At 33.1% G+C, this 54,595-nt stretch overlaps 3 protein-coding genes, 1 long non-coding RNA gene and 2 pseudogenes across 5 annotated transcripts; 3 read left to right on the top strand and 3 right to left on the bottom strand.

The window, feature by feature from the left end:
* Positions 1-1,859: 1,859 nt before the first annotated feature.
* Positions 1,860-7,397, bottom strand: LOC140988108 (sec1 family domain-containing protein MIP3). Its single transcript, XM_073457039.1, has 7 exons — positions 7,155-7,397; positions 6,730-6,873; positions 5,969-6,118; positions 4,663-5,172; positions 2,630-4,165; positions 2,481-2,549; positions 1,860-2,178 (listed from the first exon to the last, which is right to left on the bottom strand). The coding sequence occupies exons 1-7, from the start codon at positions 7,200-7,202 to the stop codon at positions 2,050-2,052; spliced, it is 2,586 nt and encodes an 861-aa protein (XP_073313140.1). The 5' UTR covers positions 7,203-7,397; the 3' UTR covers positions 1,860-2,049.
* A 3,516-nt stretch (positions 7,398-10,913) lies between these two features.
* Positions 10,914-12,786, top strand: LOC140988165 (phospholipase A1-IIdelta-like). Of its 2 annotated transcripts, XR_012177305.1 has the most exons (3): positions 10,914-11,526; positions 11,734-12,647; positions 12,711-12,786. XR_012177305.1 is itself a non-coding variant. In XM_073457135.1 (2 exons), exons 1-2 carry the CDS (start codon positions 11,060-11,062, stop codon positions 12,518-12,520), a joined length of 1,254 nt encoding a protein of 417 aa, XP_073313236.1. In that variant the 5' UTR covers positions 10,914-11,059; the 3' UTR covers positions 12,521-12,786. The 2 variants fall into 2 exon arrangements, 1 of the variants encoding a protein (XP_073313236.1); XM_073457135.1 differs by having other exon boundaries at positions 11,734-12,786.
* Positions 12,787-19,254: 6,468 nt separating this feature from the next.
* On the top strand, positions 19,255-22,135 carry LOC140987324 (phospholipase A1-IIdelta-like; annotated as a pseudogene).
* Positions 22,136-37,296: 15,161 nt separating this feature from the next.
* On the top strand, positions 37,297-39,216 carry LOC140988188 (phospholipase A1-IIdelta-like; annotated as a pseudogene).
* A 3,925-nt stretch (positions 39,217-43,141) lies between these two features.
* Positions 43,142-44,779, bottom strand: LOC140987499 (uncharacterized). The gene is made up of 2 exons (XR_012177142.1): positions 43,513-44,779; positions 43,142-43,381 (listed from the first exon to the last, which is right to left on the bottom strand). It is a non-coding gene; the product is annotated as an uncharacterized lncRNA (long non-coding RNA).
* A 3,640-nt stretch (positions 44,780-48,419) lies between these two features.
* Positions 48,420-50,817, bottom strand: LOC140987796 (F-box protein MAX2 homolog A). Its single transcript, XM_073456456.1, has one exon. The coding sequence runs from the start codon at positions 50,724-50,726 to the stop codon at positions 48,549-48,551; it is 2,178 nt and encodes a 725-aa protein (XP_073312557.1). The 5' UTR covers positions 50,727-50,817; the 3' UTR covers positions 48,420-48,548.
* Positions 50,818-54,595: the final 3,778 nt, after the last annotated feature.

The raw sequence follows: 54,595 nt of genomic DNA, 5'->3' as shown, positions 1-54,595 counted from the left end.
ATATTAAAGACGAGTAAATTATGTCAATATTTAGAGTGAAAAATACTGTTTTACATAAAAAAATAATATTTTTATATGAGTTGAATTGATAAAATATTTGTTTCATAAAATTGAAAAATGACATCGTTTCAGTTAACTTTTTTACGCTTCAAACTTATTGTACTATTTTAGTGGCGCTAACTTCAAACGTTATGTTTGAACAAGAAGATATAGGGTCCGTTGTGGATCAAAGATTTGGATGCTTATTGATTATTATTGTGGACTACAATTCATGGCAAACATTTTGGATGTGCCTCATCACTCTCTCACAAATAATGCACACACCAATTTTTTTTAATATTAACAATAATTGTTATCATGACATGACCAAAAAGCTAAAGCATTTAATGATTATTGCAAACTTATCCATATGTATTTTTACCATTATTATAATTACATCAGATTCTAAAATAAAATCAAGGGCTGGAAACAAATCCATTGCTAAGAAATTTCTATCATTATAATTTTAAACCCGAACATTCAAATCAAACCAATTTGATTAATTTTTGAAGCTTACTTGGTCCACCTGACTTTATGGGGCTAATTGCATCAAGCGAGTCTCTATGTAAAAAATTCTAAATGACATAAAACCTCCTGAAAATATTAATAAGTTAATATATTCTCTATTTTTTTATAAAATCAAACACATCGTGTTAAAAGAAAAAAAACTTAAACAAATTTACCCTTTTGTAAATGGTTTTGTTCCTGAATTTTGAAACACAAGGTTTCAAATATGATTAATTTTACACGAGGGTACTGATTTAATTTATCCTGAAATGATGTTGTCCTGTAGAATCGTTGGTCTCAAACCATATGCCACAATGAAATTTGATTCTTTTTTTAATCAAACATTGACATCCAAATCAAACAAAAATTCAAAAGTGCAGAAAAACCCACAGGTCAACATCAGGAGACCCGTCAATAAATTCTTGCATATGGAAGGCCCTCAATTTCCAGTAGACAAATCATTTCCAATTTAACTATATATATATATATTCATCAACTAAGTATAATTGCGGTCATCAGTCTAAATTATAACTGTTTCTTTATTACACACATTGTACATACATCTTAGAACGATCGTCAACTACGATACAACATGCGACGACCTGATAACATTCAAACGAAAATGCCACAACGTCAAAGCCAAGAAACCAAAACAAACAACTCAATAAACCTCGCTTCAAATGGAACGCAATACTTATATAAACAGAAAGAAATTCTTCGATAATCTCTTTATCATTTTTTGTAACATTCATGATTAATGACTTATTACTTCTTTTAACTTTCTATAATCAATATATATAGTAAATTTATATTGATGATACACATTATTACTTAAAAATGTTACACGTGATTTATTCCCGAACTAACGAGGATAGGAGGACGATCACATATATATTTTAAAATTTATACTTCACCCACCTCTTAAATATAAGAACAGTTCCTCTTTTGTTTCTAACCTACACACACTTGCCCACCTTTTGTAATATTTCCTTGGGTGCTAGGAGGACCAATTCAAGTATTCAATGATGAAAACAGCTACCCGGCATGCCCTGTGCTTGCGTAATTAGTCGAACGAAAAACTCTTGGCTTTTGATATTCTGTGTTTTTGTACCGATAACAGGACTAATTGCTTGATTAGTGGAAAAAATAACGATTGTACTTGAAAATAATATGGTTGCGGCAATAGAAAACTAGACGAATGCGAACAAGATATAAATCAACTACACATTGGTAAATACACCTACCACGACTTTTACATCGAAAGTATATTACTTCATTATGACGGAAGAAATTAAATATAAAAATGAGAGGAGGAAAATAACATGGCTATCTATTTATTCACTGCAGGATTGAAAGAAAGAACTTGGGAGCATTTGGCACAGATGAGTGCCAGATTCTGGCTGTGATTACAACAGTGATGCTATGAATAACTAAATCAGCAATTCCCAGAAATATTTTTGTTAATTTATACTATATGTAGGCAAGAATAATGTACCAGTTAGCTTATATATAGCTGTAATCCCCCAAGAGTAATTCACACATATCGTTCGGGGTAAGAAAAGTCGTTCCACCGAGAACTAATTCGATGTCAGGCCTGCTGCTCTCAGTCAATGCTTCCTGCACTTCCCTCACCTAGCAATGCAGAGGAAAAATAACTGTCAACTATATTTGTGTTCACTAATAAGGAATACGAATTTGGAAATTAATGTTTCATGTTTCTTTTCCCATTTCTTGTGTTGCAACTTGCAAGCAAAAACAAGAACCACGACAGTTGGCATTAAGTTGCATATTCAACTTAAATCAAGAAAATAGTCCAGGAAAAGGAAACTGTGAATTTATGGAGGATTATAGGTTTATAATCAGGACTGGAGTTTTCGGAATCAGGGGGAAATAAAAATAGAAAAGGTGAAGATTTGAGTTTAAGGAACACAAACCTCAACTGCATTGATGCCCCCAATTACAAAAATCAGAATGACATTTTGCTCCGCTAGACTTGGTTTAGCCTGTAGCATGAGACAGAAAATTTAGCACTCAGATATAATTGGAGGAAAAACAAGGGCAACGAAGTTTGGAGTAAAAATACCTGTCCAAGGCCAAACCTTCCAAATCCACTTTTGAAAAGGCGTCCAACGGTAGATGAATGGTATTCTAGCCCAGGTATTTCATGCTTTTCCAAAGCACTAGTTATAATTTTATAGAGCAAACCTTTGGTTGGATATGGGTCATCGTTGCGTTTACTTTCCAATGCCAACATCAACTCCTTCAGTGGCGAATTTCTCCTCATGCTAGATAGCTTGTGAAGGAATTTAAAAAGATTATCCACCCGATCTCGTAGCTCTAACTTTAGCTGCATGTCACCATAAGCTGGCTGTCTGCTTGCGTCTTTTTCAGTATCATTATCATCCTCTCCCCAACTATCCCACTGATCCTCATCAAAATCAACATTATCCAGTTGAGCAGACGAACTTTCCTTCTTCTCGTCAAATTTCGTCTTGTTCAAGTTTGCTTCAAGCTCTTCCGATAAGCCCTGGAGAAACTTTAGTTTCGAGACAACTGGGTTTTCTAAAATAGCATCGACAATAGCTTCTTTCATGAAATGTTCCTCTTGCCATGAAAATGGACCACCAGAACCAGAGGTCGGGAAATTCTCACCGGCCAATAAATACCCAATGACTGTTAGAAGCAGAGCTTCCGGAAGAGTAATTAACCCCTTCGGCTTCTCCAAGTTACTGCGGTTTTGCAATCGTGAACCACCTAAAGCAGTCTTATTAATGAGGTCACAAATTTGAGCAGCAAGGCTTTGGATCGTGTCTGCGGCATTTACATGTAGTATCTTCTCAGCACTCTTAAATGCATCCCAATAAGCAGAATTCACCTCATCTAAAGCATTTAATGCAGCTGCCGCTATCTGAATGATTCCTTTATTTTTAACCAAGCAAGATTGTCTTTTGGCCAGTGCCTTAGCCAAAGGTTGTAACTCTGATTTGGTAGCAAAACCGGAACGAATTCTCACATCCAAAGATATATTTTCCCGGCGTAAACTTTCCTGAAGCCATTTCTTTATCAACATGGCTCCATCTTTCGTCCTCCGGTCCAGTATTGCTTCCAAATAAGGCGCTCCACGAAAATTTTCAGTAGAGACAAAGGACCCATGCAGAAGGTCACCTTGATCATTCAATTTCCTGCTGAGTTTCATCAACTCAACAATTTGAGCATCTGACTCGCCAGTATTCCACCCATGCAGAAATGCTTCTATGCTTTCCAAAAGCTGAAATTTACTATTTGACTCATCTTCACTAATGATTTTTTCAAGTGGAATCTGCACATTGAGAGGAGCACGTTCTAGTTTAACAGGGCCATTTTTTAAGTGGCTGAGGGACCCTTTCATCTGAGTTAATGATGTCATGCGTTCTCTGTGAGGAAGAGAAGAAAACATCCGATCCACAAGTGAATCCCCATGACAACATGGTGTAAGGAGATCGAGCGTGCGATCAATGAGCAGTAGCCCTGCTGATCTTTTACGGCGACCGACATCATAAAGACTCGACATGTCAGTCAGCAACTTCCCAACATTTTTCGACAGATCACCCAGAGAAAATATTTCAAGTTTCAGATCCATCTGCAATTTTTTACAAAAAATAGCCTAAAGCAAACTTATAAATTTAACACACTGACTTTGACATCAAAATAAAGATAGAATTGAAGTATCTGCAGTGAAGAAAATGGCATTATTTAGAAATTTGACAAATAACCACAGCATTTACGAGGCCAAGAAATGGCTGGGTGCTTCTATATATTTAGGTTAGTCAAAAGATAACGATTACAAGTATGCCTCTAAGCAATGGCAATGTACTTTTTAGAGTACTCAAGCTCAAATAGGTCCACAGATGAGGTTTTCTCTTCACCTAGATTTCTCAAAATTCTTATCATCTATGACTCATGTGAACAATAGGATTATTAAACACGCATGAGTTAATTAGAGTTTATGCAATCAAAATTCCAAACTTCAAAAGAATCTCTAAAATAGTCGTATACTGCCAAGTGATCACCACAAGCAAACGTTTTTAAGATTTGATTTTACATGAGAAACTTCCAAAAAAGACAAAGTGAAATCACCTTTAACGCCAAATGATAAAGAAATTGAGCGGTGAGAGTTGCCCCAGGACTAACATCCTCAGTATCAGAAGGCTTCCCAGTACTTAATGGGGGCAATCCAGAGCTAACAGAGTTTTCACGCTCAGAAGATAAGAAACCTTCAGCAACAGATCCTTCTGAAGGCAAGACAAAGACTCTGGGAGAAAATGCACATAAAATCAAAGGGAAGTGATGCACTGAAACTATCAACTTTTGACTGACATCGTCTGAGAAGACAATGGAGGAATCTTTCTGTGGAACTTTTATACTTGAAATGCCATCAAATCCAGCAGTACCAGCTTCAATTGAAGTTAATTGTGACCATCCTTCATCTTCAGAGGCAGTACTTTCCTTGAGACTGTATTCGCCAGTCGCATGGGATATTGCTTCCTGTTTCTTAACAACCTCCTCATAATCCTGGACAAGTAAAGATTCATACTCATGGAAAGCATCTGGACCCAGAGGTGAATCAGGATATGCTGAGTGTGACATCTGCAGCGGACATAACATATGAACAAAACATGACAAAGAAACTATAGGAAAGTTGATGATTGAAACTTCATAAAATTGCTATCGCCACATTATAAGTCAATATTTAGTACCCAGCAAAGAAAAGTAAAAGCACTAGCAACAACTTAAAATGTTTAGCGCAACATATTTTGACTCGATAATTGTCAAAAGAAGAAAAGAATCTAATGGTGGTGTGTTTCGCATATAACATTGAAATGACTAACAATCTATTTCCTCATCATTCCGAAATCATCATAAGCGGGTGAAGAGGTGGGTTTTCTTTCCAAGAATGTGGATTTAATCTAAAATCTGCTCATTGACATGTTTAACACGTGATATGATTGTAACAGCCATTTCACCACCTTTTTCCATTGAACAATATCAAACATTGATTGAAGTAAACTTATAATGAAATACTTTAATCAATATCATACAGGGGCATAGATTATAATGCAGCTCACAAGGTTTAGAACACATCTATTTATCAGAGAGTGCAGCATTATTCTACCCAGGAACTCGAAAAAGAAATCCAATTAACGTCATTAAAAAACACTCAGCAGTTTCCTAAACTTATCAGAAGGTATCCCAACAGTTACGTATATTTCAAACCACAGGTCGGGAGTGCCGAGTGCACATTCATATCATGATCAACTAATGACTTAACCGAATCCCGATAAGAATTATTAATGTAAATAACATATAAAAAGGGGCATTCATGAAAGATAATATTGAAATATAAACAACAAAAAGTAACTTCAAGCGGTGGTAAAAATGAAACCTCTGAAACGGACGTATATATAGCACATTCGCGAACATATGGAAGTGTACTCAGGCAACGTATTATATAACGATGTGCATCACTTAAAAGCCGTGAAGTAATCACAACAACCTTCTTTGCAGGATCAGAATTGGTACTCCAGCCAACAGCCTAAAACACACGGGCATCAAAAAAAATTCAAAAAAGCAATAACAAGAGAATGATCATAGCTGTGTAAAACACATCAAGCTTATAAAATAAAGTTGCACTATATCGATAAAATACTAAGAGATCAGCAACAAACAAGTACTCTGTGCAGCCCCCCTCCCCAATTTTAAAACTTTACTTTTATATGATTGAAACTGTGTCATGTCCTTCAATTTTTAAAGCATTACTTTGAAACTTTTTCGTTAATTGGGCTGTCATCATGCATGACCTTACTCCACATAGAAAGCATCGGTGCAGCAATGCCCCTCTATCCAAAGAATTTTAGGCTAAATGGTTGATAGCATAAACTTCAAAATGGAACTATTGCATAACTTTGATAATCGCTAACCACCCGAAGCAAGTAATATCTGAAGATGATTTTATGTGATAACACAGGTCGTAACATCCGATCAACATAATGCTATCCTGAGTAGTCCCGAAAAATTCCAAACTAAAAATTCATGCAGAATTCAAAACTCTAGATGCAAAAGATCAACTCACTGAAACGGAAACAAATGATTCAAGAGAATGCCAAGTTAAGCAGAGGATTAATAGGAACTAACAACTCATCTCACCTTATCAAGAGAAGAAATGTTCTCCAAGCTGCATACAGAAACTGCACCGAGCTCAAGAAACAAAGGGAATGCCCCGAGAAACTGCAAACTCTCTGCACTACCAGCATCCAAGTATACAATTGCATCTTTAATGTCACCTGAAATCTGATACGCATACAAAATCATAGAGAAGGCCGACAAAACCAATTCATATTATTCCGGAAATCAATCCACCAAACTCCCACAAAGTAATTTTTGATTGGATGGGAATGAATGAAAAAAAATGTTAAATTCCCCTAAATTTTCTTGAAGAAACCAAAACATTTCGCAGAAAACTTTTCTACAATCAATTTCATGAACAAGAAGACATGGGGAAAAAAAGGGACATCAAAATTCCAATCGGAGAAAACAAATTCACAATATGTGAAAAGAAATGTAGAACTAACTTGTCTGATGGAATCAAGGCAACATTTGATCACATCGACTGAAGCCATGTTTTTTCCCTCGATTCTCACTAGAATCAGCGCGGTAACAAAGGCTGAAAATTCATCGAGGAGAAACGTTAATTGACGAGTGAAAAATAGACTCACAAAGTTGGAATTCGAGGTATTGCAAGAATTAGCATCATGCTTCTCTGGAGATTTCAAAAGCCGACGCAGCGGCACCGGTTCGCGTCAATTCGATTCAGATAAAAAAAATATGTTAATGTTGAGAAAAAAATGTTTTAATTTTATGTCAATGCCATCAAACACTATTAACAATAGAGCAGGTCTCTTATAGATATTTTTACGCATTTTTATCTGTGAGACAGGTCAATTCTACCGATATTCACAATAAAAAATAATACTTTTTCATGGATGACCCAAATAAGAGATCTATTTCACAAATTACGACCCGTGAGACCGTCTCACACAAGTTTTTGTCTTAACAATATAGGACATAAGTTAAAGATCTATTAAGGTATTTTTAACATTGAAACATTAAAAATATATGTTAATTTCACCAAAAAAAAAAACAAAAAAAATTTATTTGATTTAGATTTAATTAAATTTTAACACAAACTTATCAATATAATGTTACATTTTTAAAATTGTAACATGAATAATAAAAGATTAGTTTGCAATAGTTAATTTAATTTTAATAATTATAAATAAATCACATGATTTATTAAGTTATTTCTTAAAATTTACTTTCAGAAATTTAAAACTTTTTGAGTAGGTTTCATGTGTCTCACTATCTATATCCATGAGACGAGTTAACTCGATTCATACTTATAATCGAAAATAATAATTTTAACATAGTAATATTTTTTACTCAAATCTTATATATTATATAATACTTTTGACATTAAAAATAATATTTTTCACACAAATAAACATATATTATATAATATATTTTTATAACATAAATAAAAATGATTTTTTTGCAGTAAAAATAATATTTCGGACATAAAAATTATATTTTTAATGGATCAGGTCGGAGATATATCTCATAAAATTGATATCGGATAAGTTTTCACATAATTTTGTGTGTAACTTTTCTATGTACGAGAAAGCCAGGGTCAATTTTAAAAATAAGTTTTTAAATATAAATAATTTTAATTAATTCATATGGAATGAAAATTTGTCTGAAAATATAATGATTTCTCTAATTTCCGAAAGTGCATGTGACATGTGCAATTCTTAAAGAAAAAACTGGAGGTCAAAACTATGATAATAAATATAATTTTCAAGAAAATATCAAACTTTTCAATCTTAAACTTTTAGCAGTTAACAAATACTCTAAATAATAATTGCAATAAGATGGATCATTTGTGAGTATATAAATAAATTAAAATGATAAATAATGTTATAGAATTTAAATTGTGAGTAATATTAACATTTAATTTAACATTCATAGTCAACGACATATAATCTAATAATAATTTTTTTTTTAGAAAATTAAAGTTAATAAAAAGTAAAAATAATATAGAATACAATTTCCATATATATCTTATGATATTAAAATTTTAAATATGTGTATCTATAGAGTTTTTCAATTTATGTAGATGATTTGATATTTTCAAAATTGCACAACTAAAATTAGTTAATTTTCAAGAACAATAATTATATTATAATGAAATAAAAATATAAATTTAATAGTAAAAAATATGAAATGAATAAATAACATAAACTAATTAGTAAACACATATAATGCAAGGAAATTGAAGATACGGAAATAAATTTAATATTATTCAAATCATCACAAATAATTTCGTTTGACTCACGTTACTAATAACAAATAATCATAAATAAAAAAAACTTAATGCATATATTCTCTTAATTAACTTATAATCATTTNCAAATATGAAATGAATAAATAATATAAACTAATTAGTAAACACATATAATGCGAGGAAATTGAAGATACGGAAATAAATTTAATATTATTCAAATCATCACAAATAATTTCGTTTGACTCACGTTACTAATAACAAATAATCATAAATAAAAAAACTTAATGCATATATTCTCTTAATTAACTTATAATCATTTCATTACAAATAATTTTGTTTGATTATCTTTTTGTCAATATAATTGTTATTATATGTGTATAGATCAACTTTACAAGTGCAAACAAATTATCATGTCATTATTCTTATAAGTAAATACTATTTGATAATCTATAGTTATGGTGATACTCAAATAAAATAGAAGTTATTAGATAAATTAAAACAATTAATCATTCTATTTATTATTAGAATTTATGATACCCTTGTCCACATCTTAAAAATCAAAGATTTAAAATAAGTTCATAATGGCTTACGATGGACTTCTATAGCAAATGGACTTCTATAGCAACTTGGGTTAATTATTTTCGTAAAGCGAGGACGAATACGAAGTAGTTGCTATAGTGGCCCATTGTGCAGTCACGCAGGCGCGGGCCCAGGCTCGGGACGTGACAGAATGGTATCAGAGCCGGTCACAAGCAGGGAACACCGAGAAATAAGTGCTATGCGGGGCAAAGTACTACGTGCATGGGAGCCACCTCTTGAACCTGCGGGGCAAAATGCTACATGACGGGAGCCACCTCTAGAACCTGCAGGAGCCATCTCTAGATTCTCGGTGCTGGTGGATCGAGGGGTCAGGGCGCGACGAGGACGTCGCGTTCTGAAGGAGGGGTAATTGTGATATCCTTGTCCTACATCTTAAAAATCAAATATTTAAAATGAGTTCATAATGACTTACAATAGACTTCTATAGCAACTTGGGTTAATCATTTTCGTAAAGCGAGGACGAATACGAAGTAGTTGCTATAGCAGCCCATTGTGCAGTCACGCAGGCGCGAACTTAGGCTCGAGGCGTGACAGAAATAGTGGAAAAAAATAATGAAAAAAATTGATTTGATTTTTCACATAACTCTTTCTCATTTAACATCTTTACAAAAATATCTTTCTAATATCATATCATATAATATATGTAGATGATTTTATAGGTACTTCTGAGTCAAACTTAATAATTTTCTTGTTTAATAATATTTAAATTCACAATTAAATTTTAGGTTATAAATATTATATTTTTTCACGAAGTTAAAAATTTGATTAAATACAATTTTTCTTTCCTTTCAATTTATTTATTTTATTTAAAAGTAATAATGATGGATTTTATCTTTTTGTTTGTTTTAAAATTTTTCAATATATTTAATTTAGAATTTATTTAAATGACTCTTCATTCAAAACATTAGATACTTTATTTGGGTCCTTCATATACATAAGTTTTTGAAGTATTTTTTAATTTAATTATATCCAAGAAAATTATTAAAATGAGAAAAATAATTAATAAAAATATTAATTAATTAATTTTAATAGTTTTTTAATTAGTTAAAACATTTAAGAATATGATTTAGTTTGCTACATACAAACTAAAATATAAATATAACATAACTTTATTTTTCTAATAGCCGCATACAATTGGAAAAAAATTTCAGCTTCAACACTTTTATAGATATATAGAATAAAATAAAATGTTATTTTTTTTTAAAAAATGAAATAGAATGCAATATATTGTTTTTCATAATATATATACACATAAAAATGTATATAGAAAATTAATTTGGTCAATATATAATTAAAAAAATAATATCTTTTATCAACACTTTTATGCGTATACGTTAGAATGTATCTATTATTGATAAATGTGTGTCATGGATATATTATCGGAACAACGTACTAAAGATAGATTCTTGTTAACCAAAATTTACCGGTCCCCCAGCGTACAATAATTTCAGCTTGTGCTGCTCCGCTCTTCACGATCATACAAAGACCTTATCTTCATATCAAAGTTCACACTCATTATTGCCATTGACTGAGAACATGGCTTCGACTGGAACATCAACTGCAGAGCCTTCACGGGAAGAACTATTGGGCAGCAAGAACTGGGAGGGCCTTCTCAACCCATTGAATCTCGGCCTCCGCCGCTTGATCCTCCGCTGCGGCGACTTCTGCCAAGGTACCTACGACGCCTTCAATAATGACGCCAATTCCAAGTACGCTGGAAGCAGCAGGTACGGCAAGACGTCTTTTTTCGAGAAAGTGATGCTTGAGTCAGCTTCCGATTATCAGGTCTACTGTTTCCTTTACGCCACCGCGAGAATCGGAGTGGTCAAGTCCCTGTTTTTGCATTCTCTGTCGCGTGACTCTTGGGATAGGGAATCCAATTGGATTGGCTATATTGCTGTCACCACCGATGAAGTTAGCCAGGCCTTGGGGCGCCGCGAGATCTATGTTGCTTGGCGGGGCACCACCAGAAGTTATGAGTGGATCGACGTAGTCGGCGCCAGGTAAATTTCGATTACTGTACTACAGTCTGATTCTAAAGAGAAAAAAGCCGGGAGATATAAAATTTGGCAAAGTTCGTTATCAAACTTAGATTTTTAATAATCTGTCATTGGTTAAAATTTAGTAATTTTTTTTTCCAACTTCCGTCCATTTACTGTTTACTTTTAAAAATATATCCATATGTTTTTGTTTCTCGTTCATTACACCAGACCTGAGTCTGCGCAGCAGTTGCTGCGTCCAAAAACATGGGATAAAAAAGAAGTAGATAGCAGCAGTGGTAGTGATAGTGATGAAGATGATGAAAAAGTGCCTAAAGTTATGAAAGGTTGGCTCACAATTTACGTTTCGAACGATCCCAATTCGTCGTTCACCAAACTAAGCGCAAGAACACAGGTTCTGAAAAAGATTGAAGATTTGAGAAACCAGTATAAAAATGAAAGCTTGAGCATCGCACTAACAGGGCACAGTCTTGGCGCTTCTTTGGCAATATTAGCTGCTTTTGATCTTGTCGAAAATGGGGTTAACGATATACCTGTTTCTGCTATTGTGTTCGGAAGCCCACAAGTAGGGAACAAGGCTTTTATCGAGAGAGTGAATAAGTATCCAAATCTGAACGTTTTGCATGTCAGGAACAAAATCGATTTGATTCCACGGTATCCTAGTTCATTACTAAGGTACAAGAACACTGGGATTGAGCTGGAGATTGATAATAGAAAATCTCCGAGCTTGAAGGATTCAAGGAACCCGAGTGATTGGCATAACCTGCAGGCGATGCTGCACGTTGTGGCGGGTTGGAATGGGGCTGACGGGGAGTTTGAATTGAAGGTGAAAAGGAGCTTAGCATTGGTGAACAAGTCGAGCGCGATTCTGAAGGATGAGTATTTGATTCCGGGTTCTTGGTGGGTAGAGAAGAATAAAGGGATGATTCTTGATGAGAATGGAAATTGGGTTTTGACACCAGCTTCTGATGAGGATGAACCCGTGCCTGAATTCTAAAAGCGTCGGTGAAAGAAAGGCGAAAATGGAAAATTATGAAGAGCCAAGTTTCTTGCCAACGTACGAGATTAAGATTGCACCAATTACTTAAATTATGGGAGTACGTGTCATAATCATTGTTTTTGGAGTTTGAAAAACCCACTACATTTTGTAATTATGGGAGTATGTGTCATAATCATTGTTTTTGGAGTTTGAAAAACTCACTACATTTTGTGTCATATTAATCAGAATGTTGGTAAAATGTTACGTGGTGTTGTGTCTTTGAGACTTTGAGAGTAAATTATTGTGTTGTTATACTAGGGATGACAATGGAACGATGCATCCTCGTTCCAATTCTCGTTTTTTCTTATGTTCTTCATTTAATTCTCATGGGGATTAAGTCTCTATCGAGGCCTCGTACCCAATCTTATATAGTTGGTCTGAAAATTCTTATATGGACTTAGTGGACATTAAATCTTCGTTCTAGCTATTATCATCGTGGAAATAATTTAGAAATGGTAACAAGGTGAACCGGATTTGTCATCATCATCCCTGACATGAGTTGAATTATGTCATTATCTTCATCTCCATTTCAAAGTTGAATTAACCAAAAAAATCTTCAAATTCACTTAAAGAATATTTATACAATAATCCAATTAATATGTATATAATAATATTACTTGAACAATACAAACTTTTATAACCCATAATTTTAGTAAACAAAAAATATGAAACCATATAATTATCACGAAATGACGAGTTGGATCATGAACGAGATTTAAATGTTATGAATTTGAGTCTTTTTTGTTTGTTTATTAATTATTAGGAAAAATCAATATTATTAATAGCAGTAATAATATTATTATCGGGGCTTCGTGGCATATTCGGGGATGAGGATAATATTCTCATTCACGTCCCCGATTTACTTCGGGGATTTTTTCGTCCCATTGCTGGTTTTTCCCGAGAAGCCCCAAATCCACCGAAAAAATTGACATCCCTATGTTGTACACATAATCAATGTTAACACAGAGTTTTTTTCATCAAATTTCCTGTAAAATATCGAAAATGCACACTTCTCTCCTATGAAAATTAAATATGTATCTTAGACCTTAACCTTTTATAAAAGTTTTACGAACTCCCCCCTGCACCAGCTGGAAATCGGGAAATCTGAAGTATTTGGATGATATTTCATAAACTAGTTATCAGAATGACTAGCGGGGAAAACAGTTAGAAAGAAAAATCAATTTGTTACAAATCATGTTAGGCATGCTAGACTATGTTATCCAAACTATGCAGTGTCCAATTAACAAAGATAACGTCCAAACTAATTTAGCCAAAATTTCATTGTGAATTAAGTAATTAATTAATTGAATTTGAATTTGACAAGTAGATTATTAACTTGTCTTGGTACCGTTATGCACTTTAGAAAGTGTTTAACAAAACTTATAAGCTTTAAAAATAACTTATAAGTTGTTTTAGAGCTTATAAGCTCTCATAATTTGTTTGGTATAAAAAGTTGCAAACAATTTATAAGTTGTCAAAATAAGTTGTTTGAGTTGTTTTAAAAAAAATTGGGATATCCCATCTTTTTTTAAAAAAAATTTATTTTTATATTTCACTTCTCCAAAATATCTCTAAATATCTTCTTAAATTTTCATTTATACCCACTCTTTAAATTCACATTTTATCAGGTTGGTTTTTTTTTTATCGAATTTAAAATATGATTTTGTTCTATCTTTTTGTTAGAATATTAAAAACAAATATTAATATTATATTGAGTAAATTATTAGCTGTAACTTTTTTATTCAATATTTTATTTATACACATAAAAAATAATATTAAATATTTTTCTTCAAAGAATATACATTTTTCTAAACATAAATATAAAATAGATTTATTTTTTAAAATATTAAAATTATTTTCGCGCGCACGCACACACACAAACACACACACACACACACATATATATATAATAAATAAGATGTTAAAGTGTATGAATCAACTTATAAGCTCTTAAAATAACTTATAAAATATAATAGCTTATAAGTTATTTTAAATAAATTTAGTAAAGCATCCTTTTAATCGTTTTTAGGAATTTGAATTTCCCTATAAATTAATCTCCCCATCTTTAGTTTGGATTTCTTGCTTTAGTTAATTTATTTTAGTTGTTTAATTTAGTTTAAATTAATTTATTTCATCTCACTTGAATTTGATTATCATAAATTAGAAAAAATAATTCATATTTTTGTACTTAAACGTTAATATATGTGGATATGATACTTACACTCATCACTCATTTTAAGTCTGAAACTTGATATCAAACTTGAGATCTTAATACCAGATGAACTACAAATAATCGTCGTCATCTCCTTATTCGTACTCAACTTCACATGATAAATGTTTTTGCCTTCTTGGGAGCACTGATGTATTTTTTTAAAAACTGATGCATTTTTCACTTTAAGGCATTCTTTTGATAGTCTTCATAGCATTGTTAGAACAAGGAAAACAAAGTGTACGTATATATAGATGTAAATGATTCAAATTGAGTCAAATAATATCGAGCTCAAATTCTACTTATTTAATATATAAAAATTCGAACTTGATACCAACTTTTATTTAAAAAAAAAAAAAACAGCCCTATATTCATATAATCACATGCAAATTGAGATATTATTTCAAGTTATCCCAACGTAGACTTTATCTGGAAAGGGTAGAGTCTATTGAACTGACTTCTAATTATATTTAAGTACAATAATCCGTGATTGAAAGAAATTATATCCAAAGGAAGTAAAAACTATTATTTGTTTGGAATCACACCCCGAGCCCAATTTTTTTTGAGCTCGACGATGTTTTTCAAAATTTTCAATCAAATCATTGTTTTACGTTTCAAATTAAAAAAAATATAATCATAATCAAAATTATTTTTTCTTTCTATATATTTTTTTTCAAATAATCATTATCTATTTCAACTTCTCACCATCGATCATATGTAGTACATATGACTTGATCTCGTTCACGCCCGGAACTCCTATGAGGCCAGATAGGCCATCGCCTCAAAGCCCGGACCTTACAGGAGCAAAAAAAAATCATTGGACCCATGTCTGTACCTAAATAGTATTGGCTCTGGACATTAAAAAAATATGAACATTGACCCATTGAAAACATGATTGAATAAAATGATTGTCTTCATTGGGGATTTGATCTAATTGTTTAGAGTCCAAACAATAAAACAACACGGCTCAATAAATAAAAGTTTTAAAAAATTTATGCATTAAATGGTAATGTTTGTCCAATATATTTATCATTTTATATTAAACCAACTCGTGTGTTGGATTTTTATACTTAACTTAAAAATAAAAAATTGTGATACTTACTCATTTTTATATATCTCTAGTTTCTATTTTCTTGAATGAAATATTATATATATTATTTTAAAAAAATACATATTTTTACAATATTGGTTCAATATATTTATCATTTTGTTATTTTGATAGTTTATATTGATAAATTTCAATTTTAGTAACATATTTTACAATTTTTGGTGATTTCAACCTTTTTCCAATAAATTGTTCATATGATACCGCATTACGATATAGCCATATTGATGTTGTGACACACGAATAAAAAAAGCGTAAAGAGATAAATATATAAGTCAAAAATTATATTTTTGCTATATCTATTGTTTAGTTATTTTAAATTTACAAACTGAGCTTTACGATTATTTATCGCAACAAGCTTTTTTTTTTAACATATCGTCTCATGCCTGTGAACCACCGATACGGCTCTGATCTCGTTTTATATAGACTTTCGAAATCTGTTTCCGAACAATATTTCGAACAGGTATATATACAAAATGAAACAAACATCAATATCTAAGAAACCAAAAGCACCTAACGCAAGTCAAAAAGAGCATAGAGCTAGTAGTAATCCAAGAATGCAACGAAGATAGAAAAACCGTGATTCATGGACTATGTATAGATTCAACATAAATTGTTGATAAAAGTGGATATTTTGGTATAAGTTTTTAAATTTGAATATTAGATAGGGTGTCTACAAATCTGGGTCCAAGTTTTTAAATTTAAGACTGGATAGAGATTCTGAAGAATTGTGATAAATCGTTTAAAATTTTTATATCTAACTGTTGGAATTAGTGAAACACAAAAACTCGTGTGAGACAGTCTCACGGGTCAATTTTGTGAAAGTATATTCTATATGTGTCATTCACAAAAATGTATTACTTTTTATGTCAAATATATTAATTTTTATTGTAAATATGGACATGATTGATCAGTGTCACGAATAAAAATATGTGAGACCGTCTTATGAAATACCTACTTTTAGTGAAAATGGTTGGAGGATTTAAACTACATAATATGCTCCTTAATTGAATTTTAGGGTAAAATAAAAAAAGATTTTTGGGGTGATCTTGACACACCAAAAACAGTTAATATAGGGTACTCACCCTTTATAACTAGAATGCCCAGCAAACACATCACTATAATATATAGTTTTAATTTTAAAATTCTGTGAGACATATATTTTATTTAGGATACTCGTCAAAAAATATTACTTTTATATCAAAATTAGTATTTTTTATTATAAATATGGTCAAAGTTAACCCGTCACACGTATAAAAATTCGTCAAACCATCTCAAAAGATAATTACTATCAAGATAATACTACTAAAATATTCTTTCATAATTTTTTTTAGTTGATTGGAGTGTGGTAGGACCTACCTAGCTCCAATGCTACCAAAAACTTTAGGTGAGTCGTATTTAAATTTTCATTATCACTACATTTCAAGTCCTGCATATGTTTGAGGAGTCAAAAGCTGGCCTACTTTGATCCACACAGAAATATATTGAAGCCTGTCCCATGTTTTCTCCACGAATCCATTCCCATATGTGAAGCCATTATCGTTAAGATCGAAGCCAACATAACCAGAGTCGAGATTGTTTGGGTATTTGCATTTCTTAGGGGCACTACCCATGCCCAGTCATAAAATGCTGATTATATGACATGTTGATTGTTCTCTTATTTTGCTAAAAAATGTGCGAACGGGATTGAAATTTTGACTTACACAAAAAGGAAAAATTTGTGGTTAAAATAGAATGTTAAAATAAAATGCTTTAGTCTCTTTTAGGTCGATAAAATAAGCGATTTTAATATATATATGGAATCCACAGCTTCTACGCCCTCAAAAGATAAAATTTACACTATCTCTGCAACTTTTTGAGTTAAAATTATATATACACAAAACAATCAAAATCTAGGCATGTTATTGGCTACAGTCCCAAATCTCCGACTTCATATAAAATGTAGGATCGAGCGTTTGCCGCTTTATCAAAAACTATAGCTAGTGGTAATGGTGCAACTCAAATCTTTTAAACTGTACAGTAGCTCAAGCACCACGGTTCGATCGCTATACCAAGCAGGGACAATTATTACACCCAATAATCTACCTCCCAATAATTGCACTTCTTGCAATCAATGGGAATCGAACCCGTGACCTTGGTTCTGATACCAATTGTAGGACCGAGCGCTTGTCGCTTTACCAAAAGTTATAGCTAGTAGTAATGGTGCAACTCAAATCTTTTAAACTGCACAGCAGCTCAAGCACCACGGTTCGATCGGTCTATCAAGCAAGGACAATTATTGCACCCAACATAAAATAACATTTTTTGTTCGGTAATTTGAATGTTGTTCATTTTAAGTCAACTAATTTGTATTTTTTTTTTCAATTTTATCATTTATCATTAGAGTGTTGATATGACTCCGGAAACGACGAGATTATACCATATATTGTTTGACATGCATTTCGTTGGAAAATAACTTATAAAATTTAAAAAATATATACAAATTAATAAACTAAAATCATGAATTGTTTGAGAACAAAGCTAAAAACAGAAAACGTACGTGTATCTTACAAGGCAAAAAATATAATATATCCTCCAACATAATGCCACAGAGCTCTCATACAGCTGAAAAATTAAACACGTTTGCAAAAGCAGTATTCAGGCAATGGATTCTGCAGTAACCTGATTATCCATGAAATGCGTGGAGATTGATCGAATAAATATAATTTAGGACGGCTGTAAAAAAATCGTATTTATCTATATTATACATTTAAAAGAGATGGGGTTGGCGACATTTTAGTGAAACATATTTTATTTTCAAATTTTCAAAAATGAGATATAAAAATACTACCAAAAAACATTTCTTTCATAATTTTTTAGTTGAGTGAAGTTGAAACCACCCAACTGCTACCAATTAAATAAATCCAAACACACAATAATTTACTCAAAAAACAATGAATCACATTTTAGAATATATTTAGATGTCATTTCTATCACGTGTTATGTGTAGGTGTTTATATATATATGCAAAGAAAATCTAAACAACTTATTAAAAATCAGAAAATTAAAATTTTTTTTATAAAATTTAAATTTTTCAATTTTTTTAATAAGAGTACATAAATAAAAAAAAATTGGCTGTATATGCACGCATTCATGATATCATGAATCAATCATCTATTTGATATGTTGATTTTAATCATCTACCGTGCTAAAATTTGTGTTAAATAAATAGTTTGCTAAAAAAGACCCCCTAAGAGAGAGAAATATTAATCATTTTCAAAGGTGTTAAACCAAGTGGCCGATATTTAAAAGTTCGGATTTATAATTTGGTTTGGTATCTGCTACATTAAATTATATTCATAATTTAAGGATGGCAGAAGAGCCGATTGAAACTTAAAAGGTTAATTAGATCTATAAATTTGGTTTGGTATCTGCTACATTAGATTATATTCATAATTTAAAAATGGCTACAGAACCTACATGGGAAGAGCTATTGGGGAGCAAGAACTGGGATGGGCTTATCGACCCATTGAACCTCAGCCTCCGGAACTTTGTCCTCCACTGTGGCGACCTTAGCCAAGCACCCATGGACGCTTTCAACGATGACAAAGGTTCCAAGTACGCAGGCAGCAGCAGGTATTGGTGAAATCATTTATAGCTTGGAAGTTTGAATAAATCTTGTGAATTCAAAGATTAGAGTTAATGTATATGCATTGAAAATGTTATTTTCCTTGTATACTTGATCTGAAAATAAAATATCATATACAAGTGTACTGCATGTCTGCATCACTTGAAATCTCATCTTCCATGTGCCCATGCAGGTATGGCAAAAAAAATTTTTTCGAGAAAGTGATGCTTGAATCAGCTTCTGATTATGAAGTCAGAGCTTTCCTTTACGCCCCCACGAAGTTAGTCTCCCCTTCGACCATGTTTAATAATTCCAAGTCGGACGATTCTTGGGACCGGGACTCCAACATGATTGGCTATATAGCTGTCACAACAGATGAAGTTAGCCAGGTCTCGGGCCGCCGAGAAATCTACATCGTGTGGCGTGGCTCAGTCACATTCGCCGAGTGGATGAATAACTTAGATATAGGGTAAAATTTCCTGTGTTGCGAATGAAAAATTTATATATACGAATGAGAGAATAATTTAATCTGTTTTTAAAGTAAATTGTCGCATACGTACATGCTTAGCATGTGTATACTAAAATCGTTATGAATACCACGAATTATACCCTTTAAATAGATAACCGAGAAGAAGAAATCCTATAGCCAAAGGCAAGAATGGACTCTAAGCTGGGACGGATCGCAGTACCCGCCCCCTTCAATTTTTTTTCCATATGTATTTTGGAGGGTGGTGGTTAGGTTGAAGTCACTTGCCCCCCTCATTTTTTTAATAAATTATGTTTATAAAATATTATATAAAAATAAGTAAGAAATATGATTTTTTTTTCATTTCATTATTTATAAGAAATATCATATAATTTTTAATTCTCAAAGATACCGGATTGCAATTACTATTTTATGTATTTTTATTGTAACCTTTTTTTCATTTTATTACTTATAAGAATTTTAATGGTACTTCAACCTTCAATCTTGTTTTACTCTATAAATTAATAAAAAAAAATTAGATATTGTGATAAAGTTTTGGTTTAACAATTTTTTTTTGATTTGTTTTCGTCGTGATTTAAGCTTTTAGGCTGCATTTTGTTTAGTGGTATCTTCATATTTGTCTAGAATAGTCATATCATGTGGTTCTGTTTCATAGGTCTTGCAAATAAAATTATTGTCGATATGTTATATACTTGTATTCTCACTTACATTTAATATTGTTAGGAATTATTGACGGTTCTTGATGTGATTATTTTTGTTATTTATTAGTTTACTTCATTAATTAATTCAAAAAAAATTCTACCTTAATTGTTATAATATTTTTAAATCTTTTGTTATTTCTATTTTTCAACTTTTTTTTGAAATCAACGAATTGTAAAAAAAATTTGCTTACTTTTGTTGTATTATTTAACAACCGTTTTAGTTTTAATAATATATATACCTCAAACATACAAGATATTTATAATATATGTATATTAATGTTTTATAATTATTATTTTATTTTACATAAAAAAAAATTAGAGGGTGGTTTTCATGGCACACACGAGGTTTTTGTCTTTTTGATGAATAACAAACGGGCTTGCAAGGATATTTGGAATGTCCTGATATTGCTGTTTTATGCAATAACTGTTTACTATATGGATTGACTTTCTATTTTGTTTGTCATTACACAAGTCTTGTTTCTGCCCAAGAGTTGGTACCTAGTGAAAAGGACCCTAAAAAAGTGCCCAGAGTTATGGCTGGTTGGCTGAAAATGTACGTTTCGAGCAATCCGGATTCGACATTCACCAACTTAAGTGCAAGAACGCAGCTGCAGAAAAAGATTGAAGAACTGAGAAACCAGTATAAAGACGAAAAACTGAGCATTATAGCAACAGGGCATAGTCTTGGTGCTAGCTAGTTTAGCAACATTATCTGCTTTCGATCTCGTTGAAAATGGGATCAGAGATATCCGTATAGCGGTTATCGTTAGTGCTAGTCCTCATGTCGGGGATCAGGTTTTCGTGGACAGAGTGAAAATGTATCCAAATCTGAAAGTTTTCCGCACCTTGAACACACATGATATCGTTCCTTTGTATCCCCAAACAAAATTGATGGAATATAGAGCCGTTGGAGTCGAGCTGAAAGTTGATGAACACAAATCTCCATACCTGAAGACCTACGCGGACGAGCATAATTTGCAGGGGCTGTTGCACGTTGTGTCGGGTTGGAATGGAGATAACAAGCCGTTTGAATGGAGTGGGAAAAGGAGCTTGGCATTGGTGAATAGGGATACTGACCTTCTCAAGGATGACTATCTGATCCCGGTTCACTGGTGGGTGGAGCACAACAGAGGGATGATTCGCGATGAGAATGGAGAATGGGTTTTGGTGCAGGACGAGCCGGAACCGAATTCCAGAACGTGGACGGAAATCAGGGCTGACTGTCTTGAATTTTCTTGCCCACAAGTTGTAATCTTATAAGTATGTTTTATGTGGAATAAGGTGTTTCAAGGCACCAATAAGTTGGGTGTTGTAAAAAATGTGGTACTGCAAAGTATCTTGTCGGAGTGTGCGTGTATTATATGATTTGGTCTGGTTTGGTTTGGTTTGGTTTGGTTTGGTTTGGAGAGCATGTATCATATGTCATTTAGCTAATAATATACATGCAAAAAAATTATAATTGTAGTCTTATAATTACTTGTCTTTATTTTTCGTTTTATTCTTGTAACTTGTCAATGCATGTTTAGTTTTTATCCATTGACTTTGCTTTTTTTTTTTTGATCTTTTTTTACCCGAAACCACTAAATCTATCACACATTGCTTATTAATTTGAACCGATAATCTCCAGCATGGCTAACATAACAAGAATATAATCTGTATTATACAAAGCAAAATTTATCTAAGCAAAAATAAAGGAAAACGAAAAACTTTTTTCTTTCTCATTTGAAATATTGGGTGTCATTTTGTTTTATTTAATTTTCACTTTTGTTTTTGTTTAGATTTATTTTGGTGTGTGTAATATAAGTTTATTCCCGCTATACGAGCTAAGTAGAAGGGCATCGACGTCATACAAACAATATTAGAAGGAATTAGCGGCTTTTTAAAAAAAAGAATAAAACAAAAAAATCCAAGTTAGTTCATGAAAACCAAATATTGACAAGTTGCATGACTAAATATCAAAAATATCAAATTTGATGACTAAAATCGCAATTTGAATTCATTTTTGTAATCAAACAAAATACATGAAATTCCATTCTTATAGCTTTTGCTGAATTTGAATTCAAGAATTAGATCAAGATTTTAAAAACGTTTGCCTAAAATCAATTTTTCTTAAAGCATCTTAATGACTCATGATTATTTAGAAAATAGAGGTGCAGAAGATGAAATAGAAAATTTTACTAGAGCACATGACACAGCGTTAGTCGATAGTGTGATATGGTATAAATGCAATACCATATAGCCCTTCATCAACTCTCCGATCTCTGCCGCAATGGTTCCCGTATCCAAAATCTTCATGTGGTTTGATAACTGTTTGCACCGCTAATAAATAATATGATGTAACATGAAATCCTTGATAAGTATTCAATAATGCAGTTCATCAATATTACAATTATAACGTCTACTCATCTCGTTATACAAATATTGCCCTATTTTGGCGTTATATTAATTAAATATCTAGTGATACGAATATACCATAAAGTACATTAAAAGTTTATGGCCTTTTTCCACATAAATTGTACGTACGTCGTCGGAGCTGTATCTATTCTGTTGACGCCAGTCATTAAGCAAGATGATAATATAACGATTGTCATTTATCTTTTTACGTTGTTTGTGTCACTTGTTCAGTTTGTAAAACTTATACGTTGTGATGTGTGTGTTTTTTTTAAATATAGAAAAATATATAAATTTTGCATGAGTAAGGCATGAAAAAAACGTACAACAACGACGTGCTTACGTTTTTCGATATTTCAAAATCTTAATGAGCGTTTTAATTAAAAACATGATTAAAATTTAATTTTTGTACACTAATTTTTAATTTCAACTATTTTGTTTTAATTACTGACGTGACAACGAACAAGTTAAAAAATTCCAATGTCACGTCAATATTTTCTGGTACATCGTCAGTATGTTCCAATATAATGTCACAACTCAAGCAAAATAGGACTAAAAGCCACAAAAATTCACAAGTTGTGCACTAAAAAAAATCTAGAAACTTAGTAGAACAAAACCCAAAATAAATAAATTTTTAATGGACCAAAATTATTTTCCCGAAAAATAAATGAAAGCCAAAAAAAATATCCAATAATGGAACGACATATGGGGAAAATGAGAGTTTTTAATGTTATTTCGTTCAACTAGGGTTTTGGGTCCACTCTATTTGCATTCTAGCTTTGAAAAGTCTTTTTTTTTTTTTTTATCAGTGTGTTCCATTTGTACTCCATCTCCAATCGACAATCTTCTTTCTTTCTAATAAGATTCAATTTTTTTTAATCAAATCTTACAGTTACAAATTATTTCGTCCCGATCAAAACAGGTAGAGTGGACACGACATTTATTGTCTTAATAAGACCATATATGTTGTATTTGTAGGATAGAAATTGATTCATTCAATTTGGGAATAATTTGAAGCATACAATTTGAATTGCACTAAAATTTAAATACATTTCAAATCAATAAATTATAATTAGTCTTATTTATTTGATGTATCTAGGATCCTGGCATGATATTGTTAAATTTACCCTATTTTATGATTAACTATTATTAAATAATGCTCCGGTTATGTACTTACGAAATAGTTTGTCCAACACAAAAACTCCTCTATAATCATCTCACAAATCAATTTAATAAGATGGGTTTCCGATCCGACCTAACTCATGAAAAATTATAACTTTTTATGCCGAAATAATTACTTTTCATGATATGTATAGATCGGATTGACACATCTCACAAATATAAACTCGTAAAACCGTTTCATAAGAGACCAACTTTTTATACAATATACTATACTATCATATATCAAAAAACCAATATCTCAAATTATAATAATAATTCAATCTCGTAGTTGTCACAAAAAATAAGCCATAACAAATAATTGGACCCCGTCGGTTTCCCTCCATGCTAATCATATGTCTATTAATCAATGTATCCAAAATTTCCACGTAGAGTGCTCAATTATCATGTATTGTCTCTTTCACCATTTAAACCCCTCCAGTCATATATTGCCTTAGATTCCATACACACATATATGAAATTGAATATGTGAGTAAATTCATTATGTAAATGTATATTTTCATTTTGTTGTCAAAACCAAATTCATTTCAGTTCCATGGTCGACAGTCACATAAAATAAGTTACTTGGGTTAATTAGTAATACTTTACCCGCTAAATGTGGGCAGGCCTGTCAACTTATTCAACACAAAATTGGCTAAGTCCGCGAGGTATGACCACTCCGCCTATCTCATCATACAAAATAGATAGGTTGAGTTGATAATTTTGCGACCCATCAAAATGGGTCCCACCTTACTTGATGAGTTGTGGCAGGTTACTGATCCTCGCCAACCGTTTTGACAGTGCCAATTCCAACAGTGTTACTGTTTTCACTGAATTTTCTGAGTTCAAGAACACCCCGCGATGAGAACTAGAAAAATTAAAGCATTTTCTGAATGCTTAATTGAATTAAATTGTCTGGGCCTGTAGCATTTCCAACAACCATATTTAATTTCTGATGTTGAATTAGTCAAATATTAATAAAGGCAAACAAGGTTTTTTTTTTCGCGTTACCAATATTCAGTGATTTATCAGCTTATTGAAAAAAAATCAAAGATATTGGATGAAAACAAATATTGATTAGTTATATAATTAAAACCTAAAACATTATCTCAATTTACACGACTAAAATTAAAATTTTCTCAATAAATTACATTAAAAAATTAATGCCTCTTTACACATAATTGTCGTTGGAGCTATATCTATGTTATTTATGCTACTAGGCAAGATGATAATAAAACGATTATCAATTCATCTTTTTACGTGGTTTTTCTATTTTTTCTAATTTTTTCAATTCTTGATAGAACATTAAATGGTATGTTTTAAAATCACTAATTTATTTCTCAGATAATAAATTTTTTCTTATAAAAAATATTTATTACATAATAGTATCATACACAACATTTTATCACCGGTATGGTAAAGAGAAAAGGCAAAAGATAACTGAAAACGAGAACTAGGAATTATGTCCCAACCGCTGACCCTTTCTTATCCAATATAACCAAAAAAAAAAAAAAAAAAAAAAAAAAAAATCTAAAAGTGCATACCCTTTCATTTTCTGAAATAAAAAAGTAAAAATTGGATGAATATATAGGAATTTAACATTTAGTTAAACATATAAAAAATTTAAAAATAAATATGAGAAATTAGAGGAAAATGTTGGGGAGAAATATTTCTCCTGCATGAGGTGATTGAAGCGTGATATTTGAGTTATTGTACTGTATAAAATATTGAAGTTTCACTAATACCACGAGCTATAATTATTAGTAAAGTGATCAATATTCGATCCTACAATTACTATCATCATATTCAATGTCATGTATTCGATTCTGATCGATTGAAAAGATAATGCAATTAATGGGAATTGGGGAGAAGGATTGTTGGAGATCAATAATTCTCCTACTGTGTTGGAAGAGCGATTTACGAACTACTGATTTTGGTAAAGTGAAAACACTTGATTCTGCAACAAATTTAATATTAAAAACATAGTAACGATGATAATAATAAAAGAATTTTTTTTTTACAACTTAACTATACGTTACACGTTCAATGCGTATGCGTTGGGCGTTAGTGTGGGTCTATATTGGAACCTGGGAGATTTTCACCCACCCTTTTAATGATATTCCGAATTTTTTATTAATTTATAGATTAAATTCACTTCTATACTGAAATATTTATATTTAAACATACTATAACGACCTATTAACTAAATAATTTCATTTTTATTTATAAAGTAATCATTTCATGTTGGCATTTCCAAAAAGAAGGTTTTCTACATGGAAACATTTTCATTACAGTTAATCTCATATGAATTTGGATTCTTTACTGTAGTTAAAAACTCAGCACATGATGATGTGCACTTTTTATATGAGATGATCATCTCGTGTAAAAAGAACACAACATCGATGTTGTGTTTTCAGTCACAGCACAAGATCCAAATCCATGTTAAAAGAGGGACAGCTTAATTTTTCGTCGCAATATACGTACATCGAGCAGTTTTTAGATTTAATTACCGCATTGAACTTAATTGGTCCACATTTCGGACAACGTCGTCATCGAACTTATTTTTATAGAGCTTTCAGAAAGCTGGATAAGGCAGGAGTCGGGCAATGGATTGGTGTACATATACAGTAGGCTAGCTAGGATTTTTTCCCCATGAAATTGGTGACCTTTGAGAGGAACATATTTATTTTATTTTTTCTAAAATAATTAACTCTTCCACTGAGTTGAATATTAATGGTTAATTCCTTCTAAAAATTTATTGACGCTAAACATATGAAATATTGTTTTGAGTTCTTCTTTTCGAAACTAAAGACTTGAATGAAAACAACGTACGTACACCGACAGAACCAAATAATTATATAATGGATATTAAAACATGATCAAATTATAGTTTGTGGTTTGAGCCTCCAATACAAGTCACTTTCGTACACTATATGCAGAGGTTTCCATCATTGGCGTTGGAAGTCGTGATTAAAATAAATATAATGTTCTGTTTGTTACGTGTGAGGTTATAAGTAAATCATTAATAATTAGAGTGATTAAAAAATGAGAGATATGGATTAATAGTATGATGTGATAAATAATATAATGTTTGGTATAATTTTAAAATGAGGAATTAATTTTATAAATTTTATTACAATATGCCCCAAGTATTAATTAAATATATATTCTTAAAATAATTGGATAGATAATTAAATATTTATAATTATAATTTATATTTATTAAATTAATTTAAATATATTTATTATAAATAAATTTGTAAATACGTATTTACTTTGATAATTAAAATAACAATAATATTTTGAATGTTAATGTTAAATAAAGTTTAGTAATAATTACAATATTATTGTTTTTTTAAAATAATTATAAATATTCTTAAAATAATTCGATAGATAATTAAATATTTATAATTATAATTTATATTTATTAAAATTAATTTAAATATATTTGAAAATATTACGGTAATCATTAAAAAGAATAAATTAGAATTTAATAAATATTTATTTTCATAAAAGAATTAATTAACAAGATTAGAAATTTATAAAAATTTAATTTAAAATAGATTTGCATTACAATTTATTTTCTTTAAAATGTTTGAAAATAATAAAAATATATGAAATTAATTTATAAAAAAATATAATAAAATTTAAATATTATATTAATTATTAAATTTTCACTAATTTTAATTTTCATATTATATTGAAGAAGATAATGCAAGGATATGATAGTCAATATACAATCTTATCATTATCATTATTCAATAATTATACACTATCACACCTTTGAGAAGGGATATTTAATCACACAAATAACATGAATAGTGAGGGCTTTCAATCATAATCAAGGGCCTCCATGCTAAATTAAAAATGAACCAAACATGAGATAAAAGATGATTATTTAATAATCATTCTCTTATCATGTCTACCAAACATAGCCTAAAGGAATAACAATATAATCATCCAATAGTGTGTTTTTACGTAATTTCATCCAAAAAAGATCCAGATCAATTATGTGAGAACCCAAATTTTTGGGCACGTAATTAATTAAATATAGACATGTATAAGAATTTATTTTCGAGTTATAACAAATTCGAAAATATAAATAATTCATGGAAATCAAAATCCAGTGCAAGATACACAATAAATTAAGGCTGAATATCCACATAATTGGAAGGAAATATTACATACAAGGTAGATTTTCTCAACAAGGAAGCATATTAATATGTATGGAAGGAGCATCTCGATAATTATGGAATAATTATCTCGTAATTTTGGAAAGAAATCAATCGGTTTATGGTAAGATTTTCACCTCACCCCTATAAATAGGAGGACTCCCTCATTCATAATTCACACCTCAATTTTCGAGTTTTTGCTCTCCGGGTGCCGCTGAAATTTTGAAATTTTGCTCTCCAAAAATTCTGCACGAACCATCAAAATTCCGTCCAGGTTCAGAAATTCGTTTCTCTCTCCCGGGTGCTTAGAATCCGATCTCCACTGTTCATAATTTCGTTGACGTACTTCGGAACGTACTGTCAAAATTTGAGCCCGATCCAACGGTTCAATAAGGCGCAATGAATTTTTCAAGATGGCTGATTTTCCGGTAGATGTGCTGCTGCGTTTTCGAGGTGTCAGTTGAATGATTCTTCTATAGTTTTCGAATTCTTCTTGTTTTCTTCAAGTCTAAGGTAAGTGGGCTTGTTTTAAAGTTGAAATTTCTAATTTATGCATATGTTGTTTTCGAAAATTCGGTCGAGCACTGTCGTTCTGTCCATACGTTTTTTTCTTGAAATTTGGTACGCTTACGTGTTGGCACTGTGAGGATTCCCTGAAAATGGGTGGAATTCCAACATATGGCCATTCACGGTGGGATAGAACCGTTTTATGGCCTCGTCCCCTTAGAGGATTAAAACTTAAGGACTGATATCAGTATACCATAGAAGGTGGAAGAATCGCAGTGCTGTTATGATATGAATATGATGATACGTTATGAAAGCATGATATGTTTATGTATTATTTTTTGAAAATTGTGTAAATATTTTTATGTTGTGCTCGAACGGCCCCCGCTTACTGAGTGACGACCATATCACTCACCCCTTACTCTACCCTCCCCAGATAAAGTACAGGGAAGAAACAGAGAAAGAAGAATCGACACCAGTTTTTGGACTGATAGTGGACGCATGAAGAATTTTAATTAAGAATATGTTCTTGTAAGTTTAATTCAAGTTGTAAACGCTTCCGCAGAGATTTTTATCGTTTTCAGAGTTACTATTGTAAAGACGATTCCATTTTTATGGTATTTATGATATAAACTGGTTTTGGTTTATACTGTACTACGAGGCTTGTTGTTTAGCAATTCTATGATTGTTGAATAACGCCGGTGTCGACTAACCCCGGTCTCGGGACGTGACATTTAAGTGGTATCAGAGCCGCCAAGTTCATAATCCAGTTGGGAAGAAAAAAAATTGTCAGATTATAGCAAAATGTTGATGCAGTTACCTTTTGAACGACCACCGAGTAATATTACAACTTTGTTGTGAGGCGTGGTCCGAAAATGCGAAATTATTTCATTTAGACCTCCGAAATTGCGTTTTTGCTATTTTAGGAAAGTTTCTTAGAACTCATAACATTTCGTAGGAAACTCGGAATTTAATTCTGTCAAACTGTTCTGAAATAATCTCGACGTATTCTTTCTATCCATGGGTCGATATCCAAATTTTCTATTTTTGGAAAAATTCTGAGAAAATCCCGTTCAACGCGTTTTTGGGACTATTTGTCGAATTTTTATGGAATTTTATTATGAGGACAATTAGTATTTTTATTTATTTTTGGGAATATACCATTCAGAGATAAGTTGACTTAAGCTTCTGATTTAAGAAGAAAAAATTTGACTCGAGGATGATAAGTTATTTATGAAAACTAATATGAGAAAGGTTGATATAAGAATTATAACATAAGTTTTGGGTATTCTACTATAGAAGTTGATTTTGTGTCAATAGTTAACTGTGTGAGCATAAAGTTTGGGTTATTAAGAATGCTAAGCGCTAACTTTAAATATGTAGGACATTTGAATATCTTGTGAGACAATATCTCTTAAGGAATTTATATTATTTTGGGATAACAAGTAGGCTATGACCTTACGTAAATAAAATAAGTTATGAGATATTGGTGAAAATCAAGAAAAGTATAGTACAATAAGTTTTGACTTTTATGGTACTAAGAATGATTCAAAGAGAATGACATTTAGTGAAATCCTTTGTGTTAGAGCGTGATAGGCTCATGGCCTTGATGAAAGTAAGATTTAGTAAAAGCGAAATTATTTGAGGTGACGACTAGATTATAATTTTTTGGGATTTAAGTCAAGAAGATGTAGATCGATATTGACTTAAGTTTCAATATTCTACTTGAGTTTTAAATTTTGAGATAATAATCGGGATAACTTCAAGATAAGATAAAATTAGTATCAAATTGCATATGTTTAGTGTCGACTTGATTCAACTCACTTCAGTAGATTTCGATGACATCCTAGGGATGAACTGATTATCTAAGAGCAATAGAAGATAGCCAGAGTAAGAATGTCAAACTCTGAACCCCGAACCAAGAAGAAATCAATTACCATGGCGATGCCAAGGAACAGAAGTACATTTTTTCTATTTCTCAGACTTGAAAAGCCATAATATCGGAAGAAAAATTTACCTAGCAAGGGTAAACAAAGTGCAAGAAGTAGATGAGCTGAAGTTGGAAGATATTCCAATAATAAGAAAATTTTTGGACGTTTTTCTAGAAAGACTTCTTGGAATAGTCTCAGACCGTGAAATAGAGTTCGACATAAATTTGGTATTTGGTATTACACTAATCTCCAATACAGTGTACGGAATGACTCCAGATGAACTCAAGGAGCTAAAAAAAAAAACAACAACTTCAAGAGTTATTAGACAAAAAGCATATTAGGTCAAGTGCATCCCTTTAGGGAGCTCCAGTCCTATTTGTAAAGAAAAAGATGGAAGTATGAGATTGTGTATAGGAAAAAAAAAAAAAAAAAACTCAACACGATCACAATCAAAAATACATATTTTCTTCCAATAATAGACGATCTTTTCGATCAACTTAAAAGAGCTACAGTCTTCCCCAAGCTTGACCTGAGGACATGCTATCATCAGCTAAAGGTCAGAGCAAAAGACACCCCAATGTCAGCATTCAGAATAAGGTCATCAGGAATATCAGTGGAACTAAGAAAGTAGAGGCAATTCTAGATTAGGCGAAACATAAGAATGCAATCGAAATTAGAAGCTTCTTTGGATTACCATGCTATTAGCCGAAATTCGTCGAAGGCTTATCTTCAGTAGTCGTATCACTGACGAGACTCGCACAAAAGAACTATGAATTCAACTGAAGAGAAAGATGTGAAAGAGCTTTCAAACATTAAAGGAGAAGCTAGCATCTACACGAATGTTGGTATTATCTACTGAAGACAAAAATTTTACCATCTACAACGAAGCATCAAAGGAAGATCTCAGAGGCGCACTCATGGAAGACAGGTTAGTCAACTAAAGTCGCATGAGCAAAACTACCATACTCACGATCTCGAGTTGACAGCAGTGATATTTGTTTTGAAAATTTGGAGACACTATCTCTACGATGCGAAGTGTGAAATATTCACATACCACCAAGCCTCAAGTATTTGTTCATGCAAAAAGAATTAAAAAAAAATGAGGCAAAGACGGTGGATAGAGTTACTCAAGGACTATAACTTGACAATAAGCTACCATCCCGACAAGGTAAATAAGGTAGTCGATGCCTTAAGTCAGAGTAACATGGGTAAGATAACCCTAGCATCACTCTCCGCGCAACCATCGTAACTATGCCTTTGGGAAACAGTCAAGTTAAATAAGAGTCGAGACATGACACTAGCGAAGTTCAAAAAAAAAAACAAGCCAAGAAAATAAAATCGTCAGATTTTCAAGTGGACCCAGACATAATCTTAGGGATGAGAGGACGATTATGTGTGCCAGACATCAACAATCTTCGATAATAAGTTATGTAAGAGGCGCATAAGTCAACATTCCCAATCCATCCCGTCAGTACAAGGATGTATAGGGACTTGAAAGAAAGTTTCTGGCGAAGCAGAATGAAAAGAGACATCGTCGAGTTTATATTTAAGTGACAAATATGCCAACAAGTGAAAGTTGAGCATCAACGACTGAAAGGACTACTGCCACCAGTAGAATCCTAGAATGGAAATAAGAACATATTTCCATGGATTTCGTTGTAGAATTACCAAAGTCAATACAGATTCATAACGGGGTACGAATAATCGTAGATAGACTCATAAAATCTGTATACTTTCTACTCGTCCGAAGGAATTATAATATTGACAAGTTGACTACTCTATACATGGATAACATTATACGGCTACAATCATAATGTTGGATAGAGATCCAAGATTTGTGTCACGTTTGTAGTAGAGCTTTCAAGAAGCCACAAGAATGAAAGCTACTTTTAGTACGGCTTATCTCCCTTAAACTGATGGCCAAACCGAGAGAATGATTCAAACCCTAGAGGATTTGATAAGGGCATGTGCCATAGACTTCGGTAGTGATTGAAATAAACATCTACCACTGATAGATTTCGGTTACAATAACAGTTATCACAACAATATTGGAATGACTCCATTTGAAGCCTTTATGGATGGAAGTGTCAATCACCGCTGTATAGAGAAGAAATAAAGGAGACAACCGTAACTGGGTCATAACTATTCCAAGAGACAATGGAAAAGTGGTCATCATCAAAGATAGACTTAAGGCTGCATAAGACCAGCAAAAGAGTTAGTTGTTTTTAAAAGAAAATCAATGGAATTCACATTTGGTGAAAAGGCTTATATAAGGGTCTCACTAATGAAAGAATCATTAGATTCAGTAAAGTTAGAAAAGTGAACCTTCGGTACGTAAGACCATTCGAAATTTTGAAGAGATTGGCACATTGGCTTACAGAATAACATTGCCATCAGATATATCTAGAATCCATAATGTATTTCAGAAGTCCAAACTAAGGAAATACATCCCGAACCCAGGCCATGTTATGGAAATTAAACTACTCATGATCAAAGGTAACTTGGCGAAAGATTTGAAATATGAAGATGTCTCTACTCATATTGTTGACACCAAGGATCAAATACTGAGATGACGTATAATTCCCTACGTCAAGGTGCAATGATCAAAACACACAGAACGAGAAAACTAATTGGGAGTTTGAAGAAAAAAATGCGCAAACAATATCCCTACATTTTCGAAAGTCAAGCCGACTCCAGTTTTGAGGACGAAACTTCTAATAAGGAGGGAGGGATGTGAGAACCCAAAGTGTTGGGCACGTAATTAATTAAATATAGACATGTATAAGAATTTCTTTTCGAGTTATAACAAATTCGAAAATATAAATAATTCATGGAAATCAAAATCCAGTGCAAGATACACAATAAATTAAGGCTGGATATCCACATAATTGGAAGGAAATATTACATACAAGGTAGATTTTCTCAACAAGGAAGCATATCAATATGTATGGAAGGAGCATCTCGATAATTATGGAATAATTATCTCGTAATTTTGGAAAGAAATCAATCGGTTTATGGTAAGATTTTCACCTCACCCCTATAAATAGGAGGACTCCCTCATTCATAATTCACACCTCAATTTTCGAGTTTTTGCTCTCCGACTGAAATTTTGAAATTTTGCTCTTCAAAAATTCTGCACGAACCATCAAAATTCCGTCCAGGTTCAGAAATTCGTTTCTCTCTCCCGGGTGCTTAGAATCCGATCTCCACCGTTCATAATTTCGTTGACGTACTTCTAAACGTACTGTCAAAAGTTGAGCCCGATCCAACGGTTCAATAAGGCGCAATGAATTTTTCAAGATGGCTGATTTTCCGGTAGATGTGCTGCTGCGTTTTCGAGGTGTCAGTTGAATGATTCTTCTATAGTTTTCGAATTCTTCTTGTTTTCTTCAAGTCTAAGGTAAGTGGGCTTGTTTTAAAGTTGAAATTTCTAATTTATGCATATGTTGTTTTCGAAAATTCGGTCGAGCACTGTCGTTCTGTCCATACGTTTTTTTCTTGAAATTTGGTACGCTTACGTGTTGGCACTGTGAGGATTCCCTGAAAATGGGTGGAATTCCAACATATGGCCCTTCACGGTGGGATAGAACCGTTTTATGGCCTCGTCCCCTTAGAGGATTAAAACTTAAGGACTGATATCAGTAAACCATAGAAGGTGGAAGAATCGCAGTGCTGTTATGATATGAATATGATGATACGTTATGAAAGCATGATATGTTTATGTATTATTTTTTGAAAATTGTGTAAATATTTTTATGTTGTGCTCGAACGGCCCCCGCTTACTGAGTGACGACCATATCACTCACCCCTTACTCTACCCTCCCCAGATAAAGTACAGGGAAGAAACAGAGAAAGAAGAATCGACACCAGTTTTTGGACTGATAGTGGACGCATGAAGAATTTTAATTAAGAATATGTTCTTGTAAGTTTAATTCAAGTTGTAAACGCTTCCGCAGAGATTTTTATCGTTTTCAGAGTTATTATTGTAAAGACGATTCCATTTTTATGGTATTTATGATATAAACTGGTTTTGGTTTATACTGTACTACGAGGCTTGTTGTTTAGCAATTCTGTGATTGTTGAATAACGCCGGTGTCGACTGACCCCGGTCTCGGGACGTGACAAATTATTGATGACATATATAGGCACATGCATATATGCCTATATATATAAAATCAGACGAATTATCGTCTCAATTAAAGACTCAAATATACCGAAATATATACGTAGCTCTGTCAAGGTTTAGCCGTGAAGAGTAGGAAATTTTTCCAGCAAAAGTGTTCATGTACAGCTATAGACGGAAAATCTAAAATTGAAGAAAACAAAATCGATGCTGCGTAATAATCAAGTATTATTAATTACTTGTATATACTAAATAAAAGATTTTAAAATTGAGATTTTCAGATATATTCTAGTACTTATAAGATAATTCTGAACTAGAAAAACTTTACATTCAAACTCCAATCTAATAGTAATTGTAATAAATTTTGAATATATACACCCAAAAATGGGTAATATGAGTTGAAATTCAATTTTCGAATAATTTTCTTAAATCAAATATTCTCACTAAGATCAAATCTAGCTATCCAAATACATGCAGTCTAAACTGTTATTGACCTAACGATCTCGGAAAACATATACTTGGTCATTTTCTCTTTTCTATCATTTATATCAAAGATCATTGCGATGTGGTATATAAATTTATGCATATTTTTTTGTTAACAGAAACACCCTGTAGAAATATTTTTATTGCATATTCAATTGATTAAGGCAAGCAAAAATATTTATCCTAAATAAAATATTATATCGGAGCTTAGTAGAATTTATTTCAAAAACTTTATGTGCATCGATGCATGTATACATACTACATATACCACATACATAAAAAAAATTGAGGTTTATTTGATGGAAAATTGCAATTTTAGTTCAATAAGTTGGTTTGTTTTGGATTTTAGAACTGTAATTTGTCGATATTTGGTTTTTATCTAGTAATTTGGATTTTTTGGAACATTTTTACGTCAGATAATACTAACCCATTAAATATTATTTATTTTCACTGATATTCTCTTGTATAACTTATATAGCAATAATAAATCTATATTAAACATCACTAGAAAATTTATGCAAATAAATATAAACAAAAATGAAGATAAAAAAATAAATTAAAATGACGTCTAAACTTGCCATTTTCTTTTCTTTTTCCATAGATAGATTTAAATTTGTATAATATAGACTTTAATCTCTTGTGTTTTTTTGTCTTTTATTATTAGTGGTCTTTGTAGAAACTTAGTAGGTTCATAAATTCACATGAATTGAAATTATTTAATTATTGAAATTATTTAATTTTTTTGCTAAGCTATATATAAATGGGAGATTTTCTTAAATAGTCTCGACCAAATTACTATAATCAATTTTAGCATTCAATTAAGTTAATTTATCAAAATAATTTTTTTATTATATCAAATTTCAAAGATATCATTTAAAACCTACTCACCATCAATTTTTCTCTCCATCTCTTTTCTTCTCTCATCAATTCCATGAGTTAGGAGCTTTGAAGCACATCCATTCTAGTTCTGCAAACATGTATGAATTTCATTTTTTTTGTCCACCTAATTTTTTTTACACAAATAATGACTATTTTTTTATAATATATATGTATGTATATATATATATATGTATATGCATAGATATATGGCAAAACAGTTTTATTTATGTCAAATTATTGAATATATTGACTCCAATAAAATTTCATAATTTTGATTTTAATTTTTTTAAAAATTTGACTTGAATATTATCATGATTTTTCCATAATTTTAAGTTTTTTAATTAAAGATATTTTTAAGTTGACATAAGTAGATGATTTGCGATTTATTGCAATTGGCATGAAGTTGTCTCTTTATTTATTTATTTTTTCTCGATAACTAGGTAGTAAAGTATTGGAGCAAATAATTTAGAATAAAAAAAATAATGTAGGATATTTCAATTATATAAGGCATAATGTAAAATGTTTAGTATAGAAGAACATTTTTAAAATTTTGATTTTGAAATGAGTTAGAATAATTAATCAATTTCTCTATATTATATAAATTAATCTATATTTAATTTTTAAAAATATTTTATAATTAAATTTCAAGAATTCACCGATAAAATAAAAACAAACTATGAAACAGTAATATAATAGAAAATTGAAGATATGTACAAGTACTTGACACAATAACTCTGAGAATATTTTAAATAATTTATAAAATACTTTTATCATAAGAAAAGTTTAAATAGTTAAAAGGATTATGGTTAATTATCATTAAATCAGATAATGATAAAAGCGGACCCGCGGCCAAATGCTGCAGCTCGATCCCCTCCACATTAATCACATGTCTAATGATCAGAGTACGTACTCTAAATTAATTTCACGCGGAGTCCTCAACTATGCCATGCATCACCGTTATTTAAACCCCAGCATGGAATGGAATGCATGCCTACAATTAACCTAAATTAACACACTCTCTGCAAATCTTGTTTACTGAAAATAATAGATATATAATTTAAGCATGGCTGTGGAACCTGCATGGGAAGAACTACTGGGGAGCAAGGACTGGGAAGGCCTTGTCGATCCATTCAACCTCAGCCTTCGGAAATTGATTCTCCGATGCGGCAACTTCTGTCAAGGAACCTACGACGCCTTCAACAATGACGAATTTTCCAAATACGCGGGCAGCAGCAGGTACGGAAAGAAATCTTTTTTTCCAGAAAGTGAAGCTCGAATCGGCTTCCGATTATCAGGTCCAATCTTTCCTTTATGCCACCGCGGAAGTCAGTTTCGCCCAGGCCATTTTTTTGCATTCCCTGTCTCACGATTCTTGGGACCGGGAATCAAACTGGATTGGTTATATTGCTGTCACCACGGATGAAGTTAGCCAGACCTTAGGCCGCCGCGAAATCTACATCGCATGGCGTGGCACGATCAGAGGCTACGAGTGGGTGAATGACTTGGTTGATGGGTAAAGTTACCGTTTAAAGAATGAAATGATTTCTTGCCTACATTTATGAAATTTTTGTAAACACGTTTGTGTTTGATAAACATCTTCACGAATATCAGAGATACACCTTAATAGATGAATTACAAGAAATATTACTCCCCGTAACCAAAGACACAAATTGATTCGAGGAGCTGAGCTAACTTGTTGAATTATCTTTTCTGTGGTTTCAAGTTTGTAAGGAAAAAGTAGGGTTTTCCTTTACTTCTATCCGTTACTTACGGGGCATTTGTGATAGCTACTTTTAGTAAAAAAAAATGGGATTTTTCAGCAATCGTAGTGTATGCAAATTAGTCGCGCGACTTTTCGCGCTAGTTTAATTTTCTATTTTGTTTGTGGTAACACCAGGCTTGAGGATATCGATGAATTGCTACATAAAGAGACTAGTGAAGAAGCCGATGAAAAAGTGCCTAAAGTTATGGGCGGTTGGTTGAAACTATACGTTTCGAGCAATCCTGATTCTTCTTTCACCAAATTCAGCGCAAGGACACAGCTTAGGTCAAAGATCCAAGAACTGAGAAACCAGTATAAAGACGAAAAAATGAGCATTATAGTGACAGGGCATAGTCTTGGTGGTAGTTTAGCCACTTTATCTGCTTTCGATCTAGTGGAAAACGGGATCACCGATATGCCGGTTGCGGCTGTCGTGCTTTGTTGTCCTCATGTGGGGGAGCAGAATTTCGTGGACAGAGTGAAAAAGTATCCAAATCTGAAAGTTCTGCACATCAAGAACGAACAAGATTTGATTCCTAAATATCCCCTTGAAATACTGGGATACAGAAGCCTCGGAACTAAGCTGGAACTTGATAACAACAAGTCTCCAAATTTGAAGGTCAGCACTAATCCTTTGGACTGGCATAATTTGGAAGCGCTTTTGCACACTGTGGCAGGTTGGAATGGAGAAAAACAAGCGTTTGAATTGAAGGTGCAGAGGAGCTTGGCGTTGGTGAATAAGTCGAGTGGAATCCTAAAGGACGAGTCTTTGATTCCGAGTAGTTGGTGGGTGGTGGAGAACAAAGGTATGATTCTTGATGAGAAGGGAGAATGGATTTTGGCGCCGGCCGATGCCGAAGATGTGCCCAAACCCGAAGTGATTTCATCCGACAATTTGCCGTGATTAATATTTGTCTTGCCTCAGCATGCAAGATTACTATTTTATCTTCATGTACATGAATAAGTGGCAGTGAGCCAGCCTTCTGTACTGTGTGCGGTTTGAGCTTGTGTGGATTGAAAGATTTTCATTGTTCTGTTGTATCTTTGTTTGTGTTTTGGCTTGTAAGCAAGTAAAGTGCATTTGAGTGTTTTCATATGCAGATATCTATTTCCCTTTCGTTATCGAAACCAAATTCATTGCAATTAGTGTTATTGTTTTTGCTGAATCCCTGAGTTCAAGAAACCCCACAAGCATTGAGAACTAAAAAAAAATTAAGCATATTGTAAATGATTCCTACTTTAGATAGAAAATATCACTGTAATGTGGTAACTAATGGAGCTCAACGTATGTACGGATTTTATGGCCACTCCTAACCTAACCTAACCTAACCTAACCGCCCTTTGATCATTTTCTAATATAATTTTGGGAAAATTGTAATTTTGGTCTTATATATATATTTTTTGCGATTTTGATCATCTATGAGTTATGTTATCGAAGTTCAATCTTGGTCATGTATCTTCCAATTTTTGTAATTTTAATCATTTTCATTTGAAGTGATGATATGTAACTATTTACGTCGACGTCATATTAACGCTATGTCGAAAAAAAATACAAATAAATTGCCAAGAAAAACAAAGATGACGAATTGAAATTTGTCACCATAGTTAATCAAAATAGCAGAAAGACAAATATATAGAAATAAAAATGTAATTTTCTCTATAATTATTTTTTAAAAAAATGGAAGGGTCTATAGCATTTCTAACAACCACATTTAAGTGTAGTCAAATTTACTATTCTAAAAATAAATTGAAAAAATATTCTTAGAAGTCAAATTTACTATTCGAAAAATAAATTGAAAAAATATTCTTAGAAGCTGCTAATCACAAATTATATTTACCAATTCATTAGCTCTCACTACAACAAAAATGACTTTCCGCAACGCATCATCAACAGTGTGCATTAAAAGCACGCTGCGAATAGTACTTTTAACGGCGTGCTTCAATATGTGCGCTGTTAATATTGTTGCACTTGACAGAAATAACGGCGTGCAGTAAAAGCACGCTGCGGAAAGTAATATCCGCAGCGTGCATTTATGTGTGCTGTAAATATTATATACTTTCCGCAGCGTGCTTTTAATGCGCGCCGTTAATAACATATATATTAACGGCGCGATTTAAAAGCACGCTGCGGAAAATCATATGATATACTATCCGCAGCGTGCAATAATGTGCGCTGTTAATACTCTATGCATTCACGGCGTGCAGTAAAAGCACGCCGTTGAAATGGGTGAATTTTTAAATTAGCGACGGTTTATTAAACCGTCGCTATTGTAACCTTGCGACGGTTTTAAAAACCGTCGCTAAATTTAGAGACGGTATACGGTTTAATAAATAACCGTCGCTTTTAGCGACAGTTTTTATTTAACTGTCGCTAATAGTTGTAAATCGGCGACGGTTATAATTAAACTGTCGCTACTAGCGACAGTTTAATGCAAAACTGTCGCTAATTGTCGCAAATTATCTATAAATATCCGATTTCCGTTCCACTTTCACATCACTTTACAACACTTAAACTTTTCTCTAATATGCGTTTTTAATTTTGGTTTAAGTACATTTTTTTAAAAATTTTTGGTTAATTTTTTAAGTGTTAGTTAAGAGATGATAGTTTTACTGAAATTTTTTTTAAAATTTATTAAATTATAAAAGTAAATTTTTTTTAATTTTTAAGCTAAATTTAGCGACGGTTTTATGAACTGTCGCTAAATGTAGCGACAGTTTTATAACCGTCGCTAAATTTAAACACCGTCGTTCCAGTAGCGACGGAGTAGTAACCGTTGCTAATTTAGCGACGGTGTTTTTGGTATTGAACCGTCGCAAATTAACGACGGGTATTTTTAAAATCGTCGATAATATTTAGATTTTTTTTTAATATTAACGGCGTGCATTGCACGCTGCGGATAGTTGTATTAACAGCGTACATATGCATGTCGTTGATAGTAGTACTAACAGCGTGCGCATGCACGCTGCGGATAAACTTGAACTTTCAACAGCTTGCAATTTCGCAGCGTGCAATGTGCGCCGCAGAAAGAGTATTTGCGCGCTGCGAAAAGCCATTTTTGTTGTAGTGTCTCTAATAGATCTTCAATTATTTGATTTAACTTACAAATTAAATAAATAAAAATCTAATGAATCTAACATATAATATAATATATATATATATATATACACACATACATACCACTTTCATTTGTGAATTTCCTTATTTGTCCTTGTTCATTTATTTAATTTAATTTAATTTAGCAAACAAATTAATAGGTTATCTTAGAAGTTTTTTTTGTAATTCATTGTCCATCTTAAATGAATTTGGACATTAATACAAATTCTTCTNATTTAAAAGCACGCTGCGGAAAATCATATGATATACTATCCGCAGCGTGCAATAATGTGCGCTGTTAATACTCTATGCATTCACGGCGTGCAGTAAAAGCACGCCGTTGAAATGGGTGAATTTTTAAATTAGCGACGGTTTATTAAACCGTCGCTATTGTAACCTTGCGACGGTTTTAAAAACCGTCGCTAAATTTAGAGACGGTATACGGTTTAATAAATAACCGTCGCTTTTAGCGACAGTTTTTATTTAACTGTCGCTAATAGNATTTATTCATTTAATTTAGCAAATTAAATTAATAATTTTTTAATGAATTCTTTTATAATTTATTGTCTATCTTAAATGCCTTTGGATATTAANATTTTTTTTAATTTTTAAGCTAAATTTAGCGACGGTTTTATGAACTGTCGCTAAATGTAGCGACAGTTTTATAACCGTCGCTAAATTTAAACACCGTCGTTCCAGTAGCGACGGAGTAGTAACCGTTGCTAATTTAGCGACGGTGTTTTTGGTATTGAACCGTCGCAAATTAACGACGGGTATTTTTAAAATCGTCGATAATATTTAGATTTTTTTTTAATATTAACGGCGTGCATTGCACGCTGCGGATAGTTGTATTAACAGCGTACATATGCATGTCGTTGATAGTAGTACTAACAGCGTGCGCATGCACGCTGCGGATAAACTTGAACTTTCAACAGCTTGCAATTTCGCAGCGTGCAATGTGNACAATAATTGTTTATGTAAGGAATAACAATCGAAATGTGACGTTTGAATTGTTTTACGATTTTAAAATATTTTAGTTAATGTTGCATCGTTACCCTGGTTATAACCTTTGGTAAAGCGACAAATGAATGATCCTACAATTGGTATATATAAGAGTCAAAGTCATGAGATCAATTCTCATATATTGCAATTAGTGTAATTATTGATATTGTTTGAGTGCAATAATTGTCCTTGTTGAATGCATCGATCGAATCATGATGATTGAGCTACTATACAGTTTAAAATATTTGAGTTGATGTGTAATATCTATTCTAAAAAAGGAAAAAGTTAAACAAAATTCGCAAGGAGTTAAAAGTTAGCAAAAACACAATTGATATTTAACTTAATAACAAGTTTAGGGGTTTTATTTTAACATCATTATGATAATTTAGTTAATTAAGAGAATTTTATTTGACAGTCACTATATGCACTCCATTTAAATACATTGTGATTTTGATTTTAGAAAAATTTACTATTCTCTTAATTTTATTTTTATTGTTTTCCATTGTGAATGATATTTGGATGAAAATTATCTTTGTTAATTTGAGAGAGCTGTCATTATGTTATAATCATGCAAATTGAAAAATGTTATATAAATAAGTGAATATATTTGATTTATCATTATGATGTATTTTTATTTATTGTGTTTTGATATATTTAGATCAATAAATACTCATAAACAAGATGTTATTTAAACGATTTTAAAAATTATTTAAATCTTGTTAGTATATATTTCATTATTAGTCACCCACGTGCATCGCACGTGATCATTCCTAGTTATTTAAATATGTTAAAATATGAAATTGAAAATGAAACTGTGCGTGAGAGATCCAACTGAGTCTACCAAATGATATGAAAGAAGAATTCATAATATTCCAGCAACTATTTGATCAATAAAGAGACCAGATTCCACAAGTGTCGGTTGCAGGCACCGCAGAGGTTTATTACAGTATGAATGGACTAAAATAGCAACCATTGAACCGAACGATATTTCTATACAGGATTATTATTACAAGCGGGACCAAAAGGGAGGCACTAGCCTTCTTGAAAGCCAAAGCAAGTACCTCTACAGTTGTGGAGAGAAGAACTATTCAATTTACATCGTATATGTATCGACATTGAATCGTCAAACTTGCTGGAAAAACGGCTGTACAAGAGCCGTAGCTTCAAAAGAACGGCTCATCATTTACCTTCTGGTATGGGGGTCAAGAGTTCCTGATAAAGCAAGCAACAATGTGAGCCAACTACTAGTTCCCTACACATGAAATCTACTACTAGAAACATTTGATAATTAAATGAGCAACAAAACAACTTGCTTTAGAAAGACATGAATGGTGTCGTCGCACCTTTGTCGATTTAACAAAAGTTTCCCAGGTGATAACACAATCACTTCTAGGTGCCTTAAGACCATGACCATGATTTTGCGGATTGGTTGCCACTTGCCACACCAAAAGATGAACGGAGGTATGACTTCTTCATGGAAATGGAAGGCAAAGTACGCCCAAGCCAAGAATCTGATGGAGATTTTGGCAAAGATGGGGGAACCAGAAATTGAGAGTCATTTGGATGAGTTCCTTTTTCTAGAGCTACTTCTTTTGGTTGTTGATCATCTAAACTTTCAGAAGAATCTTTGTCCATAACTTTTACATTTTTTGTCACAGTTGAACTGATGTTAATGTCTTCATTTTCTCCGTATGCCTCTGGTACATCCATCACACCTTTGGGGTTCAATTTCCAATTGCAGTTACAATAGTACTGACTCCATCAAATGTGTGACCATCCGGAGGTAACTCCCCTTTTTCATACCAAAATCCAGTTTCTTGATTGCTTCAGGTAATATATATCTATTAACTGCATTTGATCTACTTTATTGGCACTAAGTTTTAGGACTTCTCCTGAAACAGGAACTCCATTAGCATCTTCTTCAGTCAGTGGAGAACAGGAAGCCGTACTATCAGTTTCAACTTTCTTCATGGTATCTACATAGAGAGTTTTTTCCAGAGCAGATACCCATGCATCTGATTCCTCTGGACTGCCTTGATCGGCCGATAGTTCCTGAAAGGTTTTGGCATTAATCCTTGTGTGCTTTGTTTCGTCAGGAACCCCAATAACTTCTTGTTCTTCAATAAACGAAAAAGGTACACTACAACTTGATGATGCATCGCGGTTCTCTAGTTGAACATGTTCATTACCCGAATTAGTCCTATTCACCTCAAGTTCAGATGTTTGGATTGTGTCCATTGATTTAAGCTCAGAATTATCAGGCTTAGACCGCTCAATAAAATAACAATAAGGTGGGTCAACTCTGCATCAAAATGTTGGCATAAGTCTAAGCACGCATGAAGGTCAAAGATATGAAACTAAGGTTAATACCTCATTCCCCGCCTCTCTATAAGATCTGACTGAAGAAGCTCGATTTTGAGTTGTGTTAGCAGCATAAATTGGAACTCGGGTCCTCGTACTCATTGGAGGTACTGCATTTAAAATGCCCTTCTTGAGCAAAACCGGGGTAGCAGACCACAAACTCCTGGAAGTTTTTTATGTCGATAATAGTCATCGTCGCTATCCTCTTCTTCTTGTTCTTCCTCTGATTCATGGCTGATGCCCTCGGACCGTAGATGGGTCTGGTCCACTCTCGATAACCCAGATAGGTAGGAGCCCAGTATTCAAAAAGTTCTAGGAGGTCATTTTCATGATAGAGCCTCATCAGGAGGTCATCTCATTCACACGAAGTTGGTTTGAGGTCATTCGAGAGGTCATCTTGGCCGACCTCCCAAACGCCCATAATCATGCCAATCAGAAAAAGGAAGCCGACCTCCCATGATGATGGTATCGCGCCGATTGGAAAGGTTTAGGCTGACCTCCCGAGCCGACCACCCACAGGATCCAGATTATAGACGAGCTCCAGCTTATGAGAGCTCTTACTCAGACACTAACGGGTAGCCCACAAAAATCAAGCCCAAAAAAAGTAAATCCCGCAAAGGTTTAATCTAATTTCGTCCGAGATTCTTAAATTTTGGACCTACCAAATCGGGACCTTATCATTCTCCTATAAATACCAGGTTTCATTCATTCATATATTCACTCTCTCTTAGCACACACGTTGTTCTCTCAGTTTTCTGTTCTCTGACTTGAGTGTTTGAGAGGCTACGCCGGAACAACTTTCCGGCTCCCTTCTAACATTCTTGTTTGTGCTTCCAGATCTCGAAGGTCCGATCCGAGCCTCCCGAGTGAAGATCCGACCTCCCAGCTACCATCGCAGTTCTCAGCAACATCAATGGCAATAAGAAAAACGCTTTGCAAAACTAGGTCCATAGCGAAGCAATGGCTTACCATTGGTGACTATTTTCTTAGATTGTTGGGGTTGTTATCTGGTGATAGATTCCTTTTTGAATGCACACTGTGGTGTCTCAGAAGCCATTGCTATTGCAACGGGGAGAAACCTATCCATCATGAACTCCCGAGTTTTTGGGTCAGTCAAAAAACTTTCGGATGGTTCAGTATTTGAATCATCAGATCCACTTAAACCACTCACACTACAATTGATGAAAAAAGATTCGGTTCTCGAAAGTGTATCAGGTGCATCAACAAAGCTTTCATCACTATCCCCTGACTCAGAATGCATCCCCTTCTCTGTAATCTCGTCATATCTCTCAAAATTCTTGAAATTTTCATCATGATGCAGCCCACTCTGGGAGTCACAAGCAACTGTTACTATTTGAATTGAATTTTCATTTGGAATAACTTGATGTGAATGCTGCTGGCTAGCTTGTGGACATCTTACCGGAGAAAGCTTAGGGGCAATTGGAGGTCTGCCGTGGTTTCGAGTTTCTTGCTTCGACACTTCCTTTGGTTTTCCAGGAGTCTGTTCCCATTGAAAAGGCACGGCTCCAGGATTTCCAATTGGGCCAGATTTCAGTTCAGATCGCTAAGATGGAAGCTGAGGTGCGGCAGGCAGGGAATTGCCTGTTTTACCTTTGTCATCCTTTTGAGAGGTCACGGCTGGCGAATTTCGTCTCACTGATAGAAATGGTCGATTGAAGTTCAGTTTTTTGTCCTTCATCCGATACTCCAGTAACACCAACTTGCGATATTTGTGTCAAAATCACTGCCAATTTGGATTGGCTCCTCTATTCACGACCAGGGAGCAATTGATTGGTTCGAAAAACACCTCCTTATAGAAGTTCCTCCATCTCTAGCCTGCTCAATCTTCGACTATTGCAGCATATGACTATATAACTTCCTCTGTAAAGTTTTTATACATGTGCTTATTTATATGCATCCCCAAACTCATTTACAGAATTCAACACACATGGTTAGAACTTATAATCCCCCTATTGCTTACCTAAAAAAAAGCATGATAATTGAGCATGGAGAAAAAATCCACATTTCAACCTCAAGATGGGGACATAAATCTACAAACGAATCATAGATATTGACTGATTACTCTTTATTTGACTAAGGTTCTAATAGACAGATGAAAATGGACTTGATATAACCGAAAACAAGAAAAATTCGTATGCGATGATTTTTATACGTATCTGATTAACGCTACAAGAATTTGAAGCATACAAGCTAATAAAAGCTGAAAGTTAAGCTCACTTGAAAACAGAGATAAAAATTCACAATGAGCATCAGGGGCACTCCAAGAACACATTGATCATAATTTAAAGAAAATCTTCATATAAAATAAAGTTAAGCTAATACATTTTAGCACTTGCAACTCCTCCCCATTTTTCCAACTTCAAGGCTGATAAATAACATTTCTGGGTTCAGATTTCTTGCGGTAACAACCAACACCCCAAAAATCAATTCGACGGGCAAAAAACCAATAACCCGACATATATCAACAACTATTGATCACAAATTATCAACAAAAATAAACCCACTATGGTTTCTCCAGAAAATCTAGGCAGGAAGATAATACCTTCGGAAAAGTGACAATTTTGAAATGCCTTGTTTGGTTTACTCGGTCCAAAAAATTATCGAGCGAACATCATATAACAGATGCTGATGGGCTCTCATTTGTTGCTGATGAAAGCTGTAAAACAGCAACAAAAGGAAAGATCAGATTAGCATCCTTATAATATGAATATGATTTGTAGTGGAATTGATTATTAAACTGGACAGAGATGCTCACCATGTACAAAGCAAGAACAAATAGCAGTGGGTTATATTATACATATATATTAGCGTACGAAATTTAAAGTTTTGAAATTTATTACATTACTTAGTTTAGTAATATCTGGTCACCCATTTTTGGATCATGTGATCTAATTTTAATTAATCAATATATAATCTTATTTTTTAAGGGGATGGCTCCAAAAGTCAGCTTTACACATGCATCATTGAACGTTCATGAAACTTTATGAATTCTTGGAAATTGAAAATTAATTTATGGGCTATGATATCTAACTGTGAATTCATCACTTGGGGATTTTGGGTTTTACTATTTTGGTAATTGTGCAATTGAGTACTCAATAAGATCATTAGAGACACCAACTTATTAAATTTTTTAAAATGATATTTTAGAAATATATTCATTTCTTCAAAACGAATGAAATCGCTGCTTTGTAACGATTTCCAATCATTTAGCCTACAAAACATACACTAGGTAAACTTGTAGAAGACTCTTTAACTACTTTTATAAGATTGGAGTATGAGACTTTGGACTCAAACTTCACATCTTCGATCAACTCAATTAGGAGCAAATTATTACTCGTTCTATACAAGTTGGCATCACACTAAGCAAATTCTTATCTCAATCAAGGATGGGGAAAAAAGGGAAAAGAAAATTAAATCTCACGACTTTGGTTTAGAGGACCACTAACACACCAAACCTCAAACAACCCACTTAAATTTTCAACTTTATGCTCTCTATCTTAAAGGCTGTGTTGTATAAAAATTTGTGGGACAATCTTTAGTCTTTATGAACCTAGTGTAGAAATAAACATTAGGATTTGTTTGGGTCATCTGTTAAGCAATCGTAGAAAAGTATCTCGAGACAATTATCAAACTGGACTCTAATGCCAATGCTAATGTATTTGGGTCTCAAATCAAACAGCTCCTGTTCTCTTTAATTTATATTTTCAGACTGATGTTAATTTCCAAACTAAAAACGGGTAATCTAAATAATTTTTTTTTCAAGGATTTCGATTATATTTTATAATCCAAAGGTAAAACTGAAACACAATCGGAAAGTCGAGCTTATTCATGTCTAAAACCACGGCACTTGTACGTGTTGCCCCCAAACTCAAACACAGAACGCTCGGAGACTTTATTGCCAAAACTGTAAACGGGTACAAAACAGACCACCAAAACATCAACAAACTATCCTGATTCAAGAAACTCCTTGATCCTCTGTAATCACAGTCAGTTTGCATCAATCAGAAATCCGGCGCCTATTAACCGCAGCCTCGAAACGGCAGCACGAGTCTGGCCTCATCTCCGTGCTCATATCATTCTCTGGTGCAGGATAGTAGTCCTCTCTCAACTGCACGTCTCTTAGATCTGGTATCCGCAGCAAAAACATCATGAAATGCTCGTGAGCCGTCCCATGTATGAAAAGTTTCCTGAGCCCGACACATTCTTGCAGTAATCCGGCTGCCGGAAGAGATAAGCTCCTTTGGTTAACATCCCTGTCCTGTGGAGGCCAGTAATCCAGCTCAGTTAGACCCAAATCGCCTATACAGTACAGATAAAACCGTTCCCAAAGGCTCAAATCCATCTGCCCGGAAGGTGCAGTGTGGGCATAACCAATGGTGTCGCTGCAGTCTAAATGCATCCTTTTTAGGCTAGGATAGTTCATTAGAATGCTCAACCCAAATTCACGTTCAGAGGGCCTTGATAACTCCCTACAATCTCCTTCGACCTTGATTCGAATCTCCTCCAGCTTTGGACAATTTTCAAGTCCTGCAGATGATAGAGGAGTCAAAAGCTGGCCAACTTTGATCCACAGAGAAAGATATTGAAGCATGTCCCATGTTTTCTCCACGAATCCATTCTCATATGTGAAGCCATTATCGTTAAGATCGAAGCCAACATAACCAGAGTCAAGATTGTTTGAGTATTTGCATTTCTTGGGGGCACTGCCCGTGCCCGAGTAGCCACAACTGGAACTCATAAAGTAACTGCTTGATTGTCCACCAGGGGGATTTGATGCTTCCACTTGCTCCAAAACATTGAGGTCGAAACCGCCATTGATCCCATCAAGGTCCTCGAGCTCTTCAGCACAATCCCATATGCAGTCAATGTGAAGCTTCACGATTCGATCCTGAATTGGCTCCAATGCCTTCAAAGACGATGCTGCATCAAGATTCTTGCAACAGGAGATTCTGACGTCGACTAAAGTTTGACGAAGCAAAGAAACAAAAGTCCTCATCCCCCGCGTGGTTATTTTCTTGCAACCTTGAATCTCAAACTTTGCCAACCTACAACACCCTCTGGCAATTGCAATCAATCCCATGTCAGTCAAATCACCCGCATTTCTAATCGACAGTGACTCAAGCTTTTGGCAGAGAGCTACGCCATCGAGCTTGGACTCAATTGGCATCGAAATCCCATGAAATTGCCCCAATTTAAGGGACCTCAAGTTGGGGCATTTCGAGTCGAGAACCTCCATGGCTGGACCACTGTCTCGTACATTATTACAAACATCTAAAGCTAGTTCTACCAACAATGGAAGCCCTGAAAATACCTCAATCAAAGTGGCAGCATTAATCTTCGCGTCGTCTTGAGTGAATCCATCGTGCTCCGGATCACCTCTCGCAGTCGATAAAGCTGTAGTATCAGCCAAGTGAAGAAGTGACAACTTTGGGCAGTTCACTGACACAGAAACCAAACCCTCGTCGCCAACAAATCCGATATACCTTGGATCGAACGTACACGCAGCGCGAAATTCCCTTAAATTTGGACAAGATTTGGTGATAATCTTAATCTCATCGGTTTTAAAACCTTCAGAAAACGATGGGTTCAGAAGATTGAGGCAGGTGAGATTCGAGGCAAGTAACGGATATGATTCAAGAGCTGGAGGCACATCATCCGTCCAGCAATAAAAGGCCGAAAGATCGAGAGAATTTAATTGTCCACATTCATGAAACAAGATCTTGAGCTCATCACCGGCGGCTGATATTTGAGGTCTCTGGTGCCATCTGACCAGCTTCGCGTGTTTGAGATTGGGCCACTGATGAGCGATGAGCTGGATAGTTGAGGGGTTTCGAACGTAGAGCTTGATGGAAGACAGAGAAGGAAATGCCCGGTGGAGAAGGCGGGCGATGAGCTTAGGGTCAGAGGCGGCGGCGAGGGAGTGACCCCATGGGGAGAGAAGAGAGATGTCGAGGTGGGAGACATGTGTGAAGCAGTTGGGGACCATGAAGAGGTCGCGGAGGTTGCCACGGAGGGTGAGGGAAGCACGTGTGGCGCGCTCCAAATGGTACCACTTGCGGCAGACGATTGAGGCCGAATTTCGGCAGCGAACATCAGACACGGCGGCGATTATATTAGACAGGATGACGTCAGGGAGGTCGTTAATTGTCGTAGTGAAAGCAGCCGCCGCCGCCATGCGGGCTGAGTCCAAATCTGCTTGTATGTTCTAGGTGGATGGAGGAGGATGATGAGTTCTTTGTACAGAGTTGCTTTTGATATTTTTATTTCATTAATTAATTAAATAAATTAGCCAGGGCAGGCAGGGTTGCTATTTTATTTTATTTTATTTATCATCTCTCTTTTTTTATTTATATAATATTAATAATAATGTAGTGTACATCAACATTTATTTACTCTTACTTACAAAACAACATGTTTATATATTAATTACCGATGCAATAAATTATTTTATTTTGAAAGAGAAGTGGTTTTAATACTAAAATTAAAGACAGATTAGAATTATAAAACTAATATTGTTTTTTTTCAATTGCATAAAAAAATTATTTACAAAATTATTTTTACATAATCAAATTATATAATTACATTAAAAAGATTAATTCAATATATAATCCTCGGTAAACTTATATTGAGTTAAACAAAAATTTAGAAGAAAACCCCATTTTCTTTCTAAAATTTCAATATAGGCGTTGGGTTGAGCGTGTATGGGATGAGATTAGTACTAGGGTAAGTGACATATTGTAATGTTCTCGGTTGTCAAGTTGTTGATGTTACGACGCTTTATTTAGTTTGTTAGGTGAGCTGTAAAAGAGTGACATATTTTAACGGATAATAACGTATCTACCGGAGACATGTTCGAAGATAAAAAAAAAATTATGACTAATTTTTATGATACAATGTCAGCAGATAAATATGCACAACCTCGAACTCATTGGCCTAACAACACGATCTATTTACACTCAAATAGATGTATTTTACACTATCACGAGTATAAAGAAATAAAGTTATGCATTGACTAACTGATATAGTTTTTGATCTAATAATAAACGAATGATCCTAACCATTAGATTCCAAGTCATATATTTTGTAATTAATTTCAAATAAAATATATTTATTATTTACTATTCATTCTAATTATAAGAAAAATAATTTGTATGTGTATTTACAACTCACACACAGTCCAGCATAATATAAAATAAGAATGGAAAATATATTTACCTAAATCTTGTAATTGTAAAATATTTAATCGGGAAATAGAGAAAACATAATCATTAATTTGGAAAATGAAATCAGAGAGGTAGGAAACAGGACTCATGGTTCGCCAGAAAAGCAGTGACTATATCCATTTTTTTTTCTTCATATACACACATATTTAACATTCTGCAAACGAATTAATTCATTAAAAACATAAAATGGTACATAGCATATATTTAATCTAATATCCCCTATCTTACATCTTAAAAATTAAAAATTTAAAATAAGTTTATAATGAGCTTACAATGGACTTTTATAGCAACTTGGTTAATCATTTTTGTAAAGCGATGACGAATACAAAATAATTGTTATAGGGGTCCATTGTGCAGTCACGCAGGCACAGACCCGGGCCGCGACGAGGACGTCGCGTTCTGAAGAAGGGGTAATTGTGATATATCTTGTCCTACATCTTAAAAATTAAATATTTAAAACGAGTTTATGATGGACTTACAATGGACTTCTATAGCAACTTGAGTTAACATTTTCGTAAATTGATGACGGATACGAAATAGTTGTTATTGGGTCACGCAGGCGTGGACTTAAACTCGAGGCGTGACATTTAATAAATCATATGGTACATGATACTTAAAAATAAATTTTAAAAAGCTAATCGAAGCGATAATGAATTATTAAATCTAGATGATTGTAAGTCACATTATTAAATGTTGAATTTTGTGTTATCCATCTCGTACAAAATTATATATGCGAGGAAATAATGAAAGAAATAAGACACAAGAAATTTACGTGGTTAGGTAATTTGCCAGCGTTCACAAGAAATAGAGAAACAATCTTTATACTATGGAAAAAATATTATCAAAAACTCTTCGCTCATCCAAAATTTTTCTATCATAATTCTATTCAAAGAAGCTCTCAATTTCTCTCAAGAAGCTCTTTCAATTGTTTCTTATGTTCCTCATTTTGGGATGCTCTTCATTGCCAAGATTGAAACCTATTTATAGGCAAGTTTGATATGAAATTTATGATTCAAAATCTTCTTTATCTTTCAACTATCATCCACTATATTTTTTAGTCAACTATCAATCAATATTATTATGTCAACTAACAACCATCATTATTAATTATGTCAATTAATCAACATTAGATATATTTTCCGTGTAATAATATAATCGCAAAAACTTTAAAAAGATGGTCTCACGAATCAATTTTGTGAGACAAATTATCTATTAAGATTATCCATGAAAAATTATTATTTTTATACTAAAAATATTATTTGTTGTTATAAATATAAATATGATTACCATCATGTTCTGTCTTACAAAAATCTGCTATAATATAATATGGTAGTGTACTAACTTGGGGAATCCGTTGCGGTCAATTAATTACTCGATCAACTAACCATACTTTATTACAAAAACTTGGCAGAGCTTCACGTGAAAAGGAACTCAAAATTTGATTAAGATATATACACAAGAGTATAGATTTTATATATATAAAATATAATTTTGTATATATCGTCTCGAATATATATTTGAATTAATGAAATAATTGAGTATTTGATTAATTATTAAGAGTTTGATTCTCTTACTGACACTTTTTCGAGCGACCTTGTCATATAAACTTGTCTAGTGTGGTTTATCTGACTAACATGATATGAAAGCTATTATGTTAACATGCATGTTTGCCTGGTACGTAACGAAATATAGCAATTACAGATTCTCAAGTCTTAAAAAAATATTCTATATATCTTAATTCAACACACACACACACACATTTCCATATATACATATATATAGACACACACACAGATAAAAGATTTTATGGATAACATATACACATTTGTATCGAGGACCCAACTTATAAATTATTTTATTAAAGGGATAAAAAGAAATTAAGATGGTGATCAATGTAAATTCGTATTGATTTTTGAAAATATTAAGTTTCAATTTTTTTAAATTTCGTATATGACGATTTCCTCTCGCCTTTTCTATGCCCATCTTGTTTAATTTGTACATATTATTGATGCCACGATTCCAATATATTATTGTGGTTATTGAAATTGAAACCATCTAAATTAGAAAATAAAAAAGTTTTTTTTGGACCCAATTTCATGTAAAATCCGACCGACATTGTTTGATTGTTCTAATTTATATTCAATGATAATGTATCCTCATATGTGGAGACAACTAAGTCCACCGAAGTAGTATGAACCATGCAATGATGAGAAATTTCCACTCTTATTGTCGATGAATTGCAATTGATCAGACTTCAAAGTTCAATATTTGGAACGAGATATAGATTCGAACCCAATTATAATAAAGACAATTATAGTATGGAAGTTTTTAATCGGAAAACAATTATGACAATTTATTTTTAACTTGAAATCAAAAATTTTCTCATAATTAACAAAATATTCCAATATGGGATTCTTGTATTATGCATGAATTTCATTCTCATGATCGAATTTTGTAACATATCCATCGATCACTTGTATTATGCTCCAACAAGAAAAATATATCAAATTTCAATAATTATGTTTGTCAAAAGGAATTCTATTTCAATTTCAATAATTAAAATGCCCAAATTAAATGACATGCACCCACCCAAAAAAAATCCGAGCTCCTACAAATGAAATTAAGTCTCTATCAAACAAGTCTTCGATGCATCGACATTTTTGGACACATCTAAAGTTGGACACATCTAAAGTCTTTAGCCTTATCCGAACAGTGGGGATTCTTTTTGGATTAGGTTTTCGATATAGTCGGACCCAACGATATTGTCCCTATTCTTAAATAATTACAATAAAATAAATGTATCTTCTTATACATATATATA

Source organism: Primulina huaijiensis, chromosome 11 (genome assembly GCF_012295235.1).
Source record: "Primulina huaijiensis isolate GDHJ02 chromosome 11, ASM1229523v2, whole genome shotgun sequence".
NCBI lineage: Eukaryota > Viridiplantae > Streptophyta > Magnoliopsida > Lamiales > Gesneriaceae > Primulina > Primulina huaijiensis.
Note: the sequence above shows the minus strand (reverse complement) of the source record. Positions and strands in the feature narration are given on the sequence as shown.

What these genes read in the sequence shown, in the direction of transcription:
- LOC140988108 (XM_073457039.1), bottom strand. Translation starts at nt 7,202, where the DNA reads ATGGCTTCAGTCGATGTGATCAAATGTTGCCTTGATTCCATCAGACAA. An exon ending in TTTATCATTTGGCGTTAAAG is followed by an intron (nt 4,166 to 4,662) that starts GTGATTTCACTT and finishes AAAAAATTGCAG; the next exon opens with ATGGATCTGAAACTTGAAAT. An exon ending in GGGGCATCAATGCAGTTGAG is followed by an intron (nt 2,179 to 2,480) that starts GTTTGTGTTCCT and finishes CTGCATTGCTAG; the next exon opens with GTGAGGGAAGTGCAGGAAGC.
- LOC140988165 (XM_073457135.1), top strand. Translation starts at nt 11,060, where the DNA reads ATGGCTTCGACTGGAACATCAACTGCAGAGCCTTCACGGGAAGAACTA. An exon ending in ATCGACGTAGTCGGCGCCAG is followed by an intron (nt 11,527 to 11,733) that starts GTAAATTTCGAT and finishes TCATTACACCAG; the next exon opens with ACCTGAGTCTGCGCAGCAGT.
- LOC140987796 (XM_073456456.1), bottom strand. Translation starts at nt 50,726, where the DNA reads ATGGCGGCGGCGGCTGCTTTCACTACGACAATTAACGACCTCCCTGAC.